This window comes from Balaenoptera ricei, chromosome 14 (assembly GCF_028023285.1).
Source record: "Balaenoptera ricei isolate mBalRic1 chromosome 14, mBalRic1.hap2, whole genome shotgun sequence".
NCBI lineage: Eukaryota > Metazoa > Chordata > Mammalia > Artiodactyla > Balaenopteridae > Balaenoptera > Balaenoptera ricei.
In genome coordinates this window covers 91,696,862-91,768,950 of record NC_082652.1, presented here as the reverse complement: position 1 = coordinate 91,768,950, position 72,089 = coordinate 91,696,862, and the positions used below count along the sequence as shown (strand labels likewise).

Below are 72,089 nucleotides of genomic sequence, written 5' to 3'. Positions count from 1 at the left end.
AGCTTGCTCGAGTTTTACATGATGCATACAGGTCAGTGAATGCACGCCCAAGATAATAAACTGGGGTACAGGAAGAAACCATTATAACTTCTTTATCTTTTTCTTTTTGTAATCAGATAAGAAGATCAAACTTTACTAACATTGGGCAGACCGATCCCTTCCCCTCCGCCTCTCTCTCTGTGCTCTGACGGGCATGGACACCCCTGGAGAGAGAGTGAGCACCTAGCGTGAAGGGTGAGGGCAGGACGTGCTCACTGGCTTTTTTATCTCAGCATCTGGCATATGTATGTAGTTTACATATGAGAAGCATATTCATTCTCACTACTTGCACTCAAAAGACAAGTTGGAGTGAAAACAAAAAGATACGTTTTTAAAGTTACAATAAAGTAGTTTAAAATATTATCGCACCATGTATGCTTATAGTAAATAAAGCATATCAGTGCAGTAATTGTACACATCTGTGTGGAATCAGTAAACTATTTGAGCAGGTGCTCATTTTTTAAAAAAAATCTGGCAGAGGTGCACTATCAAAAGTTTGGAAATTATAGCTTTAAAGTATTAACAATACCATCTCCACGCAGAAGAAAGAGAACTAGGGCAGAAAAGGGATGCTATCAACTTGTCCGTAGATGTGCCTAAATAAGGAATGTAACTCTGATCCTTAAGTACTTTCGGATTCACCAGCCACTCTTAGAATGCAGAGTCGCCTGGGAGACAATCACAAGCTGAGTCAGCCGTGGACCATTCACACCTTAGTATGAAGGATTCCGCTTACTTCCTTGTCTGCTGGCACCACTGGAAATGGAAGATGGGAAGAATGAAAGAAAAGGAATCAGAAGTTATTGCTTGTAGAGAAAGCCAGCTGTACCAGGGACCCGGTGAGCCCAGCGGCAGGCAGTGGAATCTCACCTCCGCATCTGGCTCGGGCTCTCAGGGCCCCCTGCCTTCCAAGTGAGGCTGCTGGAGTCCAGCCTCCAGAGCTGACTCCACTTCTTCTGAAATAGACAGTTACAGCTTTAAAATATGGTTCAAGTCCTAGTCTTTTGTTACAACAGTGTTGTGTTTATTTAGGTGTGACTTTTTTTTGGAATTTTGTAATCTAACTTATAATAACTTTAGCAGTACAGATAAGTGTCATTCATGTTACATTTGGTTGTGTATTCTGCCAGGTATTATTTTTAAACATACAATACACTTCTTTTTTTTCTTCTTATTTGAGACCACCTAGATTTTTTTTCACTAAAATGTGTCATGTCTTCAAGGAGCCCTGGTTCCTTTCATTGGAGACTGGCATTGGAAACGAAGACCTGGGCACTGGGTGTGCTCATTCATTGCTACCAGAGTCTCATTATTATTTTAATATGCCTTTCCTTGAGCAGAGAATTCAAAATTGCTCATATATTTGTTGACTCTTTTTTCTTCTTCCTCTATATATTGTTTCTTATGTTTTTTGCGTGTTTTTCTATGAGGATGTTTAATCATTCTTGATTCAAAAGGAATTCTTAAAATTTGATAGACAACTTTAGTACATATTTATCCTATTTGATCATTGGCTTTTAAATTTTACTTATGTATTTTTCTGGCATATTGAAGTTTTTTTTAATAATTTACTTTTTTATTTATTTATTTTGGCTGCGTTGGGTCTTCGTTGCTGCACGCGGGCTTTCTCTAGCTGCGGTGAGCGGGGGCTACTCTTCGTTGCAGTGCGTGGGCTTCTCATTGCAGTGGCTTCTCTTGTTGCGGAGCACGGGCTCTAGGCACGCGGGCTTCAGTAGTTGTGGCACACAGGCTCAGGAGTTGTGGCTCGCGGGCTCTAGAGCGCAGGCTCAGTCGTTGTGGCGCATGGGCTTAGTAGTTCCACGGCATGTGGGATCTTCCCAGACCAGGGCTCGAACCTGTGTCCCCTGCATTGGCAGGCGGATTCTTAACCACTGTGCCACCAGGGAAGTCCCTGGCATATAGAAGTTTAAAGTTTTTAGGGGTTAAATACCTTTACCTTTTACTGTATATTTTTCTTTTACTATTATGCCAAACACAGAGGTATATTCATCTATATATTTACTTCCTTGTCTTATAGCTCTTCCTTTTTTCTTTCCTTTTCATCTCTAAGTGTTCTTGGATTTGCTTTGTGAAGTAGTGCTCTAAACTTGTTTGACTTTATTTGCAAAGTATTAACAATTGTGCCACTGATTTAAAATGTTATTTTTATCTTTAATTCTTATAAAAACTCTGGGCTTCTGTTTTGTCCATTAATATGTCTGCCTATTGCTGTGCAGTTCAATGCAGCAGACATTCTTTTTTATATCTTAAAGTACATCTTTTTATATTTTTAATCATAGTAGTGCAGACAGAGGGTTAGGTAAAAGTTTGGGACTTATATGAAAAACAGCAGCCTCTGTTTCACCCTTCCCCCACCCCATTCTTATCCATCAGAAGAAATATTTTAAATGATTTTAGTGGATTTTTTTCCTGCCAATTTTCTTGGCTGTTCTTATTATTTCTCCAAATAAACTTTAGAATTATTTTGATAAAAAAGTTCCTTTTCAAATTTTATTGAAATTTGTTAAATTACTTGAGATCATTTATTTATAATACTGATGCTTTCTTTCCTGAAGTGTCTTCCCATTTATTTAAATCTTCCATGCCCCTTGGTGAATCTATGAAATCCTCCCACATCGTCCAGGTCGTCTTTGATAATTCTTCTTCCAGGTATCCCTGAGTATTGTGTGTGTATATATTATTCAAATAGCAAAGATACACACACCAACATACCTTTGCTATGTTAATAATATGTTTTTCGATGTGTTTTTGATAATTAAGAACACATTTGTTTCTTCTATTCATTTGTTTCATAGCCACTCACCTTAGCTGATATATGGTAAAAACTGATAATAATGCAGTGTTGAGGTTGACTTTGTTTCCAGGCCACCACCTTGTCAGAGCAATACTCAAGTGTCATTGGCACCAACTGCAAAGAAATAAGGCATTGGTATTGGCATCCAAAATATAGAACTTTGGGCAATACTTTATTTTTAATGTATCAAAATCTTAACAGACATGTGATTCCTTCAAAGCACTGTGGTCCAGTAATTCAGTATTTAGGATGCTATATTTATGAGACAACCAGAAATGTGGGCAGAGTTAGGCACGTAGGTTTTCATAAGGGGGTGATGATTTGTATTCACTCCAGCCCAGCTCAGGTCTTGTTCTCGATGCCAGCGGACATGCCCAACGCCAACACAGATGTGTCCACCCACGGGTCTCTCTCTCTCTCTCACACACACACACACACACACACACACACACACACACCTTCAATTAGCCACCTCTGTTCATCCTTGACTCCAGCCTGAATCTCTCTCCTCCTGGTGCAAGTCTTCCCTAACGCATGTGACTATTTTTCTACCTCCCTGTGATAATTGTTTTATCTTTGGCTTATTCTTTACAGTACAAATCACAGTGGTAATCATGTAATCATCTGTACAGTTTTTGTTTTTTGGTTAATGTTCTATGAACGATACAATCTCGTCTCTGTTACTATGGCACTTTTTTTGTTGTTGTTGTTTTTTGTGGGGTTTTTTTTGGCACTTTCTACACCTAATATGAGCACAGAACAGGTGCTCCTGAACATTCGTTAAATGGAATACAGTGAAATACTGGAAGTACCTAAATGCCTAACAATTGGAGCCCAGGAAGAAATGTGTTTCAATCATTAAAAGTTTGTTTTCAAAGAATTTTAAGGGCGAGGGAGATTGCTTCTTTTGATAGCATTAGGTTTGTGTAAATCAAAAGTAATATAAAAGTACAGGAAAATTGCTGGAAAGAAATACACCAAAATGTTCACGGTGGTTATTGCTGGAGTGGAGAACTATACTTTTGTGTGTTTACTTTAAAATGGGCATGAATTAGTTTTATAGTCAGAAAAAAAATAGGTTTTTTTTTTAAGTTGATTTAGAATATTTATGGCTAAGTTACTGGAACAAGTGCTTCTGAGGAATAGGGAAACAAAACTAGGTTTAAAAACAGAGATTTCAATAAAATAACATTTTAAATATTTGTTTAGAGAGAATCTTGATCAGGAGAATGGATAGTAAATGAAATGTGATATTTCTACCCAGTGGACCACATCCAACAGAGAAATGAATGAAAGAAACACATATTCACATGGATAAAACCTGCAGGGAAATGTTGAGGTAACAATATATACCATTTATAAAATAAAGTCAACATATAATATTAATTCTATAAATATTTAAAACACATAAAATATATATACAGATGAACTGCACTGGCTTACGACTTTCCAATAACCTGAACTGTGTCTGCTAGATCCCTCCTGTGTAAAAGCGGCAGAATGCCATCCTCAGAGAGTGGCCCTGCTGTGGGGACACTCCAGAGACAACACAGTGCAGGCCCTTCCCTCTGGAGCATCACAGAGAGGAGGGGGCAGGGCTACTCGCAGGGGACCAAGCATCTCCATTCTCTCTGCAAAGCGCTTTCCCATAACAGCCTGTCATTTCCACTAGCGCTGAGTCTAATGTTGTCTCTTATGTTAGAAGAAAATAGTAATTGCTTAAATATAGAGAAAATGCATTTATTTGACAAACATTGGTGCTGGAGAAACAGGAAAGACGGGAGTCTTGACCTAGTGCAGGAGTGAAGCCGGTCACTTAAGCGCCTTACTTGTATGCGGATCCACTGATAATCTTCTCACCTAATTTTAGCCAAAAGGTTCAGCTTCTGCCCCCGTCCCCTCCACCCCATCTTACTCAAGAAATCACTTCTCCTGTCGACATACCTGTGAAGAGACCAAATAGAAGCAAAATTGCTGAAAAGCAGATGGAGCCAGGGGCAAATGACCCTGGTCATCTGCTACCTGGGGGGTCCAGACCCAGATAACTGAGGGGCGGGTGAAGAGCCATCCCCATAGATGGAACTCTGTGCCACGGAACCCTTCCTGCTGAAGGCCCACTTCCCCACCGCATCTCCCTCCTGGAGAGCATTCGGGCACACTCACACCCTGCACACTCCCACGTTCACACACATCCACATTCATACAGTCTCACACTCACCCATGCACACGTGTAAGCATGCTCTCACACTTGCACACGCAGCCCTCCCGTGCTCTGCCCCGTGAGTCTGGAGCAAATGATAAGACTTGATTTCCATGTCCCATGGCTGAGAACTGACCCACTTAAGCTGTGTTTACAAAGGTTAGTCACTGAGGCAAAGAAACGGTCCAGACGTAGAAAACCTACCATAGGGAACAAGATCCTCCTGCCCCAGATTCCTGACGGCCAGCCTCCACGGAGGGGAGGGGTCCAACTGTAGATTCTTTCTCCGTTTCACCCTAATGGGGCTGATCGGGATATCCTGGCTGTCTTGAAAACTGATATTGATCACTTTAGAAGGCACCATCAGGCAGTGATTCAACTTGGTGGTTAAAATGGCCAAAATGATTGGCTTGGGCTCCCCCGTGTACAGCTGCATTCCACACTCTGGGTCTGATCTTGCCCTTGGATTTAAAGGTCAAATTAAAACTGGTCATCCAGGAGGCAGCTTAAGTGCCCACATTTATAACGCAAACTCTTGTCGTGTCGCTGCAGAGATCACCAACAGCAAATAAGCATCTTGTAGTTCAGGGGTAAAGCAAGAACTAATATTACTTTAAGAACTAGAATTAAATTACAAATGCCCGGGACATGATTCCTATTATATGTAAAACCCACGTTATATTTAAACCCATAAACTGGTGTGGCATAAATTTGGATTATTTTAATTTTAATTGTTTTTTAAAAAGTCTCATTTGCAGGTGGCAAAAGATAATCATTGTGAAAGATAACTTGGTCTTCTTGTTTATATTCAAGGACCAACCTCGATTAAAGTGTTCTTTTAAAAGGGCTTGAATGGGAGAATAAATCAGTATTGGTGTCAGTTTGTCTTATTTCAATAATAGTCACTATGGAAACAAATCACTGACCTATTTCTTTTCATACCTCCAAGTAAACAATAGGGTCTCCACTTTTCTGTGTATCCTGTTCCCTTTGGACAGGAGTTTCTGGTACAGAATGTCTCTACAGCACTTTTTAGTGAAACCTATAGTTCTTCCCTCCATGCTTATTTTAGTCGTTACAAACATTCTCAGCCTCATTGTGGATTTCTGCCACGGAAGGCGCCCGGGACACTCAGCTCCATCCTTTAGAATCCTGGGCACTCTTGGCAGATGTTCCCTCACCCTTGCTCAGAGGTGGGGATCCGCTGATGCAGGGATGCAGATGCTGGGCCAGCGTGCACGCACACACGTCACGAGACGCCCGGTGTAATAAGTCAGCAGAGTTCCACTTTAGCATCTTTTCTTGCCACGCCAATCTGTAATTAAAGACAAATAAGAAGGTCACAGAAGGTCATTTTCCACACTAAGCTGCTGATTCAGGGAAGAACAAACGAAATATTAACATGTGTGTGTTCCCTTCCTTGTCCTCAACCCACATCCTAAATCCATTTTCTATTTGGCTGAAGCCAGAAGTTTCTAAATATAGAACTGGCTCTCTCCCCAGCACTCACGAGTCCCCCGCGGGGCTGTCTGTGCAGCCACATGTCATGTTCGCCTGAGCCCCGTTAAACCAGCAAAGGGTGGCGTGTCGGCCCCAGTACCACATCCCACCCCTCATCTCCAAGGACACACTCTTGTTGAAATATCAGAAGGAAGTATACTGTGTTTAACTTTATTGATAGCCTGCTATTTTTATGACCTGTAAATCCCTCCTCTTCACTTGTTTATTGTGTGAGATGGAAAATTACAGAGACATAATAAAAGGGGGGAAAAGGCACACATACAAAAATAAGTTTAAAAAAAAGACAGAAAAGACACACACCCCAAACAGTGCTCTACACAGCTGCAGCACTCTCCAAGAGAGCAATAAAGAAATAAAGAAGAGATAAATCTCCAACCTTCTGTATAACGTATATGAATAACGAGAGTAAAGTGGTCATAGTGATGAACTTTTCTTATCTGACATATTTTTTTTTTTTTTATAAATTTATTTATTTTATTATTTTTATTTTTGGCTGCGTTGGGTCTTCGTTTCTGTGCGAGGGCTTTCTCCAGTTGCGGCAAGCGGGGGCCACTCTTCATCGCGGTGCGCGGGCCTCTCACTGTCGCGGCCTCTCTTGTTGCGGAGCACAGGCTCCAGACGCGCAGGCTCAGTAGTTGTGGCTCACGGGCCCAGTCGCTCCGCGGCATGTGGGATCTTCCCAGACCAGGGCTCGAACCCATGTCCCCTGCATTGGCAGGCAGATTCTCAACCACTGTACCACCAGGGAAGCCCTAACATATTTTTTTTTTTTTAATGGGAAAAGTTCTGACCTAATGTGGTAGTGCTCCAAATGTGCCCCAGGTATCTTGGGAGAACTTTTTGTGATTTCACTACAAACATTACTTTCTTTATGCTCTAACAGAGCCATGATATTAAAACAACCACGTCAAGATGATACCAAAGCAATTGTTCGGAAAGGGGGAAAATCTTCACCTGAAAACGTGGTGGATTGCTTGCAAACGTGGCTCCCATTCTCCACATTTTCCTTGTCCTTGCCCTTTGCAATGTGACTCTGCAGCTTCTCCCGTTAAGAGGTAGAGTCCGTTTCACTGCCCTTCAAATTGGGGCTGGCCCTGTGACTCTCTTTGACCTTCAAGTATGGTAGAAGTGATGATCTGCTAGCTCTGAGCCTAAGCCTCACGAGGTCTTACACACTTTCACTCTCTTAGGGCCACTGCCATGCAAACAAGCCTGGGGTATTGTACTGCATGGTGAGAGCGCAGGAGGAGAACTGAGGCACCCCAGCTGACCCATAGCTGACTGCAGGGATGTGAAGATCGTCCTAGCAGAGCCCAGACTAAATTGCTGACCCATAGAATCATAACTATATACATGGCTCTTGTTTTAAACTACTAAGTTTGGGGCTACTTTGTTACACGGCAATAGCTATCTGGTACACCTTTTCTCTCTCACTTTACCAAATCCTCCATCCCCCAGTAAAGGCTTACTCTTATGCAAAAAGTCCTGGTAAAAGAATCAGGAGACCTAGATCCCAGTCCTGACTCTCAGACATTTAGCTGTATGACCTTGAACAAGTCCCATTACTCTTCTGAGCATCAGTTTCCTTGTCTGTATGACGGCATACAAGATACTTCTAGCTGGAACATCTATATGAAAGAAACTGATAAAGCAGCTTAAATTCTTATACGCATTGGTGCGAATGCCTTTAAGAGGCATGTCTAACAAATCTAGTCACGTTACAAATATGCCACTTGACTCAGCAATCCCACTTCTTTGCCCTTATGCTATGGAAGTAAACACATGAATATACTAGCATTTATGTTCAAGGGTGTCTAGTGCAGGATTATTTGTATGGCAAAAATCAAAAAATAACCTGAACGCCTATCAAGGAAAATGGTTGGACAAACAATGGTACATTCATACATAACGTATTATGCAGCTATTTAAAGAATTCTCTGGAAGAACTTTCATGATGTATTTTCTTAAGTGAGCAAAGAAACAAAACAAAACAAAACAAAAAACCTTTGTATGAATATGCAGTTTCTATATAATTGTTTGGCCACCAAGAATGGTTCAGAAGGATACAGACCAGGCTGATGGCCTGGGTTGCAGGCAGCAGTTTATAACAGCAAAAATGTTGAAACAACCTCAGTGTTTACGTTTAAGAGTTTAGTTAATTTAATTATGGCACATTCATATAGAGGCAGACTTTGGAGATACTGTGGGTTCAGTTCTAGACACCCCAATAAACCGAATATCACAACGAAGCAAGTCACGTGAATTTTTTGATTTCCCAGTGCATATAAAACTTATGTTTACATTATACTGTAGTCCATGAAGTGTGCAATAGCATTATGTCTAAAAAACAATGTACATACTTAATTTAAAAAATACTTTATTGCTAAAAAATTCTAACCAGCATCTCAGCCTTTAGTGAATTGTAATCCTTTTGCAATAGTAACATCAAAGGTCAGTCACTAATCCCAGATCACCATAACAAATATAATAATAATGAAAAAGTTTGAAATATTGTGAGAATTACCAAAATGTGACACAGAGACAGGAAGTGAGCCAGTGCAGTTGGACAATGGCGCCAATAGACTTGCTGAAGGCAGGGTTGCCACAAACCTTCAATTTGTTAAAAACATAGTATCTGCAAAGTGCAATCATGCAAAGCACAATAAAACAAGGTCTGCCTGTAGTGAAATAATATTCAGCTGTTAAAAATAATGGTATATAATACATGAAAATAAGTATATATGGTATATTAAAAATAATGATATTAATAAATATGAAATAGTATTAAAGGAAATAAAGATGCATCTCACGCATTTAGAAACTCTTCAGGATAGATACACACCAAATATCCACAGGTAATTTTTTAATGATCATGAGCTTATGGGCAGCTTACCCTTATTTTTATGTATCTACATTTTCTCATTTTGCGAAATTAACATGTGTGAAAGGGGAAAGAGATGGCGCAAAGGCAGAGATGTTTAGCAGTTCAAAAGGGTTGAGTAAGACAGACAGAAAGAACCAGAGGGGACTGAATCCTTCATAAACTCAATAACATCTCTGAATAACAGGGAGGCGATAGTATTTTGAATTGGAAACGGAGGCTTGAGATATTTAGTTTAGTGAGCTGGGTGACTGGACATCTATAATGTCTCTGGCTCATACAAAGTGATGAGAATGCATGAGATAATTAATATTTATAAAGTGCTTTAACATCCTGCAGGAAACGCTGCTCTGTAAGGTACTACTGTCTTTCTCAACTCAGATGGGCCCATGCAACCTCTTTCTGATCCCCGCCTTCAATGATCACCTGCTTTTTTCTGAGTTAGTAACTGTGGTCTTTGGTCTTTTTCCAAATAAGAAAACCTTGATGGGAGAAAGATGTTATATTTCTTTTTACTGTAAACTTTGTAAATCAAAACAAAAAACTGTTTTTACCTTCTGAGAGTACATTTGTACTTGGATAGGTGCTTTTCATGAAAATATCAGCCTTGAATAACTCTTTCTCAGCCAAGCGTAAAGGACTCTGGACCTCCTAGGGGCTTCTAATTAAGATGAAAGATTTAGCACGGATTGAGAGTGAAGGCAGCTTAGATCAGGTGTGCAGGGTGAGGACGGAAAGGAGGCCAAGCTGTTTCGGGCAGGCAGCTTCTGCTCTCCTGTGTCTACGGGCCGGCCAGCAAGCAAATCTCCCCAGAGCCTGGAACTCACAAGAATATTAAGTACCTGGACAGGAAACTCCTTGATATTCTGGCTACATCAACTGCGGGACAAGTTATAATGAAAAGGAACATTTCGGAGAGGACCTGGCCCTCTGGTGAAAGGCGCCATTGCCTCTTCCCTTCTGGCCTTGGAATTAATTAAGGGAACCTCCGCTGAAGCTGGAGTCAGAAGAGGCCTGTAGGGGGAGCTCTCACTCCCGCCATCACCATCAGTTACTCCAAATAGGAAGAGACTTAGGCTGGCATCTCGGACAGGAAGGCGCCTCCACTTCCCATCCAGCAGGAGGAAGACGCCGTCGCTCCACTGGACGATGGCCCAGCCAATCAGAGGCCGCAACAGCCCAACCAACGGGAAGCTTCATGCTTTGGACTCCCAGGTTCTCCAATGAACTCTTTGGTCGTCCCACCTCTTCCTAATTCTCTCCTTTTCCCTATAAAAGCAAGTTTCCCTTCTTTGTTCCTTGGATTTGCCTATGGTCTGCTGTAGTTCACATATCCCGAATTGCCATTCCTCTGGCTGTTCCCAAAGAAACTCACTTTAGCTAAGAAAAATAACTGGCTATTATATTATTGAAGTTGACAGGCCTGTTCCTTAGTCTTTGGCAGATTTATAAAGGCTTGTGCGTGAATCACATGCATCCTACAGTCCAAATGGGTGCATTACTATCATTTTATTTTACTCTCGGAAAAGAAAATCATTGTTTCTTCTACTTAGACCCATCGCAAGTCTTAGCACATTGAAAACATTCCAACTACAGAACTTGTCGTTTCCGGGCATGAAGCCGTTGGATCAAGTTCGGCGGACACTTGTTTCCTCCCTTAGCCTCTGGACGACTGAGTAGTGACCAGGTCTGTACGTGTCTCTGTGGGTCCCCATTGTTGTATGTATTCATTCCTCAAGAGTCATCGGTGTGTGTGTAATTTCCTCGAAATAAAAGGCAGCCGTCTAAAAGGGCCTTTCTTCCCCCTAATGTTGAAACTTGCCCCTCTGTCACGTCACTCTTGCTTATTCAAACTTCAATCCCGGCTCCCTTGTTTTAATGTTTTATACATAGATTTTATCAATGTGAGCGGTAGGGCACCATACAATTGCCATAGGAATGAATCGCTGTTGTGAGAACAAAGCCTCAGAAATCGCTCTTTAAAACTGTACTTAAAAGCAGTTATTGTTTGGGGGATGGTTTGTGGCCAGAATTAGTATTTTTCCCCCCAGAAATTACATTCCAAAAACAATGAAAACAATCCCGGAGTTGAGAAGTGTTGCCTTTATACAACATCAAGCCTGTACTCACAATCCTCCAACTGGGAATGTTCCCTGTTTCTGCGTGTGAAGTATCTGGGTCAGTGGAAAAGTCGGTCCTGGATTTCGTCCGGAGAGGACGTTTGTTATTAGAAGGCGCAGCTTCCCTGCCAGGAGGCGAGCCTGAGAGCTGGCAGGTCTGGAAACTGCCAGCGTTATAACCTGTGAAAAGCAGGTATCGGCTTTAAAAAATCCCCCTTATGAAATAGGCTGTGTGTATTTTGATATTAGCAGTGTGAGTAGAAGTACACTTTTTAAGAAGTCAAACTCTTAGCACAAATGAGAAAATTACTCTCGACATCATTCACTGGAAACTCTGTGCCCAGCGGCTGTGACAGCTGATTGAATGCAGCTGCCCACGGGGCTGTGGTTGACCCACCCTCTGAGTCAGATCCACGAAGCCCAGGGTCAGGTTAGACGCAAATGACAGAGTCTATTTTGAGGGTCAACTACTGAAAGGAACTTGCTGACCGAATGTTTCAATTTGAGAAACAGAATCCCGTCATTCAGGGCTCAGAAGCCAGGCTGGCAAGACACAGTGTTTCCTGACTATGTGGTTTGTGCAAGGCGTCTCTGGGCCCTTCACCCAGGGACCGTCTCTGCAGGCCCTCCACGTGTTTGTGTGTTGTGTAGACGGTAGTGAGGAAAGAACAGAAAACCCTCAGCTCCTGGAGTCTGGCGACCAGAGGAGGAGGACTGTCTACCAGTGCAGAGTCCCACGCTTGTTGGGATTTGTGCTGGGTGCCATGAAAGAAAAGGAAAGGATTCTGTGAAAGAGTGTGACGGGTGGGCCTGAGTCCTACGGGGGGGGGGGGGCACCACGAAGGCCCTCTGTCAGTGACATGTGAGCTGGGAACCCCTTGGCCCACACGGCTGTGCTCAGTCTGCCCGCCCTTTCTGATTGGAGGTGACATGTGGCTCATTTGATGGTTGTCATCAAATGGTTTCCCGTGGAGTAATACCTGCGTGCCAGAGCACCTTCCCAGGTGTAATTCGAGAGTAGGCAGCTAATGATTAAAGACGGAAATGAGAGCTGAGATATCCCATGGGCAGTTTTCATGTGTCACCAGGCCTTGTGGATGGCACTGCTGGCACAGAGAGGAAACTCATCCAGGCTGCGTTTGACTTGCTCGCACAGGAATTCATTTATAAACAGAAGCCCCCACTGCAGGCCACCTGACGTCGAGGAGTCACGTGGGGTTGAGCCCTGCGTAACCGCGGGTGTCCGAGGCACTTCTGAGGGAGCTCGTGCTGGTCTTTAACAGAAACAGAGCTCGGAGTATCCTCTCTCCATCCTTAATTTACTCCAAGCGGTGTTTCCATCAGGCTTCTGATTAGCAGTTGTATTCTAGGTGGTGGCAGCAGGTGGCGCTTCAGGTGAGTGAGCAACTTATCCAGCGTCTGTATCCGGTGCTGGGACACCCAGTGTCTGAGGATCTGGAGCCCGGACTGACCCGTCCCTTCACAAACCTCACATTGGCGTGCTGGTGGGGTAACGCCAGCCTCTACCCTGGAAACTCCTGCTTGTCAGCCAGTGTTTGAAGAAGATGTGAGAGTAATTTTAACACACCCTTTCAAAATAGTCCGCTTTAAACGTGGATCTTTTTTTTTCACTATAAATGAATCAGCACTTTTGCAGCGTCATCGGATCAAGCATGACCTACATGAGAAATACAGGAGTTAGACCCCGAGGTTTAGTTTTGTAACTAAACATGTTCTCCTCACCTTATGTGTGAGCCCCACTGTCTTTTTTTGTTTTGAAGTAGAGTTGATTTACAATGCTGTGTTAATTTCTGCTGTACAGCAAAGTGACTCAGTTATACATATATATATATATATATATATATATATATATATATATATACATTCTTTTTTATATTCTTTTCCATTATTGAATATTGAATATAGTCCCCTGTGCTATACAGTAGGACCTTGTTGTTTATCCATCCTGTATATAATAGTTTGCATCTACCAACCCCAAACTCCCAATCCTTCCTGCCCTACCCCCCCTTCCCCTTGGCAACCACAGGTCGGTTCTCTATGTCTGGGAGTCTGTTTCTGTTTTGTAGATAAGTTCATTTGTGTCATATTTTACATGCCACATATAAGTGATGTCATATGGTATTTGTCTTTCTCTGTCTGACTTACTTTACTTAGTATGATCATCTCTGGCTGCATCCATGTAGCTGCAAATGGCATTATTTCATTCTTTATTGTGGCCGTGTAATATTCCATTGTATATAAATACCACATCTTCTTTATCCATTCATCTGTCAATGGATATTTCGGATGTTTCCACGTCTTGGCCATTGTAATCATGAATATAGGGGTGCATGTATCTTTTTGAATTGTAGTTTTGTCTGGATATACACCCAGAAGTGGGATTGCTTGAGCCCCACTGTCTTTTGCCACTTCTTCATGGATGCCCATATTTAATCAAGATTTCCTTTCAGTTGGTATCAATACGTTGCTAGAAGCCCCTCCAGTGACAACACGCATATCAATGAAGTAACAAAGTAATTCCTAGGTTACACATTTCTTTTTCACATTTGCTACTGTGAAGTGTGCTCTTGGTGAGAGGTATTCGGAATCCAGTTCATCTCCTTAGTATAATATGCCGCCGTGTTCATTTCGTCAATTAGGTCTTCGTGAGCAAGGATGCAGATGACGTGCATCTGAGAATCTCCAAGTAGGAACGGGAAGCCCTCGCCGGAGGGAGGGGCTGGGGAGTGGCGCTCCCTGGAGAGGGAGGGGGAAAGCCTTTTCCAGTCGTTTCCATGGTGAGGCCTGATCTCCACGTTGGGAGAACTTTGAGGTGGGAGGTTGAGGGTCAGAGAGCTAGGGGCTACTTGTTACGTGTGCACACACACATGCACGGACACACACACCCAGGGAAGAGAACTCGGGGCTCAAGGCTGCCCCCCAGCCCATCAGCACCCGGGTGGACACACCGGCTTGGGGTCCTGACAGTGTCCGCTCGCACAGGCTTGGATTTGGAGCAGGAAGAAAGGAAGCCGATGGGGATGGGAACATCAGAGCTAGACAGACGCTCCTCGAGATTCACCTGATGTCTAGAGATTTCTACCACCCTCCAGCACCCACTATGCCACAGCCTGCAGCCCTGCAAACTCCCAGACACTGACGCCAGCCCACCGCCCTCTCTCCGAGCATGCTCCCCGCCGCCCCGCAGGCCTGGCGCAAGGTGCCTGTCTGTGTGAGACGGGCGTTTCCACCCTGCTGCTCACACCCCCCCAGACTCTCTCGTCCATGTCCAGCCCCCGGAGGGGACACGGGGGTGTGTGCAGCGTGGGTCCGGGCTGGATGGGCCGGAGCCCCCGCTCCTCCAGTGCTGGCCCCGTGCCGCCGGCTGCTGGCCGCAGAGGAGGAGTGGACAGCCGGAGGGTCACGTCCAGCTCCGGGGTGGAGGGACACAGGCTGCAGACAGACACTTCCTCTAGTGAGCTGTCTGTGAAGACCCCAAACTCTTCCCACACATCCGGCTCAGACCGCTGGGAACTCAGAAAGGAGAAACTGGCCTCAGTGACAGCCTATAAAAGAAAGGGCTTCCCTCGGTCCTCCTGCGGGCCCCGACAGCCCTCCGTGTGCCCAGCACCTTCAGCCTGAGAAAAGCGCTGAAGAATCGAGGTCCAGCTGAGTCACTCCTGGTTCCCACCAGTGCCTCCCTCGCTCGCCTGCCAACCCCCGTTCAGGGCAGCGCCCCTCAGAATGCTCTTCCTGGGCATGCCATTTCCCCGAGAGCCCTTTGCGGGCAGTTTGCATCTGGCATCTCTCTAACAGTCAGGAAGTCAGGAGCCACATGTCCCTGGAGCTGGGTCCCCAGACAAGGATGCATTCTGCCCTTGGAGGAGACCTGCTCTGGGTGAATTGCAAAGGCTGTGGTCCCACGCGGGGACCCCCACGTCACCTGCTGAACTGCTCTTGCGGTGCCGTTGGTGCTGCTTGCTGTGTGTGTGTGTGTGTGTGTGTGACACCCACCATATTTTCTGGTAATAGCTCTGAGCAGACATGGTATCAGTGGCCATAAAACAGGGCCTCTCGTGGGAAGCCCAGGAAAGCGGCACAAATAACCACCAGTGATGCACCATAACAGATGAGAGCTAATTAAAAATGGCTTATTAAACACCGTGTTTCATTCTCTGGAACTCTTGAATGGGACCATGGACCCCTCCCCGCTTTGCCCTTTCTGGTCACCTGTACAAATCCACACACCGAGGTCCTCCTTTTGCCTTTAAGCCTGAGGTGTTTAGAAAGACGACGGATTGTACAATTTCATCTCAAAGACTTATTCTCGGAAAAATGACTCATATTTATAAAGGGTCTATTCACGTGAGAAAGGAGTCACTCCTACCTGCTTGGCCTCCCTTTCCAGCGCGCGCTCACTGGTATTTGGGGGAGGAAGGGGTCAGAGGTTAGTGAGAGAACAGAGAACCTGCTGTCTGCAGCTGCCACGCACACTGGTACCTGCACAAAAAACTGGGTGTTAATGGATTTGCCCGACATTCAGTTTTCAAAAGTATCTTTTCCTGGACTTCTTGGCGTTTTCATGTTTTTAGGACAATGCAATCACAGTTGCAACCCCAAAGTTTGAGTTTATAAGCAACTTTGACACAATCTGTAGCTCATGAAACTTGCATCCCGGCAACACAAAAACTTATCATGGCGAAGATCTGTTGACGTCAATGCCTTTTATAACTTATTTGTTGGCAAAAGGAGAAACATACTCTGCGTTATTGTTTTGCAAGTGTGGGATCTGGGTCAGTATGACCTACAAATTGATAGGTGGCCCTGGAATTACCCGTGTGCTCTGAAGAGGAAGAAACAAAACACACGGTTACTAAGGCCTTGCTTGGTTCCGGGGTCGGGCAGTTTTGCAGGCTCCCAGGAGATGGCATCTGCTTTTTGGACAATAATTTTCAAGATATTCCTGTTTCCCTCTCCCGAGGCACACAGAGGGGGGAGTTTGCAAACCCTGGGGGCAGCTGTGGGAAAGTAGGAAGCTGGAGATGCTCGGGTTAACCCTGGTCTTGTCCTAAAAGCAGTCTGACCCACCCACCCCAGGGGCAGGAGTAACAGCCAGCCGCACAGCACAAGGTCTGCCCCGAAAACCGTGTGTGATTTTATTTTATTTTTCAGATTTGGTTTAATATTTTTTTTAATTTTTATTTTATACTGGAGTATAAGTTGTGTTAGTAGTGTGTGATTTTAAAAAGTGGTCTTACATACGAGTAGGGATCATCATATCCTTTTTCAAGCATTTTGGGGATCACGCAGGCTCTAAAAACAATATTTAACCCTCTCTTGCCACCTCAAGAACAAAACAAAAGCCAGCAGCCCAGATTTCAAAAACAAAGACTAAAAGGTAATGGCTCGGGGTGTCTGGGTGCCTGGCACATCTGGGAGGCACGGCTGGCCTTGAGATCGTGGGAGGGCGGAGGTCATGTTCCTGAGCTTGTGATGGACCAGACAGTCTGCCGAGTTCAAGTTCATTCATGTCAGGTAACCCAGAGGGGCTGTTATCCCGTTTCCTGGGTAAAGAGGCCAAGTCTCACCAAGTCAGTGCCAGCAAGTGTCAGGGAGCAGCCGGGAGCTGGGCATCAACGCCACCGCCTGGGTGCCAGGTGAGGACCCTGCACACAGGGTCCCCAGTTAGGGCCCCGAAACCCATGTTATCTGCGTGTCCCTCCGTGAAGTGCTGGTGAATGTTCTCACCCAGAGGGGCCCGGGGCCTCCAACCTGCTGCTCTGTTTTCTCAACACCAAACTTTTGGAAAATTAGCAAAACCATCTGGAGTTGGCAATCTCACTTTCTCCAGTTTTATTTCAAATACAGGAAACAGTCTAATGTTGAATGTCGAAGCTGGCACTGGTTGTAGGTTCCAGGACCATCGCCTGGTCTAACCCCAGAAATCCAGGGGTGCGATTCTCCCTCAGAGTCCTGTGGTCACGCGCCCTCCAGGGAGCTTCACAGGAGCAGGAGGACACACGGTGGTGTCAGGGCGTGGACGGGCCACGGGGGAACCCAGCGGCAGGAGGGTCTCCAACGTGAGGCCGATGGGTGTGGACAGGACAACACGGCTGATGTTCACTTATCTGGAGTGTTGGGACTGTCCTGGCAAAGCACACAGATGTTCTCATTCCCTAAGAAAAGCCTGCCAGTTCCACACACTTCCATAATTTACTCCTGTGAAAATTGTTTTTAAAAGTACAACCTCAGAAGGAACGACTACTCTGTAAATCACAGTCGAGTTGACAGAGAGCAAGCGCTTTCTCTCTGTGTAAGTGATTCAGCAAAATGCCACGACAGGGCTTCCCTGGTGGCGCAGTGGTTGAGAATCTGCCTGCCAATGCAGGGGACACGGGTTCGAGTCCTGGTCTGGGAAGATCCCACATGCCGCGGAGCAACTAGGCCCGTGAGCCACAACTACTGAGCCTGCGCGTCTGGAGCCTGTGCTCCGCAACGGGAGAGGCCGCGATAGTAAGAGGCCCGCGCACCGCGATGAAGAGTGGCCCCCGCTCGCCGCAACTAGAGAAAGCCCTCGCACAGAAACCAAGACCCAACACAGCCAAAAATAAATAAATATTTTTTTAAAAAAGGAATATATATGAAAAAAGAAAAATGCCATGACTGGCACTTATGGCATCAAGAACTAGTAAATGGAGGCTTCGTATCAGTTAGTGAGCAGAGCTGCATTCTCCCCCTTTCCTTCTCAGGCCTCCGGGAAACAACGGACTGGCGAGGACAGAGAGAAGGGGCGCGTGGAGGACCCGTGGTGGGCCCTGCTGAGCCTCCGGGCACTGGCTTCACTGGAAACACATCTCGCTGGCTTCGTGGGGTGTTGGGAAGATGCATGTTAAACCCTGGAAGTCTCCTGTGTTTGTGGGAGGAAAGCAGAGATTTGTGCATCCCAGAACTCAAAGGAACTGCGGAGATCATGCCATTTCATCAATCACTCAATCAGTAGTGTTTATGAGACGTGTGGTTTCCAGGGAGTCCACCTTGATGTTGGTCTCCTGCCCTGAATGGAGCAGGGGCGGCTGGGGAAAACTGCAGAGGAAGAGGGTTCGAGTGTCACCAAATGAAGGTGACAGGAGGGGAAGGACCCTCCTGCCTGCCCTGCCCCCTTAGCCCTGGGCGCCCCCTGCACCCTGACAGTCCCGCATCGGGAGAGCACAGTGCCTGCTGCCGGGTCAGAGGGGAGGGGGTGTGGGAGGGGTGGGGGGGGGTGAAGATCCCCCCCAGGTCTCACTAAATAATACGGCCCCCAGGCCCCATGGGTGTAGGGGTTCCCGTTCCCGCAGGGCCCTCGGGCCACCCGCAGGGAGGCTTCTGGCGGGCCCACGGCCTCACCCTCAGACACACCTGGCCAGGTCTGAGCTGCCGGGACAGCAGAGCTTGGGCCAGGAGAGGCGTCTGCACAGGCCCTCAGCCGAGAGCCCCGAAGGGTCCCACCCACAGCAGTACATTCTAGGGCTCTCTGCGGGAAAGCTACACAACTGACCTGTGATGAGAAGTCACCAAAGGTAACCCTCTCCCGCCTCAGGTTCTCAAAGTCGGGAACGTAAATGCGGATCCTGGGAAAGGATAGCAGACGGGAATGGGGGGAGGGCTGGAGCAGAGACGGGCCCCGCGCTGGCATGCTCGGCGGCCCGCAGGGCAGGCGGACACGCGGGAGGGATCCTTCCCGTGGGCGGCCTTGGACAGCAGCTGCAGACAAAGGCTCGTCACAGGACCACAGAGGTTAGAGCAAGAACGTCGGACAGACCACCCTTCTCTCCTTGGCTGGTCAGGAGGAGACTCCAGACTCTGGCTGTCCTCCTCCTCGAACCCAAGGCCGTCCCAGCAGAGAATGGCCTCGTGGCCTCGACAGGGTCCTTGGAGGCTCTCCTTACTCTTCCCTGCTTCTTTGAAAGAGTCGGGATGCATCAGAGAAGAGAAACCGTGAGGCAGCTTAGCGCTGGGCTAAAGGAGTCACGGGCGCGGAGATAAACGGTGATTCAGACGCCCTTCTCTCCTCTGGGTCTTGATAGCTCATATCCACAAAATGTGTAACCAATAACCCTAATCCTGGAGCCGTGCTGAATCTCTGTCTGGGACTGTAACGTAAGAAGAACACTACTTGTCTGCAGGTAACACGAGTGAGCCACTTTAAGATCCTGATAAAAAAAAATGTCAGTTGTATTTATCGTCAGAACCAAGGCTGTAATGTGGGTTCCCAGCCGCTGATGTTACTGGCCGGCCTGCGGCCTGGACGTCGGGTGTGAAAGGTCCCCTGGGCAGCTCTCTCGGGCAGTCCCAGCCGGGGACCCCTGTGAGATGGAAAAGTAAAGCTTGAGGAGTGTAGGTCTGCATTTCCTTGCATTTTTGATTTATTGTATATATAATTATAGAGATAGTTATCTTCTTTATGGGAAGTATATTAAAGTAGAAAAAAGTAGAAAAATAGTTAGGCACAATCTCATTACCCAGATATACCCACGGTTGATATTTTGCCATGTCTCTTCTGGGGTCATTATTATTGTTTTTTTAAGCATAATTGAAATCATACAGTATCTATAATTCTGGGAACTTTAAAAAATTTAACATAGCATAAAAATTTCCTCATGTATTACAATTTTGTAAACACAAAATGTAAACACAATTTTTAATGGTTGCGTAAAACTGAAAATATTTTCCCTCTTAAATTATGATTTTAATCATATTAATCTCAGCTCCTGCTCACTGAGCCCTTACTATTTGTAGACACAGTGTTTAGTGCCATCTATAGATTATCGGTTTTTAATTCTCAGATCAATCCTATGGAGTGAATACAATTATTTTCCCAATATTACGGATGAAGAAACCAGAATCCGATAGGGGCTAATGGTCCTAATCAAGGTGCCAGGGCAGGTGACCCAGCTGAGCACATTCACACCTCCATCTGAGTGGCCCCCGTAGCCTGTGTTCCACGCACGCACTCCTGGGGCCCCTCCCACGTGCCAGCTGAGGGCGCCCAGAACTCGGACTGGGGGCAGGACAGAGAGCTGGGCCTGCTGCCCAGGGTCTCACTGGCCTGCAGGGCACACAGACAGACGCTGACCCCCTGTTTCACTTTGGGGAACTTTCCAATGTGCCTCCTCTTTTATCCAGTAGGGACACTAGGACCTGTTCTGAGCATCACGAGGAATAGAGAGAATTAAAATGAGTGGGTGTCCTTCTCTGCAGGCTGTGCTGGGCGCCGGCAGCTCCTTCCAGGTGGGGAGGAGGGTTTGGAGGGGACAGGAGAGGTGGGTGAGGGCGTGCCCTGACCTGCATCTCAGAGCTGGTGTGGGCAGCAGCCGCCTTGCACCGGTGGTTTGCAAACTTTGGTGTCTAAGAACCACCTGGACAACAGGATATTATTCTACCTTAGAAAGGAAGGAGATTCTGACACAGACTACAACCTGGATTGATCTTGAGGTCGTTATGCTGCATGAAATAAGCCAGGCAAATACTGTATAATCCACTCATAGGAGGCACCTAGAGTCATCAGAGGCATAGAGACAGAAAGCAGATGGTGGGGACCAGGGGCTGGGGCAGCGGGGTGACGAGTTAGTGTCTAATGGGTACAGTTTCAGTTTTACAAGATGAAAAAATGCAGGAGATGATTACTTGAATGTGAATGTTGTGTTGTGTGTGTTTTGTCACACACACACACACACACACACACACGCACCAGAGCTCTTCTCTATTGAACTGGGCTGTGGAATCACCTTTGAAGAACTGGAAGCACAGCCTTGGTGCTGATTTATCACAGGTGTGCCAAGACCCAGGGTCAAAAAAAAAAAAAAGAAAGAAAAGAATCACCTGGGCAGTGACATGAACCATCTCAGAGGACATGCTTTGCCACCCCTCGTGTGTCTTGCAAAGTCTGGGCTGAGCCCCAGGGTCGCCCTGGAACTGCTGGAGCCGTTCTGGGGCTGTATCGCCCTCTCCTGAACCAGAGCCTCTGGGACCTGCATCCCGGGCGCCCCCGTCAACAATCATGCTCCACCCTCGAGTTTCATTTCCACACTGGATTCCAGAAATTTACGACCACTGAAAACCACCAACCCAAAGGAATGAAGAGAATTCCAGGCAGGCCCCCGTGAGAGATTTGGAGGTGGAGTCCGCAGACCTCTCTCTCTCGGGGCAAGGACGGACTAGAGAGAAGGACCCATGGCGCTCAGCACGGCGGTGAACAATGTGGGCGGGAGGCGGAATGCCAGGAGGGTCTGTTTCTGAGGCTGGAGTTGCTGTAACAGCCCAGGAAGGCGGTGACAGCCTCTTAACCGGGGCTAGCTCACTGGCAACCGCATGCCCCAGGGCCAGGTTCCAGGATCAGGAAGCAATTTCCTAGAGACCTCTGAGCAGTCAGATTAAATGTCACAAAGTCCCTGCGGTAAATCTTGTGCCTTTTGCTGATAATAGTGCCCTTGGGCTGTCACTTTACAACCGTCTCACTCTTACAGACAATTCACCCAAGTCTGGTTACTTGATTTTCCAGCTCACGGTGTATTAGAAATGAAAAATTCTGAGGAGGAACTGAGGGGGCTGCCTGAGACAGGTGAAGACAGCGCCGTGACCCTGACAGCGAAGGAGGGACGAGGCATTACACGGGAGTAAAATAATTAACAGCTTTGTCGTCCAGGTCATTTACTGCAGCAAACAATCTTATGCAACATTATTGGGGATCCAAGAGAAAATCAGAAATGGTGGCCCCAAAATGGAATGAATTTTTCCTTCTCGTTGGAACTATTGTGACAGAGATTAAGGACATTTGCTCCCTGGACGATGTTCCCACTTAGCTGTGCCTTTTTCTGGAAGACAGGCTGAAGGCTACTGACAGAAGAGCAACAGCTTTCAGCCCCTGTTCTGTCACCCATGTGTGTTGAGGGGTGGAAATTGCTGCTTCCTCACAGCTGGAGTTTCCTAGGGGCTCCTATAATGAGTACCTCCACCGGATGGCTGAAAACAACAGGAATCTATTCTCTCACAGTTCTGGAGGCCAGAAGTCCAAAATCAAGGTGTCGGCAGGGCCGCGCTCCCTCTGAAGCCTCTAGGGGATGGTCCTTCTTGGTGGTTCCCAGCATCCCTTGGCTTGTGGACGCATCACTCCAATCCCTGCCTCTCTCTGTCCAGAATTCCCACCTCTTATAAGGATACCAGACACTGGCCCACCCTACTCCAAATGACCTCCTCTTAACTAATTACATCTGACAAGATCCTATTTTCAAATAAGGTCACATTCGGAAGTTCTGGGAAGGCGTGAATTTGGGGGACCCTATAGTGTCCAGTACACCCATCATTTACCCGTTCCTCTTCTTCTCCTTCCTACCAGCTCCCAGGTTTTCCTTTGGAGGAACGCCCGCCTCCACCGTTCTCCTGCTTCTGAGATGTGTTCAGCCAAATAGCACAGCCAGTGAGGGAGGAAACATCCCCCTTGACCTTGGGTCGGACGAGGAATCGCCAGGTGCTGGAGCACCATTTCACAGATAATGTGGAGTCAGCCCGGAGTGGGGTCCCTGGGCTCCCAGACACCCCGTCAGAGCTGTCTCTCAAAGGAACCCCGTGCCTGGAGTGCTGCAGGGCTTGAGGTGGCCAATCCACCCTTCCCTGGTGTAGGGCTCCACTTGGGTCCCCTTTATCGCCCCAAGTGTCGTAGGCCTGCCTTCATGGGCCCATGGAGGAGAAGTGGGCCCCTCTGTCTTCAAACATGAGGCAAAAGGAACTTTTCTGCTTTGGGAAAAAGTGATTAAAAAGGCACTTGGTTGTATGACCAAGCCCTCTGTCATTTGCCCGTCACCCAAGGGTCCAGGGCAGTTAACCACGGCACCCAGGGCCTTTGGGGCAATTGAAGACTCCTACTTCTGGACAGAGGATGAAAGCAGTGTCTGTAAAGAATGAATTGGGCTGGGAATACAGGACATGTGAGACCCCTTGACAGGCTCCAGGCCCTGGGAGTCCTGATAGAGCCTCCGAAATGAAAAGAACTCAAGTAAGGTCTGATCTGGGGAATAGAGGCTGCCCTGAACTGGGCAGACCCCAAGCAAGCCGTCAGTAGTTCTTGAGCTACGAATGCGTGCAAGTAACATGATCAATAAATGCTAGTGTTCGTAACAACAAATCATTAGGGGCAATAAGCCTCTGAAAGATAAGTATCTGTTTATTATTTTCATGAAAAAATGGTAGAAATTTTAAAAAGCGAGGACTTGAGTTATTTGAAAAATTTATTAGAACCTTCTTGAGAACATCAGATAAATTAAAAGTTGCTTAAAAGCATCTCTTTAAGCGTATGCATGTGTCTGCAAGCAAAGAAGAGCCCATTTGTGCTTTTTCAAATGAAGGAGAACAAATGTTAACAGAAATCTTTATTCAATACTTAAATGCCTGTTTATTTTTTCCAGTTCTCCTACAAAGAAACAAGAACTATATGAAGACTGAAATGCTGCTTATTGCTAATACACAAGTTCGCAAGAGTAACTAGATGAAGATTTCTCTCTCTAATTATAATTCTTTACTCTTAGGTATGTAGCCAAGAGAAACGAAAACATGTCCCCACAAAGACACGAATGTTCACTGAAGCATTAGTCATAATTGTGAGAAAGTAGAAACAACCCAAATGTCTGTCAAGGGATGAATGGATAAACAAACGGTGGTATATTCATACAAAGGAATATTATCAGGCTAACAAAAGGAAGAAAGTGTGACACATGTTAAAAGATGAACCCGGCTAATGTGAATGCTCAGTGAAAGAAGCCGGTCACAAAAGGCCACAGGTTGCATGGTTCCTTCTATGTGAAGGATCTAGAACAGGCAAATCCATGGAGACAGAACATGCTTTGTTGGGACTGGGTTTGGGGTGAGAGAGTCGGGTGTGCCTGCTGATAGGTCAGGGTTTCTTTCAGGAGGGACAGAATGTTCTAAAAATTAGAGGGTGCTGATGGTTGTGCAACCCTGTGAATGTATTTTTGAAAGCACTGAACTGTCCACTTTCAGTGGGTGAATTCAATGGTGCGCGCATGCCATGATGTATCTCAGTGAAGTTAAGCAGCCCAGGTCCTACCTGCAAAGAGCTCAGAATCACTACATTCAAGAATCTTTTCCTTTAAGATATTTCCATGTGTTTTTTTTTTCTGATAATTATCCAAATAATTGGGTCCGGGACTCTGACAATTTAGGATGTGTTTTCTTTTTTTTACAAAGTCAGACAGCTTCTGCTAGAGTTAAAATGAAAAAGTATTTCATGTTTCAGTAACAGTCTTCCTGAGATAAGAACCTTAACTGACAGCTCCTTTCACGACCTTCACTTTTCTCTCCTACGTCTCATCCATACCCACAGTTATAAAAATGCTACTGTACTGACAACTCTTTTTAGAATTCTCCTAAATTAGGAAACACTATTTGTGACACAGTGGGAGTGTGATATTGACATTGGTAAATGGATATTGATGGGTAGGTGGATTCGGTAATTGCGAACATTTTAGATGTCAGGGTAGCAGGATCCCTTGCTCTTAAGCTTCATGAAAGCAAAATTTGCCTTCACTGAGCAATTTGGACACTACGTGTAAAAAGCAGGGGAGGAAAATGTCTATATTATGTTGAAAGTAACATTACCACATGATGACAATTGGGTCTTTGAACTATTTATGGTAAAAAGAACATCTTGTGGCATACAACTCCGAGATGAGCTGCCCAAAAAGACACATTAGAGGAGCCCCAGTTGCAACCACAAAACTGTAGGGCGTGGAAATATAACGCCTGTTTCAAAGCAGTCCTCTCAGATCCATCAGCATCCCCGCTACCACCCCCAGGAGAACAGTGGCTTACCTCACGCGAGCTGGTGCAGAATTAAATGAGCTAGTTTACGCAAGTTGCTTGGGACAGTGTCTGGGATACAAAAAGCACTTAATACGTGTCAACTATCATTATTATTGTTATTATTACTATCATTATTTTTACCTGCTCACCAAATAGCTCTTATAAGCGTCCTGGAACTGAGCCTCCTGACCGTCCCTGGCTTGTCTGGGTTTTGTGTCTACCCTCGAGGTGGTCCCGTCCCCGGGTGGGAAGTGAGTTGCCAGCCTTCAGTGCCACGCAAAGCACAAGGAGTGAGAAGTGGGGAGGATGAACCCCCCGAGTGAACTGGGGCCATTATCCATGGTAGGCAATGACGCCGGGTGGCCTGAAGCAGCCAATGTCCACCCTGGGGGGCCGGATCAGGGGTAGGTAGGCTGGTGAACGCCGGGACGCGTTTCATCCCGGGAGACCAGCGCGTGCTGACTTGTGTTTGACACGAGAACTGTAACAAAGGAACTGCCGCGATGCGGGCGTGCGCGAGACCGACTGCCAGCTCCTCCCTGAAGTCGTGTATCTGAGCCCGTCCTAGTCGCTGGAGGGACAGCGCTGGGCTGGGAGGGAGTCCTGCTACTATTAGGGGACATTCTGGTGGAAGCACACGGACAATAAACAGGGAAGCACTGGAGTCTTCTACAGAGAGGGAGGGGGCAGGAGGCCTCAGGAGGGGCACATTTGGGCTCAGTCCTGAAGGATGACGTGGATGACGTCCACTGGGGAAGAACTGCAGGGGTGGGATCCTGAGGCAGGAACAGGCGTGCCCGGCTGGAGCCCTAGGACACTAACGGCGTGTCTCCAGTGCATCACGGTGAGAACGTAAAATAGGCGTCGGCACAAGGATTGAAAGAGAAAACGCAAAAAGTCTCCTATCCTTGGATAGGATTATGAATGCTCTTAAACTTTTAAAAGTATATGTTTATACACCACCATAAATCATATTTAAAAGGAAAAGCAGTTACTACCCAGCAAGCACCCACCCAGGACCGCACAGCAGGGCTGGACCACGACGCGGGGCAGGGGAGATGCTGGGCTGGGGCTTCTGGACGAGGGGGCTGCATCTCTAGATAAAGTGGGACAGAATCTGACATGATACGTTGCTTAATAAGAAAAGAGCCACCTTATGAGGATTTGAACCAAGAGGGAACAGCCTGAAGGGCTCGCCCTCGGGAGACCTGGGCTCTGGGTCCCTCAGTGTGGCCCTGGGCAGTGGGGTCTTCATCTGAGTAGCAGGATGACTGACCACTGCTCTCCATCCTCCCGGGACCATCAGGATGAGGAAATGAAACAGAACGTGGAGGTTCTTTGGAGACTGGAGAAGACAACTCAAAACTCACATGGCATTGACAGCATGGACCGAAACTTACCTGCGAGTAGTAAAAACAAAGAAGAGTGCTTTCTTTTTTTTTTTTAATTTATTTATTTTATTTATTTTTGGCTGCGTTGGGTCTTTGTTGCTGCGTGTAGGCTTTCTCTAGTTGCGGTGAGCGGGGGCTGCTCTTCATTCTGTGCACGGGCTTCTCACTGCAGTGGCTTCTCTTGTTGCGGAGCACGGGCTCTAGGCATGCGGGCTCAGTAGTTATGGCTCACGGGCTCTAGAGCGCAGGCTCAGTAGTTGTGGCACGTGGGCTCAGTAGTTGTGGTGCATGGGCTTAGTTGCTCCGCGACATGTGGGATCTTCCCGGACCAGGGCTCGAACCCGTGTTCCCTGCACTGGCAGGCGGATTCTTAACCACTGCACCACCAGGGAAGCCCAAGAAGAGTGCTTTTAAGAATTCATTTTCCCTGAGCAAGCAAATAAACACATTCTCACCATGTTAATCAATCGTAAATCAGCTCTGTTTAAAACCTACAGACCTCCAAGCATGGGTATATCCTACACATGGTTGCATTTTCCCTGATGATGGCATTAAATTATAAATTTAAATAGAAATCGAGAATTTGAAGATGGGGGTTCATTTTTGGACGAATCACCCTGATAGTAGATATGGTTTGAATGTAGCCATGAGCAGGATGATGGCTTTTCTTTCAGCTTGGATTCCCTGGATATTTTTCAAAAACTTAAGTAGCATATGTTTTCAAAGTTAATAAAAAGATGTTTACATTGCAGTTGAGAGCCTAGCGATAAGAAATTCAGTTCCAGCTCATTGGAAGCTCAGCGAGATGTCCCGGCCCCTTCCCCGGGGGATGGGGTAGGTAGGAAACTGTGGAAACCCCACTTCGGTTCCAGAACCGCTCCGAGTAATGGGGAGAGGCCACCTCATCCTAGGGAATTTTGGCAAAACCAGTGGGAAACGATCCTTTGAAGACACAGTGTTTCTGAAGAGGGCGGTCCCTTCCCTGTTCCCACCCAACTCTGCTTTTAGCTTTAACATTTTTGTAATCGGAAGTTCTGATGGTGAACAAAATTTATAAAGATGTTCAAAGGCTAAGGAAGCCGAAAGCTCGAAGTCTTGAGGAGATAAATATTAATGCCTACCGTGTTCCTAACTAATGTTTCGTTAAAGTTTGGCGAAGAGGGCGGCTGAGAAAACATCAAAGAAGATTGCTTTGTCTGGAGAGGAGAAGGGCAGGGGAGATGACAGCTCCTTTCTAGAACATGAGGAAGTGTTCTTAGGGCAGAAGCTGCCTGTCATTCCCTCCTGGGTCCCGAGGAGAGCAGGGAATTGAGGGGGGAGTTCTGGGCCCCTGGTCCTCAGGCCCCCCTCACCCTGTCTACAGATTCCTTGGTGGCCGGGGGGGGGCCACTGGGGGAAAGGAGACCCTGGGCTCCCCTCAGGGCAGCTCCCTGCTGGAGACAGGAGGTGACAGGTGTGCTCCACCGCAGCCTGGAACCAAGATGGTGCCCCAGTGGACACCTTCCTCCTTGTGCACCCCCAGTTTGGGGGCTGCTTCTCCCTCCTGACCCTTCTGTTTCCTCTGTGACACTCTCAGCTCACCCTGCTAATTCAGTCAGCGGAATAGGAACGGGAAACAGTAAAAAGTAGGGAAACGAGAACGTCAAAGATTAGACTCTAGGGAGACCTAAATCTACAGAAAACCCTTTGGACGACCTCACTGGGCTGAACTCCGATTCCCGACACCCTCGCGTTTCCAGCATTTCCGGACACGACTGCATCTGTGTCAGATATTTTTAGTTTGTATAGTAGACTCTCTGTGGTGCTTATCATGTGACAGGCACTGTTCTCAGGGCTTTGCAGATATTCGCTTGTTTTCTGCTCTTAGGATAAAGGTAAGCACCCTTACCAACCCTGCTTTGCAGATGAAGAAATAGGCACAGCCTGGAAAAGTAGCTCACGCAGACCACGTAGCTGGGAAGTGGGAGAGATGGATGGCAAACCTACCCGCTCTGCTGCTGTTGATGTAAAGTGTCATTAAGTCTATCTGCATAAATGCAAGAAAAAACCAAAATGACCCCCGTGCCCGGGTGTAAGTATGCGGCAGTCATGTGCATGTACGCGGTAAGCAAGTATGTACTGTGGATTCACCTCAACTGAGCCTAAGTCAAACCCCAGCTCTGTTTGTGGGGATGCTGTATTACCTGCCTTGGTAAATTCATGTTCCTCTAAACCGCACCAACTTTGACTGCTTCAGACAAAGCCGGTTCGGTTAGAGGCGCCACTTCCTCACTTCCTCTTTCCCAATCTTGCAGCTCCCCGTCACCAGGGCTGAGTGGACAGCACCCTTTTCTCGGGTTGGTAAGAAGGCTGGGCTGTTGACTGTGAAGTTGGCTTGAAACCTCGGATGAGCATCTCACTTTAATCAGGGCCCCTGCTCAGTTAAGCAACATCTGCCCACCTCCCAGCAAGGAGATGAAGAAGTGAAAGCACATTTGTGGTTGGGGAAAAATGAAGGCGCCCACGATTAAACAGACATGCACAATTTCCCAACTCTTTTGGTCCTGCCAACTTCTTCTACAATAATATCTAATCTCGAGAGCCCTGGGAGAATCTTTTTAATCATATGATTATTTTTGCATGGTACATAATGAAGAAGCAGTAAGTTAAAAAAGCATTTTTTGATTGGTATGTCACTAAAGATTTCATTATAACGTTCATTTTAACACAAATGTTGATCATTTTGATTATACATAAAGACGCATTTCAACTGTCCCTATGGCAACAGTGATATTCTCCATTTAATTTATTTTAAAATAATTACGTGGTAAAAGCATGATTTGTTGACAAATGCATTTTCAAATAAGATATTATATCCGGTTTGGTTTTAGCTCATTACATATCCTAAAATGTAGATGGACATATATCTTCATGTCATAATATCAAAAACAGCAAAAAGCACATAGTCTATTTGGAATTCTTGCATTTTGTTATTTAAAAGCCAATTGATATGTGTCTATAATATTTATATTTTTATATGTCCACTATCACATGTACTTAGTTAATATGCTTTTAGATACATGATAGAAAATTATTCTATCTTAAATGGAAAATTTTTATATCATTATTTAATTCTTTGATATAAAAAATAAAATGTTCTTACCATTTAGCAATAGGAAGCCCTGCAAGGGGGTTGGAGTTGGAGTATGATCTTCCTGTCGGGCAGTTTTGGGGTTTATACTGTTGGGGGTTCACTCTGCTTCTTGGATGTGTAGGTGTTTGTCTTTTGCTGCATTGGGGAACTTTTCATCCACATTTCTTGGAATGCCTTTCTGGGCCCACTTCTTTCTCCTCCTCCTGGGACTCTGATGACAGGATGTTCGCTCTTTTGTTCTAGGTGCACAGCTCCCTGAGGCTCTGCCCACGTTCTTTTTTCCAGTCTGTTTTCTCTCTGTTCCTCAGATGGGGAAATTTCTGCTGTCCATCCTCAAGTTCACCGGTTCTTTCCTCTGTCCTCTCCAGTCTGCTTTTGAGCCCATCCACTGAGGTTTTCATTTCAGTGATTGCATTTTTCAGTTATAAAAATTTCCATTTGGTTCTTCTTTGTGTCTTTTATTTCTTTGCTGAGAGTTTCTACTTTTGTTGTTGTTGTTTGTTTCAAGTGTGTTTGTCATGGTTTGTCGAAGCAGTTTATTTTGAGGGTGCTTTAAAATCCTTGTCAAATAACCAACATCTGGGTCATCTTGGTGTTGGTATCTGCTGAACATCTCTTCTCGCTCCGGCTGAGATTCTCCTGGTTCTTGGTCTGATGAGTAACCTTTTTATTATAACCTGGATATTTGGATTATTCTGTTATGACGACTTCTGCTTCGGAAGGTTTCCTCTGATACCACACTAACAGGGCGAGGGGCGCCATTCTTGCTGCCGGGTCAGGGGACGACCAGTTTCCCTGAGGAAGGGGTGCAAGGGTGGTACCCAGCCTTGCCCTGGGCCTCTCCAACGACCCGGCTGTGCTGGTGTCAGCTGTCTTCCCACTAGACGGTAGTAAACGTTCTGGCCCTAGGTGCTCCCTCAGCCTTTGCTGGGGTCGGGGGCGGGAGTGATGGTCGTGGATTTCTCCATGGAGTTCGGAAGGTGTAGGGCAGTAATTGAGTCAAAATCCTCTGTCCTGCTAGGCCGCCCCTCTGGCCAGAGACAGCAGACTCTTCTTGGGGCCTCTGGTCTGTGCCCACTGGGGCTCCCGGGCTGCTGGTTCCCTGAATCCAGTTCAGGGTCTAGGAGCACACTCTCGCGCCTGGCAGGTCTGCCTGTTCTCTTCACTTTTCAGAGTCTTTGCATGTTTGTTTCACATCACGTGCAGGGATTCTGGCTGTACTTAGAGCGGGGACAGGGTGATGTGTGTCCATCCCACCCAAGTCCTGAACTGCAAACCCCCTGCGCTGTCTTATCATATCATTGTCTTTCATTGTCAAAAACTGCTCTTTCCCTGGTTATTCCCATTTTCCAGAGCTCAGCATGTCCTGTCTGAGACCTTCTGCAGCAGAGTGGACCAGATTGAACGTGCGTTTTGCAATCACATTCACGTTTCACTCCGGCTCTGTGACTTCGGTGCTGTGTGATCTGGGTAGACCGCCGGCCTCCTGCATGCCAACTGCTTCCTCTGTGAATGAGTACGACGCTCCCTGTCTTGTAAGCTTGGAGCACTCACAGCAACGCACAGTGCATGGAACTGAAGGCTCTCGCAGAGTGGGAGCTGGTATTATCAACACTCTCCCTTACGCTGGCATCAGATTTCACAGTTTAATATCGGGTCTGTAAAACACACACACACACACACACACACACACACACACATACACAAATATTATCTTCAAAGGACAATTATTTGTGATTTGACATCTGCAGTAAAAGCTTCACACACACGCCCCCTGCACCTGTGGGCCCACTCACCCAGGCACCTACCGGTCTCAGCACAGAAGGCCGGCCACGGGCAGCGCGGACGCGGTGGGATTTTCACAGCGGACGATGGCAGGCGTCGTCTCCATCTAGCACTAACTGCTCTGCGTGTTCCAGAAGCTTCCCTGTGTGACAAGAGCCCCGTGGACACTGACCAAGGTGAGTGAGTGCCTTCTACATTTCCCATCAAGTTTTCTTGTAAAGCGTGGCAAACACAAAGGAGCCACATCTTACCCTGACGGGGTCTCTGCCACGGGCCTCAGAAGATCGCCTGTGCATGTCCCCCCGTGGCAGCCCCTCCCAGGCTGCAGCACACGCACAGGGGCTCTTAGCTGGCGACCGCGGACGGTGCTGGCCGCGAGCTCGGAGCCGCTGCTGGGCGGCCGGGTTAGTGACTTGGGCACAAGTGGATGCAGAGCGTGGCCCCGCAGGGCACGCGGGGGACCTCGTGCTGGACCAGGGGGCAGGGCCTGGCCTCCCTCCCGCTGCTTCTGTCATCTGCCTCTGCCTTCTGCCGGCCAGCAGCCCGCGCGGACCCACGACTCCTTCGCCACGAGAGGATGTGAGTGCAGAACCGTGCTCGCCTCCGTCCTCAGGTTCAGATCTTTCAGGCTCACTGCTTCCGTGGCACAAAGCCTGGCTCTGGGGCAGCCTGTCCTGCCGCTGAAATTGGAGCTGGCGGATGTCGCCTGTGTAGGAAAACACGAAGGTAATGGTTTGGATGTCTTTCATTTCTGTGTCTTTCTCCTACAAAAATGCCTTTTACTTTTCTCTGATACCTGTTGCTTTTTTACGCAGAGGTGAGTAAAAGCAAATGTACTATTTGATCTCGCACAGAAAGTCATATTTAATGATACTTCGTTGGATAGGTTGACAGTCCACGTGAACGAGCTTGAGAAACATTAAGGAACAGAAACTTCCACTGTGTTCTTGAGTTTCCGATAACGGTCTTCCTGTTGGCAACTTTTTAGCTGTGTGATCTCAGACATGTTGCTTTACTTCTCAAAGCCTCAGTCTCCCTGTCTGTAAAATGGAGATAATAAGAGTCCCACCTTCAGAGGGTTACTGTCTGGATCACTTGAGTTAGAAGATGGAAGCCCTTAAAACACTGTTTGGCAGAGAACGTGAACCATTTCCCCGCTGTGATTAAGGAGGATAATAAAGTGTTCCAGGCAATTCTTCTCCAACATTCGCGCCGCAACTTGCCTTCCCCCTCTTGGTTGCTATGGTTGGATTTTGATTTGTAGGGCCCTCTGGATTTGGGTAGAAAACAAATAGTTTCACGTCTGGAAACTGGTGCCCCCCACGTGGCCCTAAAGCTTCTTGTCCCAAGCTGTCCAGGGTCAGCCTTGCCCGGATTTTGCCCTTTAAATTTCATACCCTATTATATACATGTGGCATTTCTCTTTCTCATTTGGAAAGATTTGCTGAAACTGGTATCGTGTCTAAATACACTATTAGTACTCACTCAAGTGTGTCTCACAATACTCTGGGACAGTTTTTTTACATTAGCAGATTCCCTAGTCACCACAGTGCTCGACCCCCAGGCCCATCTCCCGGGGTCCCTTTGCACCCTGAAGACTTGGAGGGGGGCCTTGGATTTTGCCAATGACATTTGCTCTTCCAGAAACATTTGTTGTTCCTTCCCAGTGTCTTCTGCCCTCCTGGTGGGTGGCCAGCGGATTACTCAATGATTTGTTCCAGTAACTTCCCAGATACCGATTCCAAGATGAACAGTCTATAACTAGGTCCTAGGCCACCCCTTTTAAAAGGTGGCAATACTGTTCTTTTCGAGGAACCTCAGGAGACTTTTTCTGTCCTCTGGAACCTCTCACATGACGGCTCATGCCCCATTGTGACGCCTGCCAATGCCTAAAGTGGCCCAGAGACGCCTAAGGGAACCGACCCTCTGCTGGGTAATGGTCCATTATTCCTCTTCCTCTGCAACCTTTCCTTTCCATCCATCCATCTCTCACGGGGATTGTGCAAGACTGTTCACAGAAGCAGTCTTCAGCAAAAATAATGAACTCAAACATGAAAAATACATATTCTGTTCTTTTGCTTTCCATTTTAGGGGAAGGCGTTTTCCTTTATTTTCCCCTTCATTTAATATATTTGAAAACTGTTGAGATTTCTTATTTCTCCTGTGCTGTGGAATCGTCTAAAGCTTGTTACTCTGTAACTACTGTTCACTAAGACCTGTCTTTATGATCTGGTGTGACTGTGACTTTATGAAGAAGCCATTTTAATACCCAGGTTTGCAGTGTTGTTCTTCCAGATAACATGGGGGTACAGTCAGCTCTACAGGTGTCTAAACGCTGGTCCCTCCCGGGCACGGTATGAATTCTTCAGTGTGATGCGCTGGGGGGAGGGGCAGGCCCACTGCTCAGGTCCCAGAGAGGCAAGTCCACGCCATCCCAGCCCCCTCCCGGTCCTGCGCCCCCTGCCTGGGACCGCACACCCCACGGCTCTTGTTGCCAGGCCTTCTTCACCCAGCAGGTAGCCCTTCTGGATGGGGCGCCGCAAGGCGGCCCCTTCTGGCTACTGTCTGTGTAGTCTGCCAGTCGTAGGGAAAGGAACCATCTTCACCGCTGGGCCAGCGGGAGGGCAGGGGCTCTGGACGGCCTCTCCCTGCTCCTCTCTCCCGTTCAGGTCTCTCCCTCAAATACACCTGGGTTGGTTGATGGGCATCTTCCTGAGGAGCAAGCCTTCTACTCCCTGCTTGAAAACTGCCCCAATTCCCCGCTGGCTGAGCAATCCCATTACCTTGGTTTGGGGAAGGAGACACCACTGGGAGTCACGTGACGCCTGCCAGGCCAGTGAGTCACACCCCATGCTTCCCCTACCCTCCCCGGAACGGTGGTGACGTCGTCGGGTGGGAGGAAGGTGGGGAGGCGACGAGAGGCCGGGTGAAGGGGCAGAGTGGTCTGGGTCTGACGACAGGTGAAGCCCTCCTGGGAGTTCCCTCCACTTCTGTCCCGGGTGGGACCCCTGTGTCCTCAGTCTCACGTCTTCCTCTTTCCTGGCTGCATCTGCTCCAAGAGGAAGCACATCCTTCATGAGTGTCCTAAAGAGGGTGCAGAGAAGCACAGATTTTAGGTTCTGGCATGCCTAAAAACGTCTTTACTTTACCCTCATGTTTTATGGTTTGGTCGGGGATAAAATTATAGGTTGAACATAATTTTCCTCTTGCAATTTCCCTAGTTTTTATTTTTGTCTTTTTGTTTTTATAAAGGGAAATCTCAAATGGCCTGATAACATAAACTGCCAGGGCCCTGACCCAACCGTGTGTCCCAGCCCCACGTGTAGCTGTTTCTTTGGCATTGATCACGGACGACACACTTTTAAATGATACATGCGTACTGGTAACTCTTGGTTCCTCAGCTTTCTCTTACTGTTGTCTTGCTGTTGGTTGGTTGATTTTCACGGCAGCTTGTAAAATTTCTATTTTTGAAAATTCTATAAACATACATTAAAAAGAGTAGTATATGAGACCCACAGGTATGCCCATCATCCAGCTTAGACAATGACCGGTTCGTGGACCATCTTGTGTTTCACTCGGGATTTTGAAGGCTTTGTCTTTTCCCTTCCCTGTGCTGAGGAGTCCTATTCATTCTACCATTTCTGTGTGTGAACTGTGTTTGCTTGCTGTTCCCATTTCAAAGCCCTTCAGATCTTCTATTTGGTGATGGTACCCCCACATTTCATGATGATGGACCCAAATGTGGACCCCGTATTTTTTTTTTACATTTGTACATCCTTCAGTGCTGAGAAATTTCCCTTCACTTTATCCTTTAAACTGTTTATAGAAATTGTATTTTATTTTAGCTCTCACACCTACAAATCCCAAGGCCTTTTATTTATTCCTTGCCCATACATATGTGTGCGGGTGCATGGGTGTCTGTATTCATCTGTTTCTGTTTCATGAATGCAGCCTCTGCTTATCTATCTAATATTAATGTTGATTTTTTTAAAGTTTATTTCTGCTTCCTTCATTTTCATTGACTATTTCCTCTAGGTTAATTTGTTCTATTTTATGTTTTCCCCATCAAATTTCTAGTAATGCTTGACTATCCTCTCATACTGATAACTGAGGTACTAAAACCCAGATTGGTTGAGCTCATGGTGGGGCTTGTGGATGGGTAAGGGTCGCCACACCTGGTTTCTGAAGGTCTGGGAGTACGTGGGGAAGGGGTTCAAAGAGCAAAGGGCCTTTCCCAAAATCTCCTGCGTGGATACCAGTCCCCATGCTGACCTTTGGCGGTGTCTGGGGTCCCACATTCAGAGCACCTACTGTTCACTTTCTCCACTGAATAAATCTTCAGTTTCCTGCGAGACAGAAGCGAGGGATAGTCGTTCTCACCTGCTACTCAGAATGCTGGAGGGGACCCTTCTCAGTGGGTTCCTTGAGATAAACTACCTCTCTTCCATCAATGTCTCCATCTATAGACACTTCCTCAGATCCTCAAAGCCTTTACCAGTTTTCACTCTGTCCTCTAAGTTCCACATACTTGTTGAAATACCTCACCTGCTGCTGTCTTTTCTCCCATCCTCTTTGTTACTGTGAATAAAACTTTTAAAAGTCTTTTGCAGCGGGTTGGGTAGAGAGAAGATAAATGCATCTGTTCAATCCACCATGTTAAACAGAACATTTGTTCGTTTCCTAGAGTTCTTTTTATTTTTCTGATTTCACTTTTTTCCTTCCCTTGAAATATCGCATCTGGTTATGCGTGTGACTGATTCCTCCAAACCATCCACCTGCTTTATCTTTCAATCTCCCACTGTTTCTTCCCTGTTAAGGAGCAGTTACAGCCTCTGTGCTGTTCGATTCTTCCAACATTCTGAAAGAGGAAATTCTCTCCAGTGTAGTCCAAAGAGCTATTTGGTGGTCTGTGGTCAGCTGAATTGTTTTTCCAGAATGTAATGGAATTAAACACCCCATCGTAAGTAGATGTAACTGAATGCTTTGGCAAGTTGACCAAAAAAGGTTTCCGCAACCTCTTCTCGGTGTGGATGACTATAAATAGATTCCATCAAGCCGTGGCCCTCAATCTTAATCTCTTTGGCCTTAGCACTGTCTGGTTCACGCCTCAGGTTTCCTGAGAGATTTTACTCCGTGGATCATGGCGTTTATCCCCACTGACGCGGAGCTTTCCTGCCATGATGGTAGAATGTGAGAATGTGCAGGATTTTCTCCCCAGCAAGGAAAGAACTGAATTTCTCACTAACTTGAAGAAATTTTTATGATCATCAAATTGTTCAGATCTGGTCTTTTCAGAAAGCTACCAGAGGGGGCTTACCTGGTGGCGCAGTGGTTAAGAATCCACCTGCCAATGCAGGGGACACGGGTTCCAGCCCTGGTCCGGGAAGATCCCACATGCCGCGGAGCAACGAAGCCTGTGCGCCGCAACTACTTAGCCTTCGCTCTAGAGCCCGTGAGCCACAACTACTGAGCCCGCACTCTAGAGTCCGCAAGCCACAACTGCTGAGCCCGTGCGCCACAACTACTGAGCCTGCGCGCCTAGAGCCCATGCTCTGCAACAAAAGAAGCCACCGCAGTGAGAAGCCCGCGCACCACAACGAAGAGTAGCCCCCACTCGCCGCAACTAGAGAAAGCCCGTGCGTAGCAACAAAGACCCAACGCAGCCAAAAACAAATAAATAAATAAAATTTTAAAAAAAGAAAAAGAAAGCTACCAGAGGGAGGAGAAGGGGCGGGCAGGGAGCAAAGAAATGATGACTATTAAAAAATGGTGTCTTTTGTTCAAGTTTCTAAACAAAAAAAAAATTTTCTTTCAGGAAACAGGGAGGACGCTGATAAAACCCAAAACACTTTGAATGTCAGTAGTTGCTCTGCACATGCTTCTCCTGGACATTGGCACCCCTTCCATCCTCAGTCTTTTTCTTTCCGTCCTGGCACTAAAAGGGTTAAATACATACTGGGCCATAATTCAAACTTCCTTCAAGTACTTTAAACTCTCAAAAGCCCATGCAGGGATTATTATCACTTCCTGTTTTAGCCAGGCTCCTCATAATCTTTGGCAACTGTATTTCACTTGCTCTGTTTTCTCTGAGCCAGAAGGGCCCAGCCTCACCCTTTGAGCACCAATAAAGGCCGCGGTAAAGCAAACGACCCAGACCCAGATAACTGCACAGCCAGAACAAAGCGTTCCTGCCTGACACCAGTCACAATAAATGGCAGCTACATTTAGGCCAAAAAACATCCTAGAGGTGCTGAAAGAAAGGTGCAGTAAGATAGAGTAAGACTTTTTATCTTTTGGAATAAAAAAATTAAGTATTACTTCCACTACATACATTTGGAACATGTTTGAAAAAGCAGTTGACCTACGTTTTTAGGCAAATTCGTTGATCTGTGTCATCCTATTATATTTATTTTGTGCTCTATTTGGTCATAACAGTGTTTGAAGATCATTCGCTTAATCTGAAAAGTGAGAACGGAGTGTTTTTCAAACAAGCAAGGGGAGAAGTGAAAAGAAAATGTGAAAAGAGCAGGCTGGTGCACATGCTGGTCTCACCCGTTGACGGGCGACTGGAAGGTTCTCTGCTCTTCCTTGAGCAGTGAGAGGCTGGAACTAACCCATGAAGTCAGCAGACTTCTGTTTCTGAGCATTTCCTGACTACGGGAAATACAGCTGAAGTCTGACGTGCTTATCAAAGTGCAGTCCCAAAATAATTCAATCACCAACAAATTTCCCCTGTATAGATGTTTCAGTAGCAGTACACAGTCACAGTTTTAGTATATATTTCACCTTTATGCCCAATGTATAATCAGTTGCTTCTAAAAATATATTGTAAGTGTTCAGGTAAGGGGGAAAGTTTATTTTCCTAAATGGAACGTAAAAGGATCAATTGCATTTAGAAGGAGAAAAATAGCATAGTAAGTGATGTCTTTCTTGGAGCTGTAGGTCTTGCTATCATCTGGGATTTTTTTCTGTATATATGGGTATAGATCATTATTGAAATAAAAGCAATGGCTTTTTAATATTCAACATTTTTTAGAAACATAGGTATTTAAGTCCTGCTGATGAGGGAATATTTTTTTAAACTGGGTCATTGGAGTTATTTTTTATTTTTTTATTGAAGTAAAGTTGATATAAATATTGTGTTAGTTTCATGTGTATAGCAAAGTGATTCGGTTATACATATACGTATATGTATATATCTATATTCTTTTTTTTCGATTCTTTTCCACTATATTTTATTACAATTTACTGAGTATAGTTCCCTGTGCTACACAGTAAATCCTTGTTGTTTATTAATTTTATATATGGTAGTGTGCATCTGTTAATCCCATACTCCCACTTTATCCCTCCCCCCTCTTTGGTAACCATAAGTTTGTTTTCTATGTCTGTGAATCTGTTTCTGTTTTGTAAATAAGTTCATTTGTCCTATTTTTTAGATTCCACATACAAGTGATATCAGGTATAAGTGTCTTTCTCTTTCTGACTGACTTCACTTAGCACGATCATCTCTAGGTCCATCCACGTTGCTGCAAATGGCATTATTTCATTCTTTTTCATGGCTGAGTAATATTCCCTTGTATATATGTGCCACATGTTCTTTATCCATTCCTCTGTTGATGGACACTTAGGTTGCTTCCATGTCTTGGCTATTGTAAATTAGTGCTGCTATAAACATTGGGATGCGGGTACCTTTTTGAATGAGAGCTTTCTTCTTTTCCGGATGTAGCTAAGAGAATATTGAAAACTTTTTCTTCCAGCTTCATTGAGATATAATAGACACACAGTACAAGTTTAAGGTGTATGAATATTAAACTTATTCCAAATTTCACTCTACATGATCCCACTCATTTTGTATTGAGACTTTTCCAAGCCAGTATGGGAAGGACCCCAGAGCCTTGATTTGAGCAGGAGGCAGAATGGCACAGACTCTCCAGCGAGATGCCAAAGTTCAAACCATGGCCCAACCATTAGTTGGTTGTGTAGACACTCTGTCTCAAAGTTTAGGGTGAAATGGAGATAAACCTGTCCCGCCCCGTGGGGTTGTTGTGTGGATTAAGTGAGTGAACGTGTGCAAGATCACTTAACACAGCAACTGGTTGTTATTCCTACTTAAGGGAAAACCTGGACTTACCCAGATAATTGTGATGGTTGAGGCTTTCCTGGTGGATATGGCCAGACAGCTGAGGCTCCTTTCTGCTTCCAAAAGTAAAGACATTTATGCCATAATTTGGGACATGAGCAAGTATAGTGGTGTCTGAGTTTCTGCTTCATTATCAGACATGAATCATACCATTTGTCGTCAAGTGATTTTGCATGGGTAGTACGGGCAGGGGTCTTGAAAAAGCTAATTTACAGATAGGAAGTGGCTTTGTCTCCTCAAGGAAAGTCCTTGCTAGTTACTGGTGCCATTTTCAGGGCTGAAATTCTTTTCCTTTTAAAGAAGTTTGAGACACCAGATGAAAGACATTGGAAAGTTGTAAAGTAGGGTTGAGTAGATTCCAACATTCTTCACTAACTGGGTGGTTTCAAATAGCTAAGATTCACACCTCCTTGCAGACAACAGCTTGAGAGAGGATGGAGGGAGGGGATGGATTTTGGAAGGAACAGGGTTAGGAAGACACAGTCATCTATGGGAAGAGCTCATGGAAAGGGTGTCCAGCCAGACTGCAAATCTTTCATTTTCCCTTTAGTCAGCTCATATTATACGTGGAAGATAACAGAGAGTTACAAAATGTAATTGAAAAATGACATCAAAAACTAAAAACTGCTGGCAGATTTTGGGAAGGCACAGCCTAATTCAGAGGAGATCAAGGGGGCCAAGGGCTGTGAAGTGGTTGGAAGGGAGCAGAGGCCAATAGGGGGGATCTTTGGGGAGGTTGTCTCCACTGGGGGATTTTTATAAACCCTCCCCAGCCTCTAGCCAAGGACACTTTTACCTGGTATTCTGTTATTTGCAACTGAAATGCCCTAACTGACATAGGCTTGCAAATCCAAACTATCTCAGATACAAGAATTATTGGAACACGATTGCCAGACAAAATACAGGATAACCAATTATATTTAAATTTCAGGTAAAGAACAAATGATGTTTCAGTATAAGTATGCCCCAAATAGTGCATGGGACATACTTACACTAAAGATTATTTGTTGCCTATTTGAAATTCAAATTTAACTGGGGGTTCCGTATTTTTATTTGCTAAATCTGGCAACCCTGCATTGGAATGGGAGTGGATGTATATGGTAACTGAAAATTAGCATCATATATGCCTCAACTCCCAAGGAAGGGGTGAAATTAAGGACTTATCATTTAAGAAAAATATATTCTAACAGTCATAATGCCATATTTGTTGCATGTTTAGCAGTGTTAAAAATGGGAGTCTTTTATTCCAGTTTCTGCCAAGGCCTCTAGATAATAGGTGTCAGCTAGTCCTATACCTACACAGGTGCAGGACCTCTGGGGCGCTTTCAAAGGAGGTGGTGAAAGTCAATTTCATGATTCTTGCCCCTCATCAACCTTCTTAGCAGAAGCTACAAATTCACTTTTAAGCCAGGATAAACCGGGGGAAGAGAGACACTGTCATTCTAAATGAAGTTTGGTATTTTACCATATAGGACCGGTCACTGTAATTTCTGATATAAGACTATTATTACTTTGAGAAGTGACCAGAAGACTGTGTAATTCAAGAGTGGTTGGAAAAGTTATGAGGACCAGCCTGAGATTTCACGCAGGAAAGAGACAGCCGGCAAAGCAGATTAAGAGGCACGTGAGGGACGAGAAGAATATGGTTGTTTCCTGCTTGTGTCTTGAGTGTCCTGCTCTTCCATGCCATGCTGCATGTTCCTGAGATCCCAGCCCTGGTCTGAGGCCCCGACAAATATTAGTGCGTTCAGTGCTCTCAACAGCCCAGTGAGGTACACGGGTATATTATCATCATCTCCAGTGTACTGGGAAGGAAACCCAGACACACAGAGGTCGAGTAAGTCACCCAAGATTACACATCTACGGTGAGGCAAGGCCAAGATTTGAACTCATGCATTCTGGCTCCAGGACCACCTCTTGTAACCATTTTTAAGTGATTATTATTAATTAATCACTTAATCACTATTAAGTGATTAAATATTATTGTAACTTCTCATTAAGTGAAGCAAATGCAACCAAATTTACATTAAAGGCTCCATATTTTCTATACCTCAATAATTTTATTGTCACCACCCCAACCACCACTGTCATCACCTCATCACCATCACCTCATCATCCTCATCATCATCATCACCACCTCATCATCATCATCACCACCTCATCAACATCATCACCTCATCATCATCATCATTATGTCACCATCATCACCTCATCATCATCACCTCATCACCATCACCTCATCATCATCACCTCATCACCATCACCTCATCATCACCTCATCATCATCATCTCATCACCATCACCTCATCATCATCATCATCACCATCACCTCATCACCATCACCTCATCATCATCATCATCACCATCACCTCATCACCATCACCTCATCATCATCACCTCATCATCACCTCATCATCATCACCATCATCATCACCATCACCTCATCACCATCATCATCACCATCATCACCTCTTCATCACCTCATCATCATCATCATCATCATCATCATCACCATCATCATCATCACCACCTCATCATCATCATCATCATCATCACCATCACCTCATCATCATCACCTCATCATCATCATCATCATCACCATCACCTCATCATCATCACCATCACCCTCATCATCCCCATCACCACCTCATCATCACCATCATCATCATCATCATCTCATCATCTTCATCATCATATCATCTCATCCTCATTACCATCATCAATTCATTAATTCCAAATCCCCACCAAACACTCTCTATATACTGTACACCAACATACTTGCACTGTTTTGTATCACAGGAATTGATGATTTTTGAAATAATAGTGCCAAAACTAGCGATTCTCATTTACTGAGTGCATAATATGTACTGTACTGAATCCTTTACTTATTTAATCCTCCCAACAAGCCCTCGAGAGTTAAGAGAATAAACTGTCCACAACCAGTAAGAAAAAGATTTACAACCAGATCTTTCAGATCTGCTGCCTGGCCCTTGACCATCACAGCATCTGGCCTCCCTGACAGGGTTTCCTCTCTCCAAGTACAGAGCTAGACTAATGGACTTAGCCTGGGCAAGAGAAAATTCCTCTGGGACGCCGTGGCAATTGCTGACACTCTCTTGCATTCCAACCTTTGTCCTTGCTATGTCCACTTATTGGGAGACGATGCTTCAATATTTGTAATTTATAGTGCAAATATCCTTTACCTTGCTCCCTGAAAAATACTTAAATAAAAATGATGATTGCCAGCTAGCACAAACAACAGGAGGGTACCCACCTTTCTAACATTTGGATAGTTAAGGAGGTCTGCAAATTTGGAAAACAATATAGCCATTACCAGGCAGCCGGCGTGCCCCTCCTGATGCATTGTGGGTCAGAGAGAGCACACTGTTTTGTAACCATGGAAACAAACTGAGTTTGAGAAGCCTGAGAGCAAGCCTCCAGCATCCAGATTACCCTTCAAAGTTGGCAAAGGGGGAGAAAAGCTCTGAAGTCACTTAATGCATGGGAAACTAGTTCTAAAATATCTAGACCTTAATGAAACCAATTATTCTGGCTGACTCAGGAGACAGGGAGAGCTGTGACCTACAGAAGTGTCTGATAAGTCAGTCCCCAGCCTCTAACGGAAGCAAGAGCAGCAAGGAAGCCTTCTCCCCTCTCCCGAACTCATGTCACACGTCTTGCGCTCACTCTCTCTTTCCAGAAGGATGTGCCCTTCTGGAACTCCACAGGAAAGAATCCACCCTTCCCAGCAGCTCTGCTCCCACAGCCCTCTCACCATAAGAGAGGACGTCCCCATCAACCTGACTGTCTCTCCCAGCAGACACCTCGGCAAGACAGGTCACACCGAGGGACGTCCCTGGAAAATGCAATCCTTCCTTCTCACGTTGGCACCTTCCTGGGTGTTCCTGGGATTATGACTGAGAGTCATGGTCAAATCCAGTGGATCCTGGGAATCCTTTCTAGCCTCTGTGCCTTAGGGAAGCAGGGCTGGGGTCACATCTACTTGTGTCCATTTGCAAAAACAGCTGTTTTAGCTCCTACAGACTCCCCGAGGCCCAAGGAGCCACGGCCCTCACCCTGCGTTCTTGACTTTGGTCCTGGAGAGAGATGGATGGTGTCCTTACTGCCCTCGCACAGCCCCATCTGCTGCTCTGGTCTGAGCTGCATGTCCACCAAGATACGAACGTTGGGCCAACACGTAGTTTTGTTTCTCGAGAGCAAAATCTTCTTGGGTGACTTGGATTAACTGACTTGGGCTGTGGGCTGCCCAGAATCTCCACATCTCCGTTGGTGCTGAGGACACGTTGGGCGTAAGTGGGCAGTAAGCAGAGAGGATGGCAAGTGGGAGCACACCCCCATTCCTCCCGGCCCAGCAGCCGAGCCCCTGCCTCCTCATGGACGGAGGCAGCTAGACCTGACCTTGGCTCTTCCTGAGGACACCGCCTGAACATCTATTCCATGAGAGTGTAGCTGGGGAAATAGCCCGTAATGCCGCAATTATGGTTCATCTGTTGCTATGGCATTTCTGTGGCCTGTTTGGCTTCATGAATGTCTTGATTATTTTCAATACCCATTTATAGAACACTCTGTTCATCACAATGGATTCTGAAACCATCTTCGCAGGGTACTCTGATAACAGACCCCATTAGTCATGGCACTACCACCTCACAACGTGCACAGGAAGCGGGTGTTGTCTTAATAACTAAAATCGGGGAAAGTGAAAGAAAAGACCTTATGAGAAATGACATTATCATTCTAATAATGGAAACTCAGCTTCAGTTTAAATTACAGTTGACATAAATTGATGTTTTGATGTCAAAAGATACCATTCGATATCATTGAGGCTTTGACATCTAGTTGGTGGCACAGTTGAGAGGAAATATTATTTGAAGAACAGGTGACTGATTTTAAAGGGAGGCATAATGAGGCTGAAGGAGGAGATCGTCAATAACCCTGGCTCGCAAATCTCTGGTTTCCAAAGAAACTATGTCGAAAACTAACTAATTCACAGTTCAGTCTTTTATGTATTGGAGCCTATATATTTGGAGAATGTTTACAACTTAGGAATAATAATGTATAATAATTATGTATGTATAAATAATATTAATACTATAATAGTGTGAGCAATAAAAAAAGAGAAAAATAATATTCTCCTATGGGTAAATGAATTACTGTGTATTCAGGCAACGGAATTCTGTATCACTGTGGAAATGAATGACTTAGAGCTACATACATCAACACCCATGGACAACATACCAAACAAACAGGCAGGAAAAAGCAGAATGCCTACAATATTATACCACTTATGGAGACTTCAAAACTATGCAAGACTAAGCAATATATGATTTAAGGGTACATTGCTATGTGCAAAAATTACAAAGGAAATTAAGTGAATAAGGAACACAAAAGTAAGCAAATAAGGAACATAAAATACACACACACACACACACACACACACACACACACATATATATATGCATGAATATATCAATTATGACCTTTAACAATATTGGTCCAGTTCTAATGCTTAAGCTCAGTGGTTGGTCTGGGGTGTTTGTAATATTATTCCTTGTGTCTTGTGTATACTTTTTAATATCTTCTTTTGTATTCACGAACCATAGTAACGGCCATCAACTTGCTTTTCTTTTTCTACCTACAAACGTTTATTTTCCCCTTGTCCAGGCAGGGCTGTCCCAGCACTTGCTCCTGCCAAGCAGGGATGTCCAGGCCTCCCATCTTCACAGAAAACACTCGCTTGGGTCAGAGGACATGCTCTCTACTGCTCTGTACAACGGGATTAGAAATGATTCCTAACCCCTATGATTACAATCCAGTAATAATAAGTATAACTAAGTGGCTGAATTCACAAATATGTGAGTTTCTGCCTAAAAAAAAGCAATTGTGAACCAGGATGATGATGATGATTTCTATATTTTTCAACAGAACGTGTTGGCAAAATCATACAAAATAAAGTAGATGATCTTTATTGACTCTCTTCCTTTATATGATTTTTCTGGAATACAACAAGATCAAATTAGAGAGTATCCTACAATTTCCCTTCCCCTCTGATTTGGAACTGAGGCAGAGGGAGGTAAAGAAACTTATTTAAGGTCATAAAACACTGAGTGTCGCCAGGGGCTCAGTCTAAGCCCCCGTCTCCCAGATAAGGGGCCAGCCCACACCATCCCCCCGCCTGTGTTCTCCCCTCTGATACGTTACTATGAGAGGGAGGACCACTTGGAGTCTGGCAACTGTTCTAACACAAAGAGCACTGATCTGGGAGGCAAGAGATCTAGGTTTAAGTGCTAAATCTATAATCCACAATCTCAGCCACCTGCCACAGAAGAACTGTCTCCATTTGTGGGATGGTATGTTTTAATACCCTGGTGAGTGGGCAAAATTCCCAACTGGATTCGACAACAAATACAAAGGTTTATGTGCAAAATCGAATGTGACCCAAGTGTAGCCCAATAAGCAACGGCAGATGCCTGCTTGGCTTTCGTCTCCAAAGGTGTACCTTTTAATACCATGATCTTTCCATCTTGCAATATTATTGGCAGCACCCTATTGGGTGCTAATCCTCCTACGAACACCTTGCAGCTTTGGACTGTCCAGGTGAGAAGGCCTTCAGTAGGTGTCTGGGGCGGCAGTGCCAGAGGGCACACTCTTTACACAAGGAAGAAACCAAGATGGTAGGGGCTAAGGGTGACCCCGAATCTTTAAAAAGAAGGCGCCTAGGAAAACATCTCAAGCCCCATCTTTGCCAACAGTACACTTCTTCTGGTGTGTCCTAGGAAGTAGAATAGCCAGGTCACTTCCAGGAAGCAAGCCTACCTTCTCTCACGATCAGACCCCCTTCTCCTGGTGCTTCCCTCTTGGGGGCTCCCACAGCCCCTAGTGCAAACCCATCTGCTGGTCGGCATTCTGGCTGCAACCAGAACAACTACGTCTGGCTATTTTAAGTACAAGAAATTTATTGGTGGGGTATGAATGCAGAGAGGGTCACAGAACTGACCCAGGACTCAGAAGGCTGCCAGGAACTCCGGATTTCTGGAAGGTCAAGGAGCAGGAAGCAGCAAGGCTCTCTCTCTTTGCATGAAAAGTCTGGCCAACAATACAGTGGCCAACAATACAGTGACTGTGAATGGATTCTAAGTACCACTTCCCGTCAGTGAGTCAATGAGTTCCCGCGTGGGAGCACGCAGCAGGTCCCGCAGCGGGTCAATGCCAAGTTCAGATGCCACAGGGATAAGAACGGGAGTTACTCCCGGTCCAGCTTTGGTGGGGACGGCCAGGCACTGCATTCCACTAACACAGCACATCTTGGGGATTCTGCCAGGACACAAGGAGTGACAAATGCCCATTGAACTGACTCCTTCGACTCTTCTGGATTTATACATACACACACGCACACACACACACTTTTCTCCCTGGATGTTCACTTCCAACAACAAACTAGTTCTCTTTAACACACTGCTGCTCTCTTTATCTCAAACAGAAGATACCCTCACTCCTTCACCAATGGGCAACAACCCAAAGCCTCGATGGTCACCCTCTGTGGCCAGCCTCAGCACCAGTGTTCCTCCTTCCCCACGTCCCACTGTGTGCTGTCTTGCTATTCTGAAATCTGCGCACTAAATTATGGCCAGCTACCAACAAACTGTGTATACAACAGTGAGGAGAGGAATGAAAAATGGAAATTAATTAACTCATAAATATCTACATGACACAGCGAGGAAGGGAATACCCATAGAGGCTCCAGCATGATCTCTGCAGCGGCCAGAGCTGATGTTTATGACCCTCTTTCTACCATCGTGTTTGTTTTGCCTTCAGCCAGCATCTCGAATGGCTTGAGGTCCTTATACACGAGGGTTTCCCAAATATGCGTTCTTGAGGAATCTGAGAGTTTGCTGGTCCTGTCTGTAGAGGATTGTATTAGTCAGAGTTTTCCAGAGAAAAAGAACCAATAGGATGTGTGTATATAGAGAAAGAGATGTATTTTGGGGAATTGGCTCACACAATTGTGGAGGCTAGCAGGTCCACAATCTGCGCAATGGACCATCAGCCAGAGACAGGTGATGCCGCAGTTCAGGTCCAAAGGCCTTCAGCTGATACTTCCCTTTTCGGAGGTTTTTTTAAAATTCCAGCCGTCCTCATGGATGTGAAGGGGCATCTCATTGTGCTTTTGATATCCATTTCCCTAACCACTAATGATGTGAGCATCTTTCCAGGCGCTTCCTGGCTCTCTGTATATCTCCTTTGAAAAAAATATCAGATCCTTTGGTCATATTTTAATTCGGTTCTTTGTCTTTTCGTTATTGAGTTGTAACACTTCTTTATATGTTCTGTATCCTATAACCTTATCAGATGTATGACTTGCAAATATTTTCTCCCATTCTGTGGGTTTATTTTTTCAATTTCTGAGTGTCCTTTGAGGCACAGTTTTTTTTAATTTTGAAGAAGGCCAGTTTATGTATTTTGGAGGTTGCCTCTGCTTGGTGTGTCATATCTCAGAAAGTGTTTCCTAATCTAAGGCCATGAGGGTCGACACCTATGTCTCCTTTTAAATCTTTTATAGTTTTAGCTCTTTGATCCATTTTGAGTTAATTTTTGTATATGGTGTGAGGTAGGAATCCAAATTCATTCTTTTTCAGGTGTCCCAGCACCATTTGTTAAAACTATTCTTTCCTTATTGAATTGTCTTAGTTTCCTTGTTGAAAAATCAATCGGCCATAGATGGATGGCATTATTTCTGAACTCCCAGGGGCATTCTTTTGATCCTTGTCTTGATTACTGTAGCTTTCTATTAAGTTTTAACATGAAGATTTGTGAGTCCTCCACCTTTGTTTTAATTTGTCAGGATGATTTTGGCCGGTTTTGTCCCTTGCACTTCCACATGAACTTGAAGATTAGTTTGAGCTTCTTGGACACACTTGAATGTGTTAAAATGATAGCAGGGGCTCACAGGAGGTTGAAGAACAAGACTTGTAAAACTCACAGGAAGCTAGAGAAAAGGAGCTCGGGCTGTCCTGGACATGATGTGATGGCTTCACCTCAGCATCTGTGAACAAACTCCAATTGTTCCTTTGTTGTTGCTTTGCATTCTCCAGTTCCAAAGTCCTGGTGCGGGTGTCCAGCTGGCCAAGTCCAGTTCCCATGTCTGAGCTCTCACTATCTGGGAAAAGGAGAGCAGGCTCACTTTTCCTTTCGACTTTGGTATCAGGAGCTGGGACTCTGCATCAGGTGACAGGTTTTCACTATATTTTTAATAATACTCACTACATCTAAATGGGGCTAACTGTTTACTTGTCTGTAAGTTCCCTAAAAGCAAGTATTACACTTTGTCCAACATTTTTATCTGCAGTTCTCTGTAAGAAGCATTTTTCCCTAAGGGACTGTGTCTTTTATTTCGCAAAAAAAAACCCCACATAAAATAAATATGTGTTGAAGCAAAAAGAGAATAACAATCCTATAGCCTAGGAGGCAGGTATAATTATTATCGTTCCCATGGTACAAACAAGAAAAGTGAATCTTTAAGAGTAAGTCATTTACTAAAGTTCACATAAAAAGTGAATGGTTGGGCGTAAACTCAGGTTTGCAGACTCCAGCACCCACAGTCCTGGGCACTATTGGACCAGGTCGTGGGCCTGGACACTGGTCTTTAGTGTGTGGATCAGTTTCCTAGAGCTGGTTCACAAACTGGGTGACATCACAAACTGGGTGGTGGCTTAAAAACACCAAAACTTATGCTCTCACAGTCCTGGAGGCCAGAAGTCCAAAATCAAGGTGTGGGCAGAGTTGGTTCCTTCTTGCCCTGAGGGAGAATCTGCTCCAGGCTTCTCTCTGAGCCTGTGGTCATTCTGGCGATCCTTGGTGTCCCTCAGCTTGTGGACCCACTGCCCCATGTGGGCCTCCATCATCCCTGGGTCTCTGCGTCTCTTCCTCTCTTCTTATAAGGATAGTGGTCATTAGTATAGGGCCCACCCTAATCCAGGATGACCTCATCTTACCCAGTGACATCTTTAAAGACCCTATTTCCAAATTAGATCACATTTTGAAGTTCCGGTCGGACGTGAATTTGGGGGGAGACTATCCAACCCAGTTCAGAGTCACACAGACTTGAACTAGGGTATTGGCCCCTCCCTAGCTTCACGACCTCAGGATCCTCACCCACCCCCCCGGCAGCTGTGATGTGTAACGCGGGTGACAGTACATCCCAGTTTGCCCCGGCCAGTCCCTGTTGCCCTGACATCGCTTTAATATTGTCCCCATTTACTCCCCAAAAGTGTTTCCATTTAAACAATAAATGATGCAGTCGCCCCATGTGCAATGTGTGTGAATGTCTAATACACAGGAGGCCCTCAATAAGTAGCAACATCTATTATCAAAAGAAGCAGCATTCAGTAATGGGGCCACAGGTTTTGGGTAAAGGCTTTCTGTCACCTGGGAGGCGAAGGCCGAGCCCACAGTTGACGGCTGTGGCTACAAACCAAAGAGGACCATTCGTGCGTGGAGTGTGGAAAGGAGGATAAATTACACGCTGACTGGAGTTCGCAGAGGCCTCGCCCATGAGTAGCTGCACCTTCAGCGCTGTGGCTACAGTCAAGGGGTGTATCTACGTCGTTGGTTAAAAGGCAGGGCTGAAGCTTGTTCACTGATTTCTCCCCTGGCTTAGCACAGTGAGGCAAATAGCACAGCTTCTAAGGTTTGTTGATTTCCGGAACGAGTTATACAGACATTTCCCAAATCGAGGTTCATTACACTCAAGTGGGGTAATTCCAGCTTTCCAAGATGGACAAGCAGAGCCTAAATAGCTTTTGTTTCTTCTTTGTAAAGCGACCTCATTAAACTCTTCCACTAGTGCTTAAGGCGGGGTCTTGAACTCTGTTATCGGCCCCATGTCTGCCCCCAACCCAGACCTACTGAATACAAACATCCAGGGTAGAGCCCAGGCCTCTGATGTTTCAAGACCGTCCCTGGCGAGTCTCTGCTCATTAACCCAGGAGACTGCATCCACCCCCCAGAGCACCACAGCGCCCCTGCTGGCCGGGCACCTACCACCCCGCACTGCATGTAGCAGCAGAAAGCAGGCCAAGCCCTGCTCCCACGGTGCTGCCCTGTGGCCCCACGAGAGGGGCCCTGGAGGCCGCTGGAACTACCCAGGGCGGGGGCCAATGTCCAGCTCAAAAGGAAACTTCCCTCTTGCTCCCAACTCCGCCCCATCATTTTTTCTCTGCATCATTCCCTAGTTCCTGAGGCCACGGGGACATGGCACCCTCTCCGGCGCAGCTTGGCTCCGGGGTTCGTGAGGAGGAGGGGCTCGCCCTTTCCAGATGTCCCCGCCATGCCCGGGGCGGGGATCTCTGCAAGTCCCCCGGTTCTGCAATCCATCCAGTGTTCTTTGTCTGCCCACTGGTCCCCCAGAAAATCCTATTAATGGGTCCTACCTGGGAACACAGTGGCCCTGGCCTTACGCAGCCTGAAACTTCTGGAAGCCAGAGCCACACGGGTCGTATTTTAGGATCACACATTGAGACCCGCAGTAAGATGCAGCCCCAAACAGCCTGGGGCAGAGTCTGTCTAAAGGGCCCCAGGGTTTCACCTCCAATCTCCGCCTTGGTTCTATTCAAAGGGTCTTCCTCCAGGATCACACGGATTTCCTTCTTTCTTCTTCTTCTCATCCCATCTCATTTTAATGTGGGCTTCTCTTCACTCTAGATGAAGAAAAGCATTTACAAGGTATGAGAGTCCATCCCTCATGTAGCCCATAGTTTCCATTAAAAAACAATGAAGTTGCATGGACGGACCTAGAGATTGCCATACTGAGTGAGTCAGCGAGACAGAAAGACAAATACATGATATCGCTTATAAGTGGCATCTAAAGATATGGTACAAATGAACTTATTTACAAAACAGAAATAGAGTCACAGATGTAGGAAACAAACTTATGGTTACCAGGGGATGGGGGGGAGGGATAAATTGGGAGATTGGCATTAACAGATACACACTACTATATATAAAATAGATAACTAATAAGAACTTACTGTATAGCACAGGGAGCTCCCCTCAATACTTTGTAATGACCTATATGGAAACAGAATCTAAAAAAGAGTGGATATATGTATACGTATAGCTGATTCACTTTGCTGTACAGCAGAAACTAACACAACACTGTAAAGCAACTATACGCCAATGAAAATTAATTTTAAAAATAAATAAATAATAAAAATAAACGCTAACAACAACAAAAATGCAGTTGCTCTAACCTAGTCCCGATTTCTGTGTCTTAAAGAAATAAAGGATAATGCTTATCCATCAGAGTGGCTTAACTTCACCAAACACCAGATCTTAAATGCCATTTTGAGGCCAAAAAAACCTACACTCTTTCTTAATACTATGTTTCTATGGGTATATTAGAATACAAAATGAGGAAATTGAATTCTACCACAAACCTGAAGAAAAGTTACATCAAATCCTTGGAGAGAATGTGTGATAATAAAGTGTAAAGGTTTTTCAGACCCTGAAAACACTGATAAGCAAAGGATCAGCTCGTTGGTCTTGTTCCAAAGACTTCCAGAACAATAATTGTTAAAAACACAAAGAGCAAAATGTATAAAAGTGCAACAACACAATGTTTCAGGTTTACCCACCGACATGCACATCTGTGGATTACTCCGGATATCTGGCCCCCAGTTGAATTTATTTCACAGAATAACATAAAATGTTTACAAAGTCCGTCCTACATCTCCCCCAGAGATGTAAGTTTCAAATCACATGGTGCTTTTTTTAAGCACTTGAGGTCAAGCAGGAAGAGATTCCTTTTATGCTGGAAAGGAATCAGGGATTCCGGGCGTATTTTAGCTCATCTTTCATTTTCAAGCACTCCTCAGACGTTAATAAGCATAATCCCCTAATTTGGCGAAGAAACCCAGCCCCCCAATACCAGGCTTTTTCCTGGGCTCTAACAAAGAGAGCAGGTCTGCCCCAAGGCGGGGAGGGTCTGCGGACTCCCCAGACCTTTGACCACCCTTTTGCCCCAAGCTCCAGCTTTTCAGTTAGGAAGTTAAAGAAAAGGAAAGAAAAAAAAATATTTAAAATTCAATCACAAGAGTGTCTATGCATCATTAAAGACAGACCTTTGTTCTGTCACTTTCCGAACTTTAAATGTGAATTCTTCTTCTCAAGATTACTGCTGGACTTTGTTCTTCTGGAAAAAAAAAAGAGAACGCTTTAAGCACCCTAAAAATGAGGCTTTCACCTGATACTAATTTTCTTCTTAGTTATAAAGGCTATTGTTTGTTTGAACAAAGAGAAATAGGAGCTATTAGCAGCTGTTTACATTATAGGAATGAGGGCACAGAGGGGGGAGGGGAGGAAACCTCCTTCATTAACGAGCAGGGGACGTTGATAACTGCGGAACTGCAGGCCCGAAAAAGGAAAGACAATGCTCATATTTTCTAGTCCTTCCACCCATCCAAGACGCTATATTTACCATCTGTTAAATGCCACTAACACATTTTAGATAGATCTAGGTTTAGCGTGAGATTTCAGATTAAACAAGCAGGTAGAGTCTGATTTTTAAAACAAAAACAACACACCGCCCTAGAACTCTGGGATCAGGCTTGTGTGGCAACACTGCCGGGCCAGGCTGGGCGCACAGGGCGGCCGGGGGTCTGTGCCATGTCGGGGTCGCCCCCCGCCCAAGGAATCCTGGCCTTTCAGGAGGGGCCGCAAACCAGGCTCTCGATAAATATTTATAGAACAAATGAGTGAATGAATTTCACTTGAATTAAACATGACTCCTCTGTGCCCAGCATAATTCACTTTCATTTCAGTGATTGGAAGCTTGGCTGAAAAGTGTCCTTCTGAAACCTTAGAGCAGAAGTTTCCTGTACTGCCCAGCTCCCTGGAGAGCCTCCAACCTGGCCAGAGGCAGAAGGAAGCCTTAACTCCCAGCCCTTCATCAGAATATTTTTATTAAGGAAAAAAAAATCACAAGCGATGATATCCGGTGACTGGCTTCTGCCACCCACCCACCTCGCGTTCCACCTGGTCATGTGCTGGTTTCAAACTCAGGGCACAAGCAACACAAGTCAGAATTGTTTCCTTTTTTTAATCTTTGGGGAAGAAACAGAAATGGAGGAGAGGGAAGAGTAACAAGGGCGGATTAAACAGGAGGCAGGTCCAGGCTTTTAATATGACTGTTGCTAACTCACCAGATAATCAGAGCATTAAATGCAGGCGTAATTTGTCCACGGAGGTCCCTCCATTGTTTCCTGAAGCATCAAGGGGGGTGGGAGTGGGATTCAGTGTTTACATCCACGAATCCTAAAGGCAAGGCTAATGCCCTTTGCCACTAAAGCTGGGGACCTTGCTGTATCTCTCTTGAATGGAACAAGCTACGTTTTGAAGGACCATTGCCTTCCATGTGGAAATATTTATTTGCTGGCCACTGCAGAGCTGCCAGGAAGGGATAAAGCATCTCCTGCTGGAGTTTCAGAAGCCAGTCTCCAATGGCTGGATTATACTGTGTTCTCTGCCTCTCCCTCACGACTTCATCAATCTTTTTTTTTTTCTTTTTACTGTAAGAGACTTTCATTTATTGCTTCTAGAAAGCCAGGTGCTTTGCAGTGGATCTCTTCGGCAGAATCCTTGTTTCATCATGGAGCACCTAAGGTGTGCTGGCCACTGGCAGCGGGATGCAGGGGGGGGGGGGCCCTGGCCCACCTCTTGGGGCCACCTTGAGCTGGGAGGGACTCGGCTTTTCCATGACACACACTGACTTAAGTCCTTCAGAGATTTAAAAATCCCCTCTGTGAGCCCAAACTTTCCCGTTGCTGGCCAGAAAAAGAGAGTTCCCAGGAGTTTCGGTTCCTGATGCTCCGGGCAAATAGCATTTGCACAAAATGGGCAGGGGGGGGGGGCTCTCAGAAGTGCCTGTTTTGCACGGTTTACAAACACGCTCAGGTTGCACTTAGTCCTTGTGCTTGCTTTTAAAAGTGAAATTTTGGCATTTTGCATTTAATCCAGACTAAAGCTCTTTGGTATCGGGACTTAAAAGGTCTTCCAATGGCCAAGACTTTGCAGCTTGGATAACATCTTTGGAAAGGTTAGATGAGGCCATTTTCTAAAGCCGTTGAGGGCACAAACACAGAACTTTCTGCCCTGCTGAAAAAGCGGGGGGAAACGGGGTTCTCCCGGCCCAGCCTCTCCTCCCGTCTGTCCGCCTCTGGGTCCGCGGGGAGCTGCGGGCGCTGCAAGGCTGCGGGCACTTGCACGAAGCATCCCGGCTGCACTGAGGAAGGCGGGACCACCTCGGTCCGCGTGGCCGCGGCCTCCCAAGAAACCGGAGCCGGCTCCGGAGCAGGCCGAGTAGGCGCGGCCCAGACCTGCCAGCAGGGGGCGCCGCGGGCCCCGCCGAGACAAAGGCCCACAGCCCAGAGCCGGGAAATGGGGGCGGCGCCCGGGGCCGAGGTGGGCTGCCGGGGGGGCGGGGCCTGGTGGCCCCCCTCCCAGCGCCGCCCCTCCCCCCCTCGAAGCCGCAGCCCAAATCCGCCCGCGGCCCGGGGGCCTGACCCGGTGCAGCCCGGCGCCCCCCGGGAGGGGACGAGGGATGACCTGGTGTCTTTCCTAAGATGGTTCCCGTGGGCTGCGCGGTCGCGGGCATCTGTCCCCGTGTCACCGACGGGCTTCCCCCCGGCGCAGCGCGGCTGCACCGGGGGCCGCGAGGAGGGGACCCCGGGCCCGCGCGGGCACGGCCGCCGACGCCTGCGTGCTCCCTGCGGTGTCCGGGGGCACAAACCCCAGCGTCCCGACCCGGCCCTGCCCGCCCCGCCGGCCCCTCCCAGCGGTGACCTCATTCCCAGGCTGGGGAGCGGGGTGCGACCGCCGCCCGGGCCCGGGCATTTGCAGGCACGCGCAGCGCGGGCGGCCTCGGGTTGTCCTTAGAGACACCGTAGTTTTGTGTGGCCCAGGCCACCTTCCCGACACTGGAGCCCAGCGCACTGACAGACTCACTTCGGTGCTGTGTCGCGGGACGCCCACGGCCCTCTCGCACTTCGCACCAGGCGAGAGCAAACCCTGGCCGCCGCGCAGAGACCCTCCCCGCCGTCTGCACACACGTCCCCGGCCCGCGGCCCGCGAGGGCTGAGGCTGCTGCCCGGCTCCAGTGCGGGTCGGGTCCCCACGGCTTGACCGGATCTGCTGAGGGAGACCAGGGCCTCGGGGGAAGCTGCGCAAAGCCCTCCGCTCCCGCCGGGTGCTCGGAGGACAAAGAGGGGCCTGTGCGTCAGGCCTCCCTCCAGCCAGTGGGAGACACACCGGAAGCCCCTTCCCCCACGCAGGCCGCACCTGTGCCAGCGGCGATGCTCCCGGCGCTGCGGCCGCGCGCAGTGCCCGGCCCCTTTGTCACGCTGCCCCAAACCCTGGGGAATCTAATCCAAACGTTACTTTCCCTGGCCGCATAGCCAGGTCTTTCCCAACTCTGAAAGGGTTAGCTGGAAAAAAAAAAAAAAAAAAAAAATCAAAGCCAAGTTTTGGGATTAAATTTCCTGTGTAGCTTCAATCCATTACAACGGAAATCCAGAGGGGAAAAAAGAAATAGGAACAAGCTTCTTCGGTACTTTTCGCCTGTGCCCCAGTGAACCCGAGGCACCCCCCCCCCCCCCCGCCAGCCAGGGAAGATCTGAATACTGTGATTATGACAGACTGCATTGGATACATTTTCTTTTTTAAGATAAAAGTTTTATTTCAGAGAGAAGCACAAAGCCGCCACTGTCGTGAACAAGCCAGGGCCTCGAAGGGACTCAAGGACCTTCCAGGGGGAACAAAAGGCATTGGCTCTTGATTAAGGAAAGTCATTGGTGGCCCAGCCCCTGGGCCTCTCTGTCCCTCCTGCACTCCGGCCCCTGGGCTCTCACTGCGGAGTTCTCCTGGGGGCGACAGCCCTGCTCTTTCCCTCTCAGACCCCTTACTCTTGCTAAAGCACCCCCAGGCCTCAGCCTGCCCCTGCCCCCGGCCGTCATCCCCGTTACCCACCAGGGTCCTTGGCCTCCTTAATCGATAGAAATCGAGAAGAGGCCAGACAAGAAATTCAGGCAAGGCTTTACTGGAGCCCCTGCTGCAGCACGAGGGAGCGACAAAAAGTAACAGGTTCCGTTGCTGGCTCACTCAAGTGGGGCGGAGCTGGCTCCTTGCACGGGGTGCGGGGAGGGGTGTGTCCAGGGGTCGGGCTGGAGGGCGGGCTGAGGTGGTCCGCCCACCCCTTTGGCGGTGTTGAGGGCAGGGGGCATGCGCAGGACCCTGCTTTTGCTCCCAGCTCTTCAGAAGTGGCAGTTGAGCTTTTCTGGTCTTTTTGTATCTTGTTGTCCGTAATTTGCCCCAGCTGCCCATGCTCGCAGTTATTTTTAGTCCCTTATAGTCTCTTTGTATTTTGTTGCTGGAGGAGAAGTTTGTCCTGGTGCAAGCATTGCAGCAAAGGGTCCCAGGTCCCAGGTCCCAGCCTGGCTCACCCCTGCAGGACTGGGTTCACCTCCTGGGTTCCCGCGAGATTGTCCCCATCACCCCATAGAGCCCCAGCCTTGACCTTCCTCCATGCTTACTCTGGCCATTGCCAAATTGGGGGGACCCCACTCAAACATTCTGCCCTTTCTCTAGTTCACCCTCAGCTCAAGTCCCAGAGCCATGTAGCCGGCAGGGGAGGGCGTCCTGGACCCTCACGCTTCCAACTGCCCTGAGTCTCTGCGGCCGGGGGCGGGGGGGGGGGGTGGTCCTCCATCCTCACAGGTGGGCTCTACCGTCTGACCGTCTAACTGACACCAGTCCTCCCCGATTTTCTCCAGGTTTCTGGAATCTCCAGTCCTGGGCAAAGGAGGCAGAGTTCTCTGACTGCTGGTTCAGGGAGGTGATTAAAGCCTGGCTCAAAATTCCTTCTCTTTTTTACCCTTCTCTCCACCAGTTATCGTCCAGAGATGTTTTTATTTTCAGCCCAGACCCTCGTTCCTCTTCTTCCTACAAAGTGAGCACCGTCTCCAAGCCTTAAACAAACAAACAAACAAAGAAGGACCTTCCCTTTCCTTTCACCACCAACATCTTGAAGGGAACAGTTTCCAACCTGCTTCGGCTCTGTTGACTTAGACCCCTAGAATCTGGCTTCTAACTGAATCCTTCCGTCCTTGTACGAAATTGCTGTCTCAGGGAATTCCCTGGCGGTCAGGTGGCTAGGACTCGGTGCTTGCACTGCTGAGGGTTCAACCCCTGGTCAGGGAACTAAGATCTCACAAGACACGTGGCGCAGCCAAAAAAAAAAAAATTGCTGTCTCAAAGATTAGAGTGACCGAATAGCCTATGTTTAGTTTTAATTTGGGTTTAGTGTTCAATGGGCAAGTCACTGTGTCCATCCTTAACCACCCCTGTCACCTGCAGGACACTCATCTGAAAGCAGCCTCCTTGTGGAAGGGGTGGTGTGTCCTGGAAATACCAAGGGCCTCCAAGGGGACAGGACCAGAAGTGGGGTTTAAATCCAGGTATAAAACCAGAAGTGTAGACTCTGGGACACCAAACCTCACAATCCCAGGTACATTAGTTGTCTATTGCTGCATAACAAAATACCCCCAAACTTAGAGGCTTCAAACAATGAAAAGCATTTATTGTCTCACACAGCTTCTATGGGTCAGGAATTCAGGACTGGCTGAGATGGTGTTCTGGCTCGGAGCTGCTGCAGAGATTGCATCAAGATGTTGGTTGGGGCCATGGTCATCTGAAGGCCACGTCCAGGACCGTTGACTCACATGGAGCAAGCTGGTCCCCCATGGTGTGAAGTCGGCACGGGGCTGTTCGTTCATCCCCACAACTGGCGGCTGTCTCCCTCCAGAATTAGTGATCACAGAGGTCAAGGCAGAAGCCGCAGTGTCTTCAAATACCACACCAGGCACATCACAGGACGTCGTTTCTGCATTGCGCTATCAGTTACACAGCGTGGGTGGGATTACCAAGGGCGTGGATATCTAGGGGCAAGGTAGGTCAAGGGCCATTCGGGGGCCCCAGCAGGTGAAATGAGCCTCTGGAAGGCGGAGGGAACACGGCTTTATAGGACTACCTAATTCATAGTTTTCAAACCTTTCTTTATCTCTTTTTTTTAAAGCGGAACGCTTTTATCGAAATCCCTTATATGAGAATCACAGTTTATATTCAAATAAAAGTAGAGCCTCCCTAGCTCAAGCCACGCAGCCTGCTGGCTTCCCTCCCCAGCTGCCCCCTCTCTTCTCCCCTGCACTCCCCTCCCCACCACCATCAAGTGGTCCTTGAAGCTTCTCCAAAGGACAGAGATTTCAACCCAGAGAGCGTGAGGAAATGGGTCCTGCCTGCACCGCTGGGGCCACTGGATGTTAGGAACAGTTTTTGGAAAGCAATCTGGTGACAGCTATTAAAATTTAAGTACACATGTCCTTTGTCTATCAGTTTTACTTCTAGGAATCCATCCCACACATAAACTTTCATAGGTGCACAGAGATGTAGGTACAAGGCAAAATTGTAGAAGCACTTAAATGCCTGTTTATAGAGGACTGCTTACCGAAATGATAGTACATCAGGCTATTACGCGCCCATTAAAAAATGAGGGATTTTTGCATGTATTAATGTGGAGACATCTATTGTTACATTAGAAAAGCAAGCTGCAGAATACTACTTGCAGTTTGATCCTCTATATGTGCACATATAGACTTCACGGTCAGAAAGAATTCCTGGAAGGTGGTAATGTGGTTTCCCTTTGGGAAGTGAGAGCAAGGAATATGTAGGTCAGTGAAGGGATCAAGAGATTTCTTTTTTTTTTTTTTCGGCCTCACCGTGTGGCATGCGGGATCTTAGTTCCCTGACTCAGGGATCGAACCTGGGCCCCTGCAGTGGAAGCGCGGTCCTAATCGCTGTACTGCCAGGGAGTTCCAAGAGATTTCAATTTTAACTTTACACCATTTAATATTTTTTAAATTGCTTCCGACCACCTTATGACCATTCACTTTCTTCTGGTGAAATACAATTCATATACCATAAAATTCACCATTTCGAAGTGTACAATTCAGCAGTTTTTAGTTCACTCATAAAGGTGTACAGCTATCACCACTAGGACTTCCAGAATAAGATGGACTAATTTTACAATAAACGTTGTCAAAGTAGCATGGGAAAATCTTCGATTGTTATCTCCTGGTGTCCACGCTCGCTTTAGCGGGCAGGTCACTTAAAAGGACTGCCCCTGGAGGGGCAGTGGCCGTCACATCCCCACTGGGACCTCTCCCCACACTTCAGACTTTTGAAACTCCTTCTGGAGGCTGTCCCACTACCTCATCACACACTTCCATCCACAGGTGCTCACGTTGTGTATTTTGTTTGCCGGGCACCTCACTGATTCTGGGTTTCTCTCCACCAGCGGCCGTCGCGCCGTTCACTACCGATGGTCACAGCCAGTGATTTTAACCAACCCCACCACTGACCATCCTCATGTATGTTCCTGGGCACTGCGGATCCTCCTAGGGACCGCGCCACGGGTTTTCTCAGCCCTGAGTGCAGGGAAGAAGGGAACACTGCATAAATCCACAACAGGAGGAGGAGGGATTCACCGACACAGCCCGGAACCTACCCTTCCTCCATCACTGCTGCGAGAGCGAGTAAGGATGACGCTCTCTCTTCTGCTTCACTCCTCAGGTCCCTCGGATCTTCGTGGCTGTGTCACCTTCCTTCACGAGTTCGGTCCTGAAACCGCTAGTACAGTGTTTGGGAACGCGGGCTGTCAGAAGGCCAGGTTATCCTTGGTCAGACCCTGGCCTTTTCTGTCTTGCGTGAGTCTACCTTTGGTGTCTGGGTTCTCCCTGGTGACAGCCGCAAACCCCCCATGCCCGAGCTCTCCACATCGGGGCTCAATCCCTCCCACCAACCAACATCTTGGGTTTCCCCGAGGGCCTACTGCATTCACGTCTGTGGGTCCCTTCCCCGGGCCCAGCTCCAACGCAAGCCCTGGACCAAGGCTCTGGACCTGTGGCTAAAGGCATTCTCCCCTCATTACCCTTTCACACAGTACATTGAGCCCCTAGTTTGGGAACTATTGGAGCATTAAGCCCCTCCCTGGAATTACCAGATCCCAATCTTATTTCCACATTCCTACACCAAGTGTATAAAGGTGCTTGGATTCGTAATCCTGGTGCGTGCAGAGGCTGGCCTGACGTGTCACTAAACAAACCCAGAGAGACAGCGACCACTGCCTAGTGGTGTCTGACGCACAGAGAGACTGCGTGCCGTTTATAAACGCCACGCAGCACGTAATGAAATTGCAGAACCTATGAGGCTCAAGACACTTCAATGGGTTCTGACTCATCTTGGTGCCTGTTTGCAGAATCTTAGCAGAAAATGTACTTGAGGAAACAGAGAAAAAGGAACTCAGAACAAACTAAAATGTCAGTGAAACAAAATGTTTTTGCTGGTTCATCTTCCAGCCAGGAAGACCCCAGCAGGACTAACTGATTTCTTGTACGTTTTTGAGGGCATTTGTATAAATTCAAGGGTAGGGATCACTTTAGACAGAAGAGAAACCAGAATATATAACTACTAATGTTTCAGTACTATCAAATTAAGTTCAGATTGTTTTGGTTAGTTTACTTCCTTATCTTCACACAAGGGAAATCAAGGGAAAACTTTCAAGGGAAAATCTGGGCCCCTAGACCTCATCATAGTGGGTTGCCGGTTTTCTAGACCCTCCTTTTTGAGATTGCTTTTGCCCATCACTGCAAATGTAGCTGATACCTTTTCTTTTAACCTAAAATTGTGCAGGCTTCTCTGCTCCTACACAGAAGAATGCGAGCTGCCTCAGCAACGCTGAATTGTTTGTTATATCTTTTTCTAAATTAAAAACCAAGAAACAGAGTTCAGGTGACTGTAGGAATGGAAGCCCTCAAAATTACTTTTGTGGGGACTCCCCTGGTGGTCCAGCGGTTGAAACTCTGCACTCCCAATGCAGGGAGCCCAGGTTCGACCCCTGGTCAGGGAACTAGATCCTGCATGCCGCAACTAAAAGATCCCGCATGCCTCAACAAATATCCCGCATGCCGCAACTAAGACCCAGCGCAGCCAAATAAATAAATCAATAAATATTTTTAAAAATTAATAATAAAATAAAAATTCCAAAGACCTTAAAGATACCGCTTTTGCATCCAGAGGGGAGAGACATTGGATCCCCCAGTGGGCTCTGTAGACAGAAACAGGCAAGTGCCGGTCAGCTGTGGTTTTCTTTGGGGAGCAGTACAGACTGTCCTTTGCAAAGCAGAGACTCCGCACACCTGCCTCGGGAAGGAGGGCTCTGCAGAGATGCACACGCACCCAGCCGCAATCCCTGCTTCCGCGCTCCTCAACTCCCTCCCTTGTATTTATAGGGAGTGATATCTTTTTTTTTTAAAATTAATTAATTAATTTATTTATGGCTGTGTTGGGTCTTCGTTTCTGTACGAGGGCTTTCTCTAGTTGTGGCGAGCGGGGACCACTCTTCATCGCGGTGCGCGGGCCTCTCACCGTCGCGGCCTCTCTTGTTGCGGAGCACAGGTTCCAGACACGCAGGCTCAGTAGTTGTGGCTCACGGGCCTAGTTGCTCCGCGGCATGTGGGATCTTCCCAGACCAGGGCTCGAACCCGTGGGTGAAACTCACGCTCAGCATTGAACCTGAAATGTGGTCCAGCACTGTGACCCGAGGCAGAATCCCGAACTCCTCGCTCGTGGTCCCTCCTCTTCCCGCTTCCCTGCTTCGTCCCCTTCTGCATCCTCCGCGCTTCTTTCCTGTCCTGGGTCTCCCCCCCCACCCCGGCCTCCTGTTCTGGAACTCATGTCACCATCCACAGCAGCTCCTGCTCCCACAGGCCTCCTGACAGCCCTCCTGGGATGGGGCGGGGGAGCACGTCATCTTCACCAAGAACTGCCCAGCACCCCCCATGGCCAGGCACATGTGTCCTCTTTCACAAACGGGAAACCGAGGCTTGGCAAGGTACTTGCCCCAATCTCAGCTCAACAGAGGCCGAGTCAAGACTTGAAATCAAATCTGTCTTCCGATTCCGTGCCCTCCACCTTTGCCCTATGACATCTGGTTGGCTGTGCATTTTCTGGAACAACTGCAGCTACAACGTAGTGAGCAGTCCCTCGGTACCAGGCACGGCCTTTCTGGGGGCACCGTGGTCGCCTTCCCCTGTCCTTTACAGACAGGACGGCGGGCTCGGATGGATGCGCTTGCTGTGACGGCCCCGCTGTGAGGGGGAAGGTGGGCTGGTCCTGGATGGCCGGGCGCCAGGCTCCAGGCTCTGGACGCCGCTCTGCCTCTCTCTGCCATGAGCGAAATCTCATCGCGTGGAGACCTGGGTACCAGGCCACAGTGGAAAGACCGAGCGTGCAGCTGGGGCTCCGTCACTACCTGCCCTCCTTGAGTCTTGGTTTGTTGGGCAGCAGAAGAGGAGGGTCTCACCTCCCCTGCACGGTCATCGCCCGGTTGCCCCCAGCAGGCTTCTGGGCACTTAGAAGGCGCTCGTGAGCGTTAGGGCTTTTCATCGCACTCTCTGACAACCACCCTGCTCGCGGACGCTCATCCTTCGGTCCCTACCACGGTCGCTTTTTCCAGAAGGACTTGAAATGTTTCGCAAGTTCCTAAGGGGGGAGCTAGCAGGGTCGAGGGAGAGCACTGGTTGTAGCAACATAGAGAACGCCCCTCCCCGGTGCCTTGGCGGCTAAATGCCACCGTCAAGTTCCCTTTCTGCACCATGTGGTCTCCCCAGCCTGCGCCCACCCGGGCTGCCCATCCTTCTGCGTCCCCAGTGCAATGACCCTGGGCTCGGAGGGGGCCCTCCTGGGAGCAGGTGACGGGCACATCACAGGCGTCGGTGTTAATATTGGGGCAGGGCTGAATGGCACCCTCTTCCTCTCCACGTCCCCACTTCTCTGGCGGATACGTACCTAAGTGTGGAAGAATCTGTTTGTGTTTAGAGCCTGCCTCCTTTGAAAAGGCTTTGGTCAAGCTGTCTGGGCGGTAAGGCTGGGAGGGGAGCTGGGGCGGGGTGCAGCACCCCGGTGGGGCAGGGGGCCTTCCTCGTGCCCCTGGGGGCACACTGCCTGGTTCTCCCGTTATCTTCATGTTTCTCTTCCTCTTCTTTCCTTTTCTCTTCGCTTCACCCAAATTAAATACCCACGATCATCTACTCTAGTCCACATATACCAATATGGACATCTCTCTCATCCCAGATGGAGGAAAGGATTCTGTTTCGGGTGCCTGCCCTCGTCTGGGATAATCAGCACAGCCCGAGACTGGCCAGAACACGAGAACACTGGCCGCAGGGGCACCGGCCACCAGCCGGAGGGCGCAGCTTCAGACACATTGGCACTGAGCACCAGATGCCTGCATTAGACGTCTCCCAGTGCTGCAGAAATACAAATCCCAACAACAGTAACTCCGTGAGAGTCCCCTCCACCGATCCACACACGGGCATGCGCGCGTGCACACACACATTGCTTTTCTTGCATAATTTACTCTTTCCTCTGACTCACAGCATTTTTCCCTAGTGCGTAACTGAAACCAAACACCTCCCATTACACACCCTGGGAGCACACAACTCCTAAAGAGAGATGCTCGAGTGCTTACATGGTAAAAGTATGTAGTCATTAAAAATAATGTTTTGAAGCCAGAAATTACTTATGCACTGACAGTTTACAAAGGGAGACGTGAACACCTTTTTTTCCCAGTTATTCACAATAATGTCCTACTGTTACCATAGATACAGATCCACCGAGGATGGCAGACTCCTTCTCAGAGATCCGTCCACTCCATCAGCCCCAGGTCAACAGAGGGGCATGTGGAAGGGGGAAAATTCAGGGGCCACAGTCAACCAACCCCTCCAGCTTCCCTGTTTTCAGTGGGTGGCAGCTGGACGTCAGGGGACTTGCAAATGTGGACTCGTACGAGGTTGGCAAAAGTGACACACTCAGAGGAATTGACCCTGACTCGAACCAGGGCATGCCCCCCGCCCCCAGGCTCTGCTCAACGGGCAAGCCCTCTCTCGGCCGGTCTTGTGCTCCCCTCCAAAGGCAAAAGCAGCCATGGTTTTTAAGACTTGAAATAATGCACCACCGTGGCTGTAACACTGTACTGACTCTTGTCGTTCTGTATTCAATGTATTGTATTCTCTGGGAAAAAAGTCATTTCAGAACAAAACAAAACAACAAACACTGGGCAAGTTAAGACCCTCTGGAATTAAATACAAGCGGAATAGCCAAGGCTTCCAGATGATGTGACCAAATGAATAGAAAAGCATTCAGAAGAATAGGGCAAATTCAGAAGTCGGTGGGTCCAGGTGAACATGGACCCCAAGCTCTAATTCTGGGTTTTGCTTTGAGCTGTGAGCTTCGTCACTTAGTTCAAAAATCCAAGAGTTTCGTGTTCGTAATAAATGTATCATGTTGATCACCCATTACAGCTTGCTTCTTATTCTTTTATCTGCTTAATTAAGTCTAGGACTACGTATTTGTGGCGTTCAAATTTGCCCTTTGAAGTGATGAAAAAGTTTTGGAAAAGGGTAGTGCGGATGGTTGCACAACGTTGTGAATGTAATTAATGTTACTGACTGTACACTTAAAAAAGGTAAAATGGGGCTTCCCTGGTGGCGCAGTGGTTGAGAATCTGCCTCCTAATGCAGGGGACACGGGTTCGAGCCCTGGTCTGGGAAGATCCCACATGCCGCGGAGCAACTGGGCCCGTGAGTCACAATTACTGAGCCTGCGCGTCTGGAGCCTGTGCTCCACAACAAGAGAGGCCGCGACAGTGAGAGGCCCGTGCACCACGATGAAGAGTGGCCCCCGCTCGCCGCAACTAGAGAAAGCCCTTGCACAGAAACGAAGACCCAACATAGCAATCAATCAATCAGTCAATAAATAAATCTTTTTAAAAAAAAAAAAAAAGGTAAAATGGCACCTTTTATGTTTATATGTCTTGCCACCCTAGAAAAAATATTTTAAGTAGCCACCCAGAGATCGAAAAAAATGTATTTTTTTTTGCTTAACTAAAATTAGAAACAGAAAAGGAAACCTGAATGGTATGGTTGGTTAGCATGTATTTTGTTAGATGCGCGTAACAGAGATCACTTTATTTTGCCCAGAACAATTCAAGAATAAAATGAATTGATTTACCTAAACAAACAAACCTAAGTTGCCCTTTGAGTGCCAGGTTGGAAACAAACAACAGAAGGCAGTTATCTGCCCAGTGGAGCGTGCTTCTCTTTCTGCTGTGTTTGAAGGTCTGTGAGGCTGTGTTGCCCAGTGGCCCTGGGGCAGGGATGCTCAAGGTTTCAGGTGTTTGGCCCCAGTCCCTGGGGGATGACTCCACCTGCCCCATCACCTGGGCAGCTAGTGCCGCTCTCCCTGAAGGATGCCATCCAGGTGACCCACAGCTGCCCTTAATAAAGGCCAGTTGTGTCTGAACCTGGTCAGTATTGCTTCGAAGGGTCCTAAGAAGGCAGGGTTGGGAGGTGGGGTTGTGCGGACGCTTTGCTTCCCCCAGAGGGGCTGGGGATCCGATACATGGTCTGTATACCTAGACCGGCGTCTCTCTGAGATCTGCGTAGAATATCAGAGATCTATTTTCACTCCTTCCACCAACTCTCTTCCAACAAGAAGCAGAAAAAGAGTTTGCTAAGAGTGCTTAGATGTTTAAACTTACATAATTGAAATATTCTACTAGATACCATGACATTCTCCATAGATCCTGGCAAAGTCTCCATTACTAGTGAAGAAAATGAAGATGAACATCTGAATAGAGGAGAGAGTGTACTGATTATAATTCTCCGCTTCACATTCCTGGGCGTTTACGGAGGCTTTTTCTACGAGTTTATATTAAAGATGCTCCTTGTGAATGTGACTGCTATTTGCGTATGTGGACATTACTGAAAAGGCTTAAATGGGACCAATCCTTCCTTCCATTGAGTGTATGCATGAGGATTTTAAAAAACACAGAATATGCTCGGAGAACAAAATCCACCCACGTTAACGCCTTGCTGTGGCTGTACACCACCCACTGTGTGCAGCGATGTAACCTGATGGGTGAAAAAGAAATCGACCTTTGGTTTTCAAACGGCAGTTCAACACCGACACTAACCAAGACCAGGAAAGGGTGTTTCATGGTTAATGGCCATTTGTCCTGCTATTAGGAATTGTAAAAAATGGTTAAAATATGGACAGATGGAAGTAGAAGAATGGATGGGTGGACAGATAAATGGATGGATGCCCAAAGACAGCTTGGTAGACGTTGAGCTTTTTAAGGAACGTAACTAATTGTATTTGTAGTTTTTTCAAAACAGGCCATTTCTTCATCTTTTAAACAGTTCACTAGAATTCAATCAGTACTACATAACAATGGTAACAATGGAAAAAATATACATATATACCACGTTGGATCTAGTGGGGAGGCATTCCGACAGCAGTTTCCTGATGTATTTTGTGATTTGGGAGAACTTGCTAAAAAGCAACATTTTAAGAAAGTAGAAATCTTTTCCAAAATCACATCTAAAATCTGCTTTTGTGGTCAACTTTATTTAACTTCCTGATTTAGGGGGGAAATGTAGATTTTAGACCTCCTTAGAAATTATATGTAATAACTAAATATATTTTAACTCTTCAGATGCACTTATAGCAATTTAATATATAAGAAGTTACTTTGAAGACAAAAGTTGTTATGCAAATGATAGAATTAAAACTCTATTAGACACAAATGAATTCCCATGTAGTTAAGCTTTTCAAAGTATTAATGGATCCAGGCTTATTATTTTTGTTAAAATATTGTTTTAGGCTTTATCTTTCCTAATTAAAAGATATATTCTTGTTTATCCACATGCAAAAAAAAAGAGGCATATACTTGACTTTAACATTAAAATTGATACTCTATGTAAGCTATTTTGCACAAATTCCTTACCAAACTAGATTTATCTATCCCAAGATGATAAAACAAAGAAGGTGATTGGGGGTAAGATGTTGTGGTTTATTAGTGCAAGCCTTGGGCTGCGAGAGGGCCTTTCAGAGCACGCATTAGAGTTTCAGTCATAGATCAGAGGAGAAAACAAGATGGGTAATTATGAATTATTTTTAAGTCTGTGAGCCCCTTCAAGACGAGGCTTGTGTCTTTCCTTTATCCCAAGTCCCAAGATACAGGATGACCCTTCAAAAACGTTTAAAATATGGATGGATGGATGGATGAACAAAAGGATGTATGGATGGGTGGAGGGATGGATGGGTAAATGGATGGAGGGATGGATGGATGCACTGGGACAGGTTGGAAGAGGAATGAAACCTGTCAGACTTGATTGATCAGTGGCAGCTTACAAATGGAAAGGAAATTTACATTGAATATAGAGTTATTCAATGTACTTAACAACAGTTCTCAAAGCATGACCTATACACTACGTATGTAAAAAAAGATTGGGGCATTTGTCAAAATGCAGACTCCTGGGATACTCTTCTAAGTTAGAATTGTACAGCAGGGTCCAGGAATGTGCATTTTCAGAAGCTCTCTATGCATAGCAAAGTTGAAAATCACTCATGAGTAGTGTTACAATATAAAGGAAATAAGACATCTTCTATATTTTTATTATGTTTTTGATTTCTACGCCATAGGGTAACTAAGAGAAACAGAAAAAGGAAGAAGAAGTCTCTCACTAGGGATGACACCACATAAGCATGAACTGAAAACAAACAAAACTCAGACTGGTTACCCAAGAATAGACTGAACAAGGCATTCTGTACCACAGCGTAGGAAATACGTCTCTTAGCCTAAAGACACTCTCTGCAATAATTTGAGGATTATATTAGCAATGTCTGACATTTCCATATGGAGGAAGAGTGAATAATTTTATGAAATGATACTTTCTTTGACAGAAAAAGCATCTTGAACATTTTAATACAATATGAATGGAAATTACTCAGAAATCCCATAGTCTGTTTCCATCAGTAATAGCGAGGGCATGCATGTCAGGAGAACAGAAATGTATTTCGATACAAATGCCTAGGGGCTCAGCACATTTTGTACATTTAAATTTACAAAACGCATAGGTGTACGTTCAATATGAATCACTAGAATTACAGGGTAGCTTATGAATTCTGTGCATTTCAGAAACATATTCCCTGAAGCTGATGACTTTAACACCAGCGTGTATGATTCAAGCTATAGCTTCAACATTTATCCTCGAAACATTCATGGATGCACAGTATATTTTCAGCATCTTCTCTGGGTCATTCTCCATGAGACAAGCACGGTGTCGGGCATGCGTTTATTACACTTCCGTCTGTCCTCATGGTCTTCATGTCCTCTCTTGCTCAGCCTAAACGGAGTCACGTCCGACCCTGCTGAAATAGTGTGTCAGTGGTGACAATACGGAGGGTCAGATATTTTTTTGTTACGCAATGTTGCAGATCACAAGGCACGTGCACATTTAGAAAATGCGATGCTGCTCCTTAAAGCCTGTTAAGAGATAGACTTCACACTGAACCTTTTCAAAGATTAAAAGACGGGTGCATTGGACGTGGAAAATTTTCAACACGGTACGCCAACACAAATATCCAACGCACAGACAGTGAACGAAATTCCATCTCTCCCAAACGCTCAAACTGTCCTCATATTTCAGATACATGGAAATTTATTTGGCACAGTTAACTCTCTGAGTCTATTTCCCTGTTTGTAAAATGGCAATAATCCCTACTTCCAAGGCTGACGGATATTCACCTGGCCTGCGGCTGCCGTGTCCATGGCCACGTCCATCGTCCATATCCATATTATTCTGGTTGGTTGTTACCTGTACAGGTTATTAAATATTTTGAATATCAACATGCCTATCTCAGACACTTGTTTAAATCAAACGAAATCATTGTAACCATTATTTATTGAATAAGACATTGTTCAATAAATTGGAGGACTTATAAATTAAGCCCTTAAATGATATTATCACGTCAGATTAACTCAACTTTAAAGGTGAAGAAGTGGGACCCAGGTGCCCTCACCTCACAAGGGGCAGCGTGGGTTAGAGCCTGAGTTTCTCTCACTCAAGCCCTCCACCGTACCCTTCGCTCACAACCTTGGAGCCCCCACCCATTTCATGGGAGGGCTCAAGCGCTGTCTCCCTCTTTAAATGTCAGTCAGTCTCCTCCACATCAAGACTCCCTCTGGCATCAAAGGTGAGAAAAAGAAAGCCTTTCCAAGCTAGCGCTCATGCCCGGGCTATCATGAAAACGGTTATTTTCACATTGAGAATGAGTGAAGAGTGTCATGAAGTCAGTGACAAACTACAGACAAAACTAAAAAAGGATGTCGCCTGTGACTGCGTTTATAGAAGGGGGCGCATCTGAGAGCTCTCACCTTGGGATGAGACCTGGGCGTCAGCAAGCTGGACTGTTTCCAGAAGTCAGAGACGAAGATGGAGGAAGATCTGCAAAAGGTGACGAGCACAGCACACGACCTGAAGGTCTGAAGGTGGTCAGCCTGGAAAGGGAACGGTCTGAGGGGCATCGCGATGGCAAATTCGAGGTCATCCCTCCACATGGGAAGGAAATCTGACTTATTATACAAGCTCTGGCCTGGGGGCTGGGGAAGAAGGATGAGGATACGGATGGAAGTCACGGTGAGGTTGGTTTCAGATTAACGTATGTTCAAATTTTTAAAAAGAAAGACTTTTAAGTTGAAGCTTGTTTCCAGTGGCCTGGAGAGTTCTGTCACTGGACTTGATTAAGTCCAGGCCGGGGAGTACTTGGCGAGGCTGCAGAGCACAGGAGAGCCTTTGATCTATGTTTGGGTTACTTGGGCTCCCTATCTTGAGATCCCAGGAATCTGAACTGTGAGCAAAGAAAGATGCTAATCTTTTCAACTTGATATCTTACGCTCAAGACCTGCTGTCCATTAAAAGTTTCACGTTGGCTCTTGAGTTAAGGGTGGCCATTTGGAAAGACTGATGGCCATCAATCATTTTACCGCGGGGAGAAAAGTAGCTGTGCATTCATCCATTAGATAGTTACCAAGGACCTACTATGTGCCATACGTGTTCTGGCCGCTTGGATTACATCTGTGAACAGAACAGACAAACATCCTCGATCTTGTGGGTCTTACATCCTAACAGGAGGACGTAGACGATGCTCAGTAGTTGTAGAGAACAAGTAAACTACATTGTGTTAGAAGAGCCGTGAGAAAGGAATGAAGGAGGAACCAGTGCGCGGGGGTGCAGATGTGGAGAAGGCATGACAGGTAGGGCGGATGGATGGAGAGGACGAGGACTCCATGGGTCCTCTTGCAGGGAATTCTGTGGATTCGGAACCCCTAGAACTTTCACACTTCCCTTGATTGATGCTAGTCATTGGTCTCAACACTCTGTCACTAAACTTACTAAGAGTGGCCCAAATAAAGAGCAAAGCTTATCCGGTGGAATTGTTGCTATTGGGTTTTGTTGCTGTTGGGTTTTCTTCCCATGCACTTGCTGTAGGTCAACACGAGTTTCAGTAGACAGCAGGCAAAGAGGAGAAAGAATTCAGGGTAAATCACAGATTGAGAAGCTCACTCTGCACACCGAGCTACTACCCTGCCGTGTCCTGAGAACTCCAGCCCTGGAGGTGAGCCTCATAAGAGGATGAGGGGCCATGGTCGGTGTGGAACTCTGCTTCAGCGAACTGGTCCCACACGTTTGGAAGCAATTTGGCCCCATGTGCCCATGCCATAAAAAAAGTTCAGTTCCTTGGGCCTTTTCATCTTAACTTTTAAATATTTGCACAGTTTGCACATTATATATATTTGCACATTATATGAGGTATATCTATTGAATACCTGTAAATATTTCAAACAATGCAAAAGTAAAAAGAGTAGAAAAGGAAAGTGAAGCTTTCTCTAATTCCCATAGATTCACAGTTACAAGTTTTTGTATGTCCTCAACAACTCTTTGCATGTTTAAGTACGTATATATGTTTCTATGGCTAATAGTGTATCACGTGCATGTGTCTAATAGTACATAGAGGTATGTGTGATACTTACACATGTAGTGTCTTATTCAAACGGAAAAGTGTTCGTCTACATTCTGCTCTGTGACTTACAAATATGTTATGGACACTCGTGTGTGTCAGTACAGTATAGCGCCACCTCACCTCTATTTGCAACATTGCATAAAATTTCACTCTATGACAAT

The 72,089-nt window shown here is 46.6% G+C and overlaps 1 long non-coding RNA gene across 9 annotated transcripts; it reads right to left on the bottom strand.

Annotated features, from left to right (window-relative positions):
* Positions 1-26,910: 26,910 nt before the first annotated feature.
* Positions 26,911-56,332, bottom strand: LOC132347597 (uncharacterized). Of its 9 annotated transcripts, none has more exons than XR_009497240.1 (6): positions 54,096-55,489; positions 53,016-53,086; positions 51,482-51,593; positions 31,763-34,823; positions 29,964-31,612; positions 26,911-27,248 (listed from the first exon to the last, which is right to left on the bottom strand). It is a non-coding gene; the product is annotated as an uncharacterized LOC132347597 (long non-coding RNA). The 9 variants fall into 9 exon arrangements; XR_009497238.1 differs by lacking the exon at positions 26,911-27,248 and adding an exon at positions 55,498-55,678 and having other exon boundaries at positions 29,256-31,612; positions 54,096-54,155; XR_009497243.1 differs by lacking the exon at positions 26,911-27,248 and adding an exon at positions 39,871-39,932 and having other exon boundaries at positions 29,256-31,612.
* Positions 56,333-72,089: the final 15,757 nt, after the last annotated feature.